General features: G+C 44.1%; 3 protein-coding genes across 18 annotated transcripts; 1 reads left to right on the top strand and 2 right to left on the bottom strand.

Moving 5' to 3' along the window:
- Window positions 1-7,784: 7,784 nt before the first annotated feature.
- On the bottom strand, window positions 7,785-16,792 carry CNGA4 (cyclic nucleotide gated channel subunit alpha 4). 10 transcript variants are annotated; one of them, XM_072610163.1, is made up of 8 exons: window positions 16,705-16,792; window positions 14,196-14,227; window positions 12,943-13,025; window positions 12,598-12,699; window positions 12,299-12,405; window positions 11,024-11,669; window positions 9,460-9,809; window positions 7,785-8,987 (listed from the first exon to the last, which is right to left on the bottom strand). In XM_072610163.1, exons 3-8 carry the CDS (start codon window positions 13,002-13,004, stop codon window positions 8,569-8,571), a joined length of 1,686 nt encoding a protein of 561 aa, XP_072466264.1. In that variant the 5' UTR covers window positions 13,005-13,025; window positions 14,196-14,227; window positions 16,705-16,792; the 3' UTR covers window positions 7,785-8,568. The 10 variants fall into 10 exon arrangements, with proteins under 10 accessions (XP_072466264.1, XP_072466262.1, XP_072466259.1 ...); XM_072610161.1 differs by having other exon boundaries at window positions 12,943-13,080; XM_072610158.1 differs by having other exon boundaries at window positions 14,157-14,227.
- FHIP1B (FHF complex subunit HOOK interacting protein 1B) lies at window positions 16,648-38,833 on the top strand. 6 transcript variants are annotated; one of them, XM_072610150.1, is made up of 12 exons: window positions 16,648-16,871; window positions 22,430-22,714; window positions 23,100-23,738; window positions 23,976-24,134; window positions 24,513-24,599; window positions 24,870-25,037; window positions 29,497-29,576; window positions 29,944-30,107; window positions 30,578-31,399; window positions 35,215-35,393; window positions 35,799-35,961; window positions 38,282-38,833. In XM_072610150.1, the coding sequence occupies exons 1-12, from the start codon at window positions 16,650-16,652 to the stop codon at window positions 38,650-38,652; spliced, it is 3,339 nt and encodes a 1,112-aa protein (XP_072466251.1). In that variant the 5' UTR covers window positions 16,648-16,649; the 3' UTR covers window positions 38,653-38,833. The 6 variants fall into 6 exon arrangements, with proteins under 6 accessions (XP_072466251.1, XP_072466252.1, XP_072466253.1 ...); XM_072610153.1 differs by having other exon boundaries at window positions 16,741-16,866; XM_072610155.1 differs by lacking the exon at window positions 16,648-16,871 and adding an exon at window positions 17,512-17,533.
- Window positions 38,834-38,936: 103 nt separating this feature from the next.
- On the bottom strand, window positions 38,937-41,544 carry C5H11orf42 (chromosome 5 C11orf42 homolog). Of its 2 annotated transcripts, none has more exons than XM_072610168.1 (3): window positions 40,802-41,544; window positions 39,833-40,694; window positions 38,937-39,370 (listed from the first exon to the last, which is right to left on the bottom strand). In XM_072610168.1, the coding sequence occupies exons 1-3, from the start codon at window positions 41,090-41,092 to the stop codon at window positions 39,087-39,089; spliced, it is 1,437 nt and encodes a 478-aa protein (XP_072466269.1). In that variant the 5' UTR covers window positions 41,093-41,544; the 3' UTR covers window positions 38,937-39,086. The 2 variants fall into 2 exon arrangements, with proteins under 2 accessions (XP_072466269.1, XP_072466270.1); XM_072610169.1 differs by having other exon boundaries at window positions 38,937-39,278; window positions 40,802-41,535.
- Between the last annotated feature and the right edge of the window lie 28,635 nt (window positions 41,545-70,179).

Raw genomic sequence — 70,179 nt, forward strand, 5'->3', positions numbered from 1 at the left:
CAAGACATCACCTCGTGATGTCATTGATCCTCTTCAAAAATGAAGGACAAACAACAACACACATAGATGATGGAATTAAGAGTACCTACAGGCAACCTTTGCTTCTATGTGGGTTACTCCAGACAAGATACTTCAAGTTAAAGGACTCTCTCTAAATTCACACAAAAACCATAGTTATTGAGCCCCCTAATAATGTATTTACTTTTACTAGTCAGCCAGAGGAAATGTTTAGTTCAAAGCAAAGCTATTTAATGAAATAGCATAGGAAGATAAGTAGTAATAGAACATTTCCCCCATAAACCTAGAGCATACAAAAATATGTATTCAAGGTGGGAAGAGTGGACATTCCTAGGACACTTGTGTGGACAGGGCACATTTATGGAAAGGCTTCTGATGTGTCAATATTGCCAATGTCTTCTGGTGATATCATTAACCCGCTTCCATTGGATCTGCTTTCCAAAATGTCTTGTATGTCTCTCTCTGTTCAGTGGTACTCCATTGGGTATGTGGTTACTGCTAGGTACTGTTGTACTACTTCTTTCCCTTAAGAGGGAAAGTAGATTCTATCTCTTTTAGCTTATAGCCCAGATAATTAAACTTCCATTTAAGTGAGGGCATCAAGGTCTTTCATATACCTAATATAGATTAGAAAAAAAAACAAACTCTTGGATGCCTCTTCTCCAAAAGGATCCATCGAATCTTGAAGTCTGACTTGTACATAGCTTTTTTCTACACAAACATGGTCCTTCTTTCTAAAGTCCAAGCTCTTTTGGAACACAGAACAGCTAGACAGCTAAGTAACACCTACAGGTACTTGAAAATTCTGCATCTGGAGCTGAATTACAGTTCATTGGCCCAGCAAACTATTTGATTTAGGGTTAGAAATTCTTTGTAATCTCCTGCTCAACTCCTTTGGGAGATACTGTGCTTTCAAATGACATTTTTTTTCATGGGAAAACCTTGCCAAGAAATTTCACAAGAGTGAGATAGGTCTCAGGTACTATAATTTCCCCAACCATGCAAGATCCTTTAGGTTTCCCATTCAAATGAAAGGGGGAAGGAAGGGGAAATGACAAGAACAAAAACCCTAGATAGAGCAGTATTGTGAAGAGGAATTGCCCTTTGCTTCAACCTATCGTGTGTGTGTATGTGTATTCAGAAACAAACTTCTTAGTCTTTGAGCCTTCCCATAGAATATTGAATTTGAGGAACAGATAGCAATCTATTTGTGGGAAAAGATCAAGCTTTTATTAGTTGCCTATTAAGTACCAGGCACTGTGCTCAGTATTTTACAAATATCTCATTTGGCTGGAAGATAGAACTATTAAGGAGAGTAAAATTAAATATGGCCAGAAAGGAGGCAAGTAATATGAAATATAGCTGGAAAGGTAGGTTGGAACAAGATTTGGCCTCCCTGAGTCCCAACTTCTGTGGGTTAGAATCATAACATGTCCTGCTGCGGGCCCCTCATGAGATCATTGGATCATTCACGTGCCCCTACAGCTTCTCTCATTATCTTTGTGATCCCTAGGACAGATAGACTATGTCAAATGACCCTCTCAGGCTTTGACTAGAGTCATTAATACACCTAATAGGTTTGAATGCACATATGAAGCCCTGATACTGCAACCCCTAAGATAGGAAGGAGGAAATAATCAATCATTAAGTGCCTCCTATATGCCAGGCACTGTATTTAGCATTTTACAAATATCTCATTTGATCCTTCAATAACCCTGGAAGGAAGGCACTATTAATATCCTCACTTTACAATTAAGGAAATTGAAGTTAAGTGATTTGCCCAAGGTCACATAGCTAGTAAGTATTTGAGGAAGGACATGAACTCAGGCCTTTCTGACTCTAAGCCCAGTGTGCCATCTACTGCCCTACCCAATAGCCTCTTAGCCATACCCCAGATAGGAAATGGACCTATGATTTCCTTGATATAGGATACTCGAAGGGGAAGAGGAGAGGAAGAACTCCCTCTATAAATTCAGGTTGGCATTTTCTCTGCAGTTTATAGTCTTAGACTGTAGACTCTTGGCCCTCGAGAACTGAGATGTTAAATGACTTGCCTAGGATCAGGTTCTGTCAGGTCATGCCAGGTCATGTCAGAGGCAAAACTCAAACCCAGATCACCCTGACTTCAAGGATGTCTCTCTATCCACTCTGCCTGTTGCCTCTCAGACCTAAGACTACAGAGACGAAAATGGAACTAAAAGTCTTCCTGCAACAGCTAATAAGGTGATGTTAAGTTCCTCAGGGACCCTAGAGTTGATAACAAGTAGGAGGAACTGTGAACCTGAGCTCATACAGTATAAACAATGACTATGTCACCTTTCTCCCTTGGGCTCTCTCATCTGAACTAATCATAAAAGTTGATTTAAGGGTATTTTTTATAGTCCTGGGCACATTTTGTGGGGTCATAATTGGATGTTACAATTCTTCATTAGGAGCAATGAAGAGAAGAAAATTCTCAGTTAATTACTGTACCAAAATGGAATAGATCGCCTTATTCCTGGATGTGCTCAGGCAAAGGCCAGACTTAGCTGAGAGCTCCACACCCCCACTTTAGGGTCCAGAACTTTGAAATTCTAATCTCTGACTTTTCTTCCCTTCCCTCTCTTGTGCATTTATTCACACTAAACTAACACGTCACCATTTTGGTGACCTTTGTTATGTCACCTCTACTCTTCTGTTCTACTTTTTTTCCCTCTGGCTTTGCTTGCCTTCATTCCCAGCCTTGATCCCATGGTTTGTCCCTTCTACTGCTCCAGAATCTTTTAAATCCTCTGCCCTCTGATCTTTCAACTCTTTGTCTGCCTTAGTTTCCTTAGTTGCAAAATGGGGATAATAAGAGCACATATATGTATGTGTATATTTGTATATATATGTGTGTGCCTATGTATACACACACACACATACATCTTATGGGGTTGTTGTGAAGATCAAGTGAAATTATATTTGTAAAGTGCTTAGGATAGTGCTTGGCATATAGTTAATAAATGCTTGGTATATGGCGTTAATAAATACTTCTTCCCTCCCCCTTTCATCCCTTCCTTTCTTCCTCTTGACCTTTAAATCCTTATCCCTTGGTAACTCCCACCATCTGACCTCCAATCTTGTTTTAAGGCTGCTGAGCATAGTTGGAGAAAATATTGAAATCAAGATGATTTCATTATCTGTGGATAATAATCTCACATAATCTCAGCTGGGCCCTTACTTCTGTTTGAATCCTATTCAACCTTACTCTTTCTGTCATTCATCAGGGCAACATTTCTAAACATTTTTTTCTTTGGTCATCTCTATACCATACTGCCTCTATCTTGGCTACCATCCTCATTTTCCTCCTACTAGTAGTTTGAATTCTTCACCTGCCTGGGCTGCAAGCAGTGGTGTTCTGGTAAATATTTAACAACTAGTTTTCAGAAAAAAAAAATTGTATGCAGGATGTACTTTTAAATATAAACTGCATGATTAACATTTTTTTCTATCACTTTCTTAAGTCAAGTCTAGTCAATCAACAAAACAATAAATCAAGCTATGACTTGTATGTAGTGTTTGTGGATTTCCAGCTCACACTGAAAATTCAATAGGAGAGGTTGGAGCTGGCTCCAGCACATCCCTGGATGTGGGACTCTGATAGGTGAACATTTTTTTTTTTGGAGGGGGGAAGGCAAGGCAATTGGGGTCAGGTGACTTGCCCAAGGTCACACAGCTAGTGTGTCAAGTGTCTGAGGCTGGATTTGAACTAAGGTCCTCCTGACTCTAGGGCCAGTACTCTATTTACTGCATCACCTAGCTGCCCTCTTATAGGGGAACTTTTGTCACATTTTGTCAGGAGCCAGGCCCTCAAGTCAACTCCACACATCTCCGTACTATTTCAAAGCTGGTACACCTCCCCCCTCTGTCAATTCCCCTTCATGAGTTATCTTTCTCATTATACTGTAAGCTTCTTGAAGGCAGGTACTGACTGACTTGCTTGTATTTGTATCCCTAGTGCTTAGCACTGTGGGGAGCACACTTTAAGTGCTTAACAAATGCTCTATCCATCCATCTGCCTGTCCATCTAATTATGTGTCCATCTTTCTGTCATCTATTCTCTTCTCACTTCCAACCCTATCAGACTGCCCTTTCAAACCAGTGAGAGCTTCCACGAGATGACTGAAGCTGTACACCTTGCGCTTCTTTAGTCCTTTCTTCTTTGTTCTTCAGACTGTTGCTGTTTCCCTCCCAGCCTGATGTCTTTCTTTTTCTTTGCCTCATTAAAGGGGCCATGCCCTGGCTACTTCTTAAACAGGTCTATTCAATGAATTGGCATTACCTCACCCTAAGTGAGTACCTGCATAGACCTTGGCCTAAAGGGCCCAAGGTCTCCCAGTGCATCCTGGGCCATCTCCAGTCATCCTGATGAATATCTTGTCACTGGACTCAGGTGGCTCTGGAGGAGAAGTGAGGCTAGTGACCTTGCACGGCCCTCCCTCACTCAAAACAAAGTCAAGTGCAAGTCATGTCATCATTTCTCTGATGGCACAGTCTTCTTTGGCAAGGAAGGACAAACACAAGCCTAGCTATGGAAAGACCATTGCCTTACAATCTGGCTGCTCTGGGTTTGAGTTTTACCTTTGACACTTACTAGTTCTGTGACCTTGGACAAGTCACATAACTTATTTGAGTTTCTGTTTCTTTATATGTAAAATGATGATAATAATCCATGTGGTACTTGCCTCACAGTTATTGTGAACACATGTAAAGTCCTTTGCAAACCTGGAGGCACTCTATATAAATGTCAATTGTTCTTCCTGTTATAATAAAAACAACAGTAATAATAATAATAAAATGGTAGTAGTAATAAATAAATACAGTAGTAAACATTTAAGTGCCTGCTCATATGCCAGGCACTGTGCTAACCACTGGCAATACAAAAAGAGGCAAAATACAGTTTCTGCTAATAGTCCCTATTTATTAGTAGTATTTCTAGTAATAGTGGTACTATAAGGGAGTAGTAGTAGGTGGCGGTGGTAATAAGCAGTAGTAGTAGTATGGCAGTGGCAAGTAGACCTAGGAATTGGAAAGTTCTGACATGTATTGGCTACATGGCCCTAAGCAAGTCATTTAGCCTCTCGTTTTTTGCCCCCAGACAACTCTCTAATACTCTGTGCCACAAAGCAAGTGTCCATTTGCATTATTACAGGAGTTTCTGCTATCAATGAAATCATAGGTCTGGTCCTGGAGTGGGGAACCGTGAAGCCACATGTGGTCTGGTCTGGTCCAATCAGCTATTATTCCTTTCTCCCCCTATCCTTTGGTGACATAAGAGATACCTTTTTCTCCTACTCAATGCTAACTGATCTACTTGAGCCTCTGATCTCATACCTTTCCATGTCTCTAAGGACCTTGGTTCAGAAGTCATTCCCATTTTCTCATACTTCATTATTTTCTCCTATAGCTCCTGGCTTTTTCTCCTCTGCTGACAATGAACAGGCAAAACCAATGGTAATGGTTTTTTTTTCTAAAAGCATTCTGTTGATCTTTCCAGTCCATCTAGACCTTGCCATCTCTCTCTTCCCCTTTACTGCTAAATTTCAAAAAAGTTGCCTATACCTGAAATGTTTCTACTTTCTGACTACTCACGTTTTCTTTAACCCTCCATAGTTAGACTTCTGCCTTCACTACCCTACAGAAAGTGCTTTCTCTAAAGTCACCAACAACACCCAGTTTGCTGAATCCAGTGGCTTCTCCCCTCCCCACAGCTTTAGAAAGGTGTCTCACTTTCCTAGAGCTCCTATTTCTCTAGATAATTCTTCTGTGTCTCCTTTTTTCTCCCCGTTAATGTGAGCATTCTCCAAAGATTTGTCCTCAGCATTCACTTCTCTCTTTACCTGTCTCCTTTGGCTATCTCTATGCTCTCAGTTATCATCCTTCTACAGACAACTTCCTAAATCTGTAGCTTTGGTCCTGACCTCTCTTATGAACTACCTATCTTATAGTATCTTATATATCCACCTCACCAGATATCTCACTAGTACTTCAAAATAACATGTCTTAAACTAAACTCATCTTTCTCTCTAAATCTGCTCTGTTCTAACTTCACAGGATCTGCTCTGTTCATAATTTTGCAGCTATCTTTGACTCTTTCCACTGCCTTACTATTCATATTCAGTCAAATTACGAGGTCCTGTCTAATCCACCCTAAAAACACCTCTCTACTCCAATTGCAAATACACAGGTTCAGGCCCTCATTATCACCCATTTGAACTATCACAATAGTTCACTAGAGGTTTTCCAATCTCCCCTTTCTACCTGCTCCAATCTATTCTTCATCCTATTGCCAAAATAATGTATAGATCTGGTCATTTCACTCTTGTATTCAAAAATCTTCTGTGCCTCTTGAATAAAGTTTATGCTCTCAACGTTATCCTGGGTTCAGGTGTGTGTGAAATTCCTTATGTAAGGTATAAAAGATCTTTTTTACCCAATTGGCACTAATGAAGTCTCCTTAATAAGGTTTTAAATCTCCCTGATAAGGTACGAAATTTTCACCTTGTCCTGAATTATCCCATTAACACCACACTGAACATGACTGAATGATTCACAGTCAATTCACACACCTAGGCTACACTTGTAGAGCTGGCATTTTTAAAGGCAGATTGGAAAGCTGGAAGAGAGGAAAAGCAGAGTTGGGAAATTAGATGGACAGAAACTGAACATATATAGACTCCGTTTCCTGGAAGGAAATCTGCATAATTAGTGGTTCTGCCAGGGAACCAAGAGCTGCTGGGAACTGTGGGATCCCAGGTAGTGGTGTTTGACTCTCAGAAACCAGAGGAAGGGGTTCCTAGAACAAACTTCCTGAATTTGGGGGAGGATTTCCTGGTATAAGCCAGGTCTGGAGCCAAGAAGCAGCAAGGGACCGAGTCTCAATGTGGAAAAGCAAACTCAGGCCTGGTCTTTTCCTGTGCTCCACAGACACTCTGAAGGTCCATGGAAAGGGATCAATGGTTTCTCTTCACTTTTTGTTGTTTTTTGTTTTGAAGAGAAGTGTTGCACCCAGGGTGGTACTAGAAATTTGGAAGATAATATAGGTAACTGAGAGGAAGCTGGGATTCACTAGAGACAGAGAATTGTTTATAGGATCAAGTTTGAGCTCTTTCAGTTTTAAAAATCAGGTTAAATAAAAACTATCCAATATTACATCTTCTTAGACTAAGTATTTGAATGGTAGCTGAAGGATCTGTCTTTTCCATAAAGATCTAGGAATGAGACAAATCCTGTTATTCCTGAGGAAACCCTGAGTGGGGTTAGAAGCAAAAAAGGAGGATTGGGAAAAGTCTCTCAGATTTATCCTGGCCCACACAAACGCAGGATTTTGGTACTGGACCACTGCATGCATACCGAGACCCCACAGTCTGGTACCACACTGAATTTCTAGCCAGTACAAATCATACCTCTGAAATGGCAGATCTTTGTGCTGGCACTGAGATATGAAACTTCATGACCTAGAAGGACTTTGGGCAGAAGGGTCAGAAGTGAAGGGATGCAGCTGGAACAGCTTAACTTTGACAACCAATATTTCATCTATAAGCTTTTACCACGGTGTTGGGTTCTGTGCTATCTCCACCTACTGGATTAGATTGCCGGGAGAAATTTTTGTGCCCTCTGGTCTTCATATCTCAATCTCCTCACTTTCCAGACTCAGACTGTGAGAAGTCCTCCTCGAGGCATACTCTACTGCTGCCCCCCTCCCCCATCTATAAAAGCCCTTCTTTGGCTTAGAGCCAAGACACTTGAAAAGTTTCAAATACTTTATTGGAATGCAACATGGCTATTATGCATTCAATGCCATTTCTGTTACCTTTATGGGAGCCTGCAACTTCCTAGAAAGCAAGCTTAGTGATAAAGATCTCAGACTGAGCAATGCTGGGGTTGTCTGACAGAAACATATGCATGAGACTTAGAAGAATACACATGACCTTTGCATGGAAGTGTTTTCTCCTTCTGCCTGGTAGAAACCTACCTACGGAGGCCAAGAATGAGTAGCTACTTGTGTTTTCATTGGTATTTATTTTGCTATTCTGCTCTAAATACTTTCCTATTTGGAAAAAGAAAAAGTGTATGCATATATAATGTGACTGTGCACATTGGTCTCTGTGATTATCTCTGCAAGAGACTGAGAAGACTGGCATGAATGTGTGTGAAAACTTCAGTGTGTATCCATGGGTTAGCATATACTTGTGGTTCTTCTGTCAGAATTGTCAGTGGTTCACTGTGTGCTAATGAGTGTTTCTTGGAAACTAAGTTTGTGGCAGTGCATAGAGGGGTTGAGCATATATTTTTTCATCTCTCTCTTCCTTTTGGGCAAAGGGAAGTAATTAGGTTCTCACTCTCACTGCTTGTGTATTTCTGGTTGTTGGGACATGGAGAGTATTTATAGAAATGGTTTCTCATATCTCTGGGGCTCCTCTGAGGTTTGTGTCATCTGGGGGTGAGGGTCACAGGGGGTCATCCTAAAGCTAAAGTCAAGGGGTAATGTATGTGTGTGTGTGTGCTTGTATATGTGAGACCCTGAGCCTAAGAGGCCTCTCCCTCTCCACCATCCCCCTCATCATCAGCCTCTGTCTTAGCCTCCTCAGGAGCTGGCCACTCACGGGTCTGCCACTCTAGTCGCTCAATTCGATAGGCTATCTTGAGGGCACTGGACTCCAGTTCAGCCAGGAGGCGCGCAAACTTAGTCTGCAGATCATCTAGTTGCTGATCAAGACCACGCAGGCGGCTGTCCACAGCCTCCTGCAGTGCTATCTCAGCTGCCTCTGCATTCACATCCAGCTTGTTCATCTTGAGAAGGATCTCTCGGCCCTTCTCCTCCATGACAGTCTGGGCTTGTGGGTACTCACTCAGCACCTCTCGAAGGTCCTCCTTACTCAGGCAGAACAGGTCTGAGTAGCCCAGACTCTTGATGTTTGCAGTCCTACGGTTACCGGACATATTCCCTGTGGTGGAATGGCAAGTAGGACACAGTTGCATAGAGTGACCCAAGGAATGAGGTGTAAGTGTATGGGCGGTAAAGTCCTTTCCCCACAACTAAGATTCCTTAATTCTTCTTGTCCCTACCTCAAGGTTCAGCCTCCCCCTCACTCATTAAAACCTTTTATCTGGTCCTGTTCCCAAGGGAAAGACTCTTCAACACATGATTTTATTGGCTAAAATACCTGGGAGACAGACCTGTCTCTTAGGCCTTCCCTCCAGAGGCCACCTCTGGGTACCCCCTTTTTCCAGATATGGAATTGAATCCCTTCCTTAGGTCTCTTCACCAACCCCCATTCAATATGCCCTAGGTCTTTGAGCCATAAGCCTCTTTCCCAGGTGTCTTTCTAGACTCAGGATCCAGAACATCCTTAACCCCAGATGGAGCCAGGAGTTCCTTTCCTGGGCTTATTATTTAAGCCACCCCCATTCTCTCACCTTTGATATTTATGATGCTGATCTCCCCAAAGTAAAGCCCAGCACCCAGCACTGCATATTGGGTAACACCATCATCAGCCACCACAGCCAACTGGCCCTCCCGGATGATGTACATTTCTCGGCCAATATCGCCCTTACGGCACACATATTCTCCTGGTGAATAGGTCTGCGGCTGCAACTTTAGTACGAGCTCCTCCAGGAGACTGGCCTCACAGTTCTGGAAGATCTGCACACGGCTTAGGGTGGGCAGGTGCACAGATACAGCAACCTCAGCACGCAGACGCTCAGGCAGGTGCTGCAGAATTGCCACCTCATTTGTCATTTTCTTGTTAATCTGTAGGTGCTGGTACCTAGAGTGGTAACAGAGGTGGTGGTGGGCTGTGGGTAGATGAACTCTTTCCCCTGACACATGACCCACACCTTGCTGCCTCTGCTCAAGCCCAGATGCTCTGCCTGACCCAATACAATCTACTCCTTCATGGGGACCACATCACATACTAGTTCCTTCAATAATCACATAATCTCAGATTGTGGAAGCTAATAATCTGATCTCATTGTGTCTAACCAACATCTTAATAAGAAACCCTTCTACAGATGGGGTAGTGTGACCCAATCTCACCTGGAAGTCCTACAGCAATAGAAACTGATACCTCCTAAGGAGCCAATTTCCCTTTGGGTCAGCTCTAACTCTTAGAAAGCATTTTCTTTCCTGGAATTGAAATCTGCCTCTTTGTAGCTTCCATTCATTGCTCCTAAGTCTGGCAAGCAGATACTTGAAGATACTGATCATGTGTCCCTTAAGCATTCTCTTTAAACACCCTGAATTCCTTCAAACAATCCCTTTCTTCCCTTCCTGCTTAGCATATTGCCTGACACATAATATATGCTTAATAAATGCTTGTTGACTGATTGCCTCACAGAATCCCCAGATCTCAAAACTAGAAGGGTTATCTAGTCTAGACCATTTCTAAATAGAAATCTCTTCATTTAGAGTTAGAAGGGACTTGAGTCCAGCTTGCTTTTACAGATGGGGAAATTGAAATCCAGAATAATTCAGTTCATTCAAGATTACCCTTATTTCTAAGGTCTTAGATGTAACTAGCACAGCTCAGATTCAAAGCCAGGCACCTCTAATTCCAAGTCCATTGATTTTTTTTCCACTACATGACACTGCTTCTCTTTCTCTGACAAGTGGTTATCCAGGTTGATATCTCCTCTCCCAGTTTCATGAGAAGTCCCTCCACTGTCTTCCTCCCTTGGCATCCCCTCTGCTTTCCTATGCTCTCTCATTTCTTCCATTGCCATTTCATACTCCTGCCACCATGTCTCCAATAGTCAATGACATACCCTTTGCTCCCCACCTCCTTGCCCCTGATGCCTCCCTGGTCTCCTACTTCCTATGGATAAATTCTCACTAGTAAAGGATACTTCATATTGTGCAAAGCCTTCCTCATTCCCAATTAACAAGCCCCAGCAAGCAAGTACTCCCCATAAGGCAACAGTCATGGCCAAGTTCCTCCCCTTGCCCTAATACCTCCTATTCTCTCAGTAACTAGACTCTCACCAGTCAATGACTCGACGCTCTAGTCGGCGGTTGACATGGTGCAGCTTCATGTATTTCTTGACGAGTGCATGGTCAGGGTAGAAGGCTGCATCAGCTGTGTTCATATTGTAGATGACTGAGCTCATGCTACCCATTATGGTAGCAAAGCCCATGACAGCCAGCAAGAAGTCACCCACCATAAAAAGATACTCCTCCTCACGGGCTGGCAGTGGTGTGTCACCTACAGTGGTGAGGATGAGTGTAGAGAAGTAGAAACTGTAGAGGTACTGGCGACGAAGGCGTTCAAAGCCTGGCTCTGCTGGGTCAGGGTATACCCAGGCATCACGCCCAAAGCCCAGGTATCGTGACAATGCAAAATATAGACAGCTATTCCAGTGGATGACAACAAATATATAGAGCATAAGTTTGGCAATTCGGAAGGCATTGGGATATGCTGTACGTGTCTCTGTTCGGTCAAAGGCCTCAAAAAGGCGTGGGACTCGAAGAAAACGATTGAGCCTCAGTGTAGGTATATGTGGGCCCAAGCGCAAGTACACCAAGTCTGTGGGCGCCAGGGACAATATATCCAACAAGAAACCTGATGTCCGCACATAGCGCTGTGCGATCTGGCTCTTGTCCAGTACCAAGATGCCCTGATCCAGGAAGCCTGAGGTTAGAAAGGGGTAGCAGGGTTAGCTCCTGTATTGGAGATGCAACAAGAGCCAGAATGGGGCCTCTACAAGTTTTCAGGATTAATAGAGGGGTCAGTAGGCTTCAGTGGGGTTAATGGGGAAGTCATCTAGGTCCTTTTAGCCTTTCACAGTATTTAACATTTGATCCCATCCCCATGCCTTTGCAGGGGTTATCTCCCATACCTAGAATGTCCCTCTGTAGCTCTGCATCTTCACATTCCTACCTTCCCACAGATCTAGGCTGAGGTGCTGCCTCATACCTGAAGTCTTCCCCAATACACCAAATGGTTAGTATTCTCTTCCTCACATTGCCTTAGATTTACTTCAAATATTTTTGAACAAGTTATTTATTGCTGGCCTAACTCCCTTCCCTCCCCCACTTTCCTCCAATAGAATATATATTCTTTGAAGTCTGGACCTGGTTTTGTATCTCTAACATCTAGAACAATGCCTTTACACATAACAGGTACTTGATAAATGTTTGTTGAATTGAATCATAGGAGTAGAGGAGTTGGTGGGATAGATCAACAGGAATCAAAGGTTTGGGGGGGAAACAGCAATGATTCTAAGGCATGTGGGGAGCCTAGGCTGAAATCTCACTGACCAGTGTGGAAGTGCACGACAATGTCCATTAAGTAGAGCAGGTCACTTATATAGTCCAGGATCAGCCAGGCCATCAAGTAGCCATGCTGGAGGTCAGGGAAGCAGGCTCTGGGGATAGAGAAGGAAACATTTTGAGAGGGACCTGGCTGCAGCTGCTTTTGCTAGGGAGGTCCTAGTAGTGAAAATCCATCTATTCCTTTCAGAGTCTCCCAAAAGTGGCAAAAGAAAGCTGCTTTCTCCTTCCTCCACACCCTTAGACCTTGACAAGTGCCCTTCTATACCTTTCTTCCCTCTTCTTACCTGCAGACAAGGATGATGAGGTTGTACATGACTGGGAACACCATGGTGTTGAGCCACCAATAATACTGGTCCCCTGATGGATCTAGGACAGGTACTGACTTCCTGGAGATGGTGGAAGGGGAGTTTTAGAGTATGACCACTGAAGAAGGCCCCCAGGAAGAGGGGGTTATGGGACTGAGGGCTCAGTTTCTTAGTGGAAACAAACTCTCTTCCATTCTATCATCCCTCAAGTATTTGGGCTATGAGCATCCTCCCTCCCATTACACTCCTAATTCCTCTGTTCTATCAGAGCATTTCCCATTCACCTCCCCCATATACATATCTTAGGGTCCCCTCCCCTCTCACCTGGGTTTGGAAGGTGCCTGGGGAGATGACTCTTTGGTGTTCACTTTGGACTCTTGACTCATGGTGCTGGAGTCTGGGCCTGGCTACAGGTATTTGTGAGAGAAGGATGATTCTGGGATGAGAAAGATTCTACCAGGTCTATGGGAAGAGAATGATTTTGAGGGATAGTGGTTGAGGAAGATTCTGTAGGGTCAATGGAGATAGATGTCCTGAGGGGATAAGTAGACTAATGATTCTGGGGGGTCCATGGGATAGAAAATTCTGAGGGGAAGTCAATTTTGTGGGGGAGAATTCTGCAGAGTTAGTGGAGGAAGACGGTCTGTGGGGTTGAAGAGGATGAGAGGGAAATCAATGAGGGAGAAAGTATTGGAAGAGTAGGTGGGGAGGGGAAAAGGACTCTGAAGGTTGATAAGGGAGGAACATTTTGGGGTAGGGAATGTAGGGGGAAGATTTTGGGGAACCTGTGGTTAGCGAAGGCAGATGTTTGAGGACTTATGAAGGAAGGGGGAGGGCATCTCTAAAGCGAAGAGGAAAATACTAGAGGAAAGTAAAAAGAAGAAGACTAGGCTAGGAAAGAAAAGTGTGGAGAGTCAGTGAGAGTAGGGATTCTAGGGAAACCACGTAAGAGGAAGGATTTTGAGGCATCTATGAGAGAAAATAGCGGTGGAGGTCTTGTCTGGGAAATTTATGGGGGTTGTGGTATAAGGGGTGAGGACAAAGTAGATCCTGGGGGAACCTATGAAAAGGAAGAAAATCAGGTGTGTGTTTGTGTGTAAGATTCTAGGGGAGGAGGGGGAAAACAATATCCTGTATATTATTCTAGTAGGGATGAAGATTCTGATGTAGCAGGATCACAGAGGACATGGGAAGATGATTTGGGGAGTTACTACACGGGGAAGAATTCTAGGCAGTTTATGGTGGTTGTGGGAGGGATGAAGTTGATCCTGGAGAAGGATCTATGAAGGGCTTGAGAATTCTGAATAGGTTTTATGGGAAGAAAGATTGTTGGGAGAGGCAAAAGAAGGCGGGGAAGGAAAGCTGGAAGTATATGAAGGGAAGAAAGATCCAGGGGATGTTGTATATGAGGATTCTGGAATGGATCTGGGAAGGAACAGAGAGATTCTGAAGTCTGGGAAGTCTGAGAGAGAAGATGTGGGGCTTAGGATATGTCAGTGTGGCAGAGCAGAAAGAGTATAGATTTGGATCAAAGATACCTGTATGAAATACTAGCACCTGTGTAACCTTCGACAAACCTCTTAGTTTCTCTGATCCTCAGCTTCCTCATCTGTAAAATGAAGGGGTTAGACTAGATCAGAAGTGTCAAAGTCATGGTCTACAAAGCTCCTGAGTACAACCTGAATAAAGTAACAAAATAAACAGAAATAACAACATAGATGTTAATTTGTGATTTTCTAAGTCAATGTATGACAAGTGGGGATCTGTTTCTACTTGAGTTTGACACCACTGGGCTAAATGACTAAAGTCCCTTTTAGTTCTAAATTCTGTGATCTTGTAATTTTAGGAGGGCTGCATATAAGAGGGCTGGAATGGGGAGAAATTAGAAGGTTTTGGTGGGGGGAAGGGAAAGAAAATCCCGGTAAAGTTAGTGAGAAAGAAGAGGAAGGACTAATTGGAAGAGGAGGATTCTTGGAGAGGAAACTGTGGGAAAAGAAAGTTTAAACACACAGTTTAAACACACTAATAGGCATAGAAGTATAGCAGATAGAATGTTAAAGTGGAGTCCCTTAGCTTCAGTTTCCCCATGTGTAAATGGTGGAGCACCTGCATCATATCTTACTTGTAAAGCTCAAAAACATAATGGATATAAAAAAGTAAAATACTCCCAGCATATTGTTATTAGGTCTTTGAGGGCAAGGACAGCTAGGCAGCAGAGTGAACAGAGTGCTAGACAGAGTGGATGGAAGGTGTGGAAGACCTGAGTTTAAATTCAGCCTCAAGATACTTCCTAGTTGTGTGACCCTAAGCAAAACAAACTTTGTCTTGCCTCAGTTTCCTCAGTTGTAAAATGGGGATAGTACCTACCTCTTAGAGTTATTGTGAGGATCAAATAAAATAGTGCTTAGTACAGTGCCTAGCACATAGTGGAACTTAAAAAAAAAATGCCTGTGCCCTTCCCATGTTTGATTCTATATTCCTAGTCCTTGGCACTACTAGGTGCTTAATAAATGCTTGTTGAATTGATCTAAGGAGTTCTATGCAGAAGAAAATTCTATACAGGGAAAGATGGAATCTCTGAGTAGGAGGTTGAGGGGAGTCCTTGGGGGATTTTGTGGGGAAGAGGAAGATTCTGGAGGGTTCTTGGGAAAACAGGATTCTGGAGGTGGGGAAAGGAAAACAATATTAGCTATGCGGATGCTATAAGAGGAGCATTCATACAGTTTTGTGGAGGGGAGAATTCATCTGTATGTGGGGGGAAGAACATGGAGGGTCATGGGATCTGTGAAGAGAAGATTTTGTGGGTCAAGGGGGTGTAAAAGGAAGAGGGTGGAGGGATCAAGAAGAACCTGAGGAGATTTTGTTAATTCTGAGTAAGATTTGGAGATTTGGTGGGGGAGCAGATGCTGGAGGATTGGTAAGGATGGGGGATTCTGGGATGTCTGCGGGGTGCGGGGAGATACTGGAGGATTGTTAAGGATGGGAGATTCTGGAACTTCTGCGGGAGGGAGGGGGGAGGTTCTGGGAGGGGAAAAGATGTGACTGTTAAGGATGTAAGATTTGGGGAGGATGATTGTGTGGGTTGGAGACAGGAGAAAGATTCCAAGGGGTACAAGCAGAAAGAATTGTGGGGGTGGGTATGAGTGGGGAGGATTCTCTGGCTCCTAGCTATGGGGGTAGGGGTAGGGGAAGGGGCAAGGCCCCCCGGGCTCTCACTGGGCGCGGCTCTTCAGGTGATCCGTGTCTCTCACTCCAGCGTCTCTCCCTCTTAGCTACCGAGACGCTGGAGTCAGAGCCCGAGCGGAGCTTGAGCCCTAGGGGCTGAAACCCCAGGTGGCGCCACTGGTCCCTACCCACACTTCACCTACACTTAAGATTCGTTTCTTAATCTGCCCCTCCCTCACCTGTGAAATGGGGCTCTGCCTACTGGCCCGTCCCACCCTGCCGAGGCCCCGCCTCCTGCTCTGCCCCTTCAGCTCAAGCACGAAAGAGGCTCCGCCCCCTCCTGCCCCAGAGCTGGAGGAAAAAACCCCGAGAAAGAAAGCCCCGCCCATCAGCCAATCCCCGGCCCAGTTATGCTAGGACCGCCCCTTATGGGCTCCATCTATTTACTCTCCTCTCTCAATTTGCCTTTCCCCTTTTGGAGGCTCCGCCTCTTTGAAGTTCTGGCTTAGAAGGCCCAACCCCATCAGGTTCCGCCCTTTTACAGCCTCATTCCAGGCTCCGCCCAGCATCTCACAGGTCCCGCCCCTAACCAGGCCTAGCCCATTCCATTCCTTCGTCCCTTGGGCAGGCTGCCCAGTCTTCCAGGCCCGCCTCTCTCCTTAACACTCAGGCTGAGGTGGGAGCCCGTAGGGCTGGGCCAGAAGAGGGGCTGGGGAGTCTCTCGTCAGGACTTAATTCCTTTTCCAAACAGAACCCTTCCCTTCCTCCCCATTGCCTCCCGTGCACATCCCGCCCCCACACGCCGGCCGTTGCCAGGGGATGCCCGTCGTCTCCCGGGGCGCTCGCTCGAGCTTGGGGTCCGGCCAATGGGAAGGCGAGTTGCTCCTGATGATGTCAAGAGCGTGAGACGCAAGGCGGTACCTGAGCGAGGTGACGTCGGGGGGCGTCCTCCCTCCGCCCCGAGGGGCGGGGCGCGGGCGGAGGCGACCGGGCAGCTATGGCGGCGGCCTGAGAGCGCGGGCGGCGGCGGCGGCGGCGACTACGGAGTCCGCACGGGGTCAGCGGCAGCGCGAGAGTGGAGCGGTGAGGTCCGGCCCGTGGGATGAGGCTCCTGGTGACGGCTTGGGAGGGGGAGGGCCCGCCGAGGGTCTTGAGTGTGAGCAGCACTCGCGAGGAAGGGGCTGAGTGTGTTAGATTCCGAATGGGGGGGCTGTGTGTACAGGGCCCAGAGGGGAGGGCTTATGCACACATGCACACACGCACACACACACATCTGCATCTTGGTGAGACAGTTGTGGGGAGCACGTGACAGGTGGGGGGACTATGTGGGGCCTGGGCACACATGACAGGTGGGGTGAACATGGGGGACATACATGACAGGGGATGAGGCTTTGGGCAGGGCATATATGAGGAGTGACCGGACCTTGAGGACTGAGTGCACAACACTGATGAAGGGTGATATGGAAATGTTCCATAGACTATGAAGCAGTGCAATCCTCGGCAGAAAAATGGGGACCAGATTCATGTCAACTGGAAGGGGGGGGAGTGTCTTGTTGGTTTTCCTTCTCATATTATGCAATCACTTTCTATGAGACCTTACTCCAAGACCCTTAAAACCATGTAGGTCATGTGTCCTGTGAGATGGTTATAGACCCTTTGTAACCCATACATCTTTTTTCTTTTCCTTGGTTCCAGACTGAGCTAAGATGAAGGTTTTAAAAGGCTTTTTCTCACTCCTTAGGAAAATAGGGTAAGAAAACAAAGCAACCCTCACAGCCTCAAATTTGTCACATTAAATAGAGCATGTAAAGTTTATTCTAAGATATCTCTAATATGGCCAAAGAGGCCAGTACAACTTTGCAGCTAAATAAGCCTCCTAGCTTCTGTCTAGGACTGGACTTCACATGTGGTGAGTTGCCATCCATCACTGGAACAAACCCTGTTGGCCTTTCTCCAGGTTTACGTAGAACCCAACTCCTGTTTTTTTTCTTCAGAATTGTTCTCTTTCTATGTTCGTCCCCTCCCCCATCCTCCCTCCTTTCTTCCACCTCCTCCCTTGCTCACAGGAACTTTTGTTCATTTGGAGCCCTAAGTTGTTCCTTGAGCTTATGGATGGGTTAGGGGTGAGGTGAACATTAAGACCAGGACATATGTGAATGATGAGGACTTGCCAACAGTTTTCCGTATTAGCTTGACTCCTCCTAAATTGCTTAATTGCCTCAGTTCTGATATTTCCCCATTCTCTGGGAAAATGTATAAGTCAGATGTCCAAGTATGTGATAGACATTAGTAAATAATAATTTCTTAGAGAATCCCTACCAAAAGTATAGGAAAGAAGCTTTTCTCCACTGAGGCAATATGGGAACATGGTATATTCAAAATGGGTGAAAGTGAGGGAGGTAGAAAGCCTCTTGAATGCTAGTGGTAGAGTTGGTACCGAGTGATGATAATGTCCTGGTGAAGGCAAGGTCATGTTGCAGGTTTGTGAGGCAACTCTATGGGACTAAGTTATGTAGTTCTATCAGATCTTTCTGTATATTAACCATCAATTGTAGCTAGGTTAAATTTTTGTTATTTCAGTAATCTTTATTTTTTCAGGTTTCAGTAATCATCTAGCTTAAAGAAAAGAGGTTCATAGAAAATCAAGAGCTAGGAGGGACCCTAGAGGATCTTCTAGTTCACCTTCCCCCTCCCCCCCCCCATTTTATAGATGAAGAAACAGAGACCAGAGAAGTGAGGTGACTTACATAAGGCCACTCTGGTTGCAAATAACAGAGGCTGTATTCTAACCTGGGAACTCTCAATCAGTACAATTAGTACCTGGGTACAGTCAATTAGTAAACAACATATGGAGAAACCAGATATAATATTCTAAATATAAGAAATGAATACAGTAGATAATTATTCTAGGGATTTTCAGGGAATTTTCCTTGGAGGATGTACCTTGGAAGGTACTCCTGAAGTGGCTGCTTGCTTACTTTTCTCAGTGTTGTAGAGAGTAATCCTGCTTTAGGCAAAGTTTAGACTAGGTTACCTCTGTGAGGTCTTTTGACTGAGAATTCATGAGAAAAGTGAATTTTGAGCCAGGACTTGAAGGATGTGGTAGACATGGATTGTCAGAGAGGAGGCTCAAGAAGGAGTTTGTTGAGGGAGCAGATTGAGAGGGAAGAAAGATGGGACCATAGTAGATCCCAGACATGGAGGAGTTCTCGCATAGTCTTACAGATAGTGAAAGCTGCAATCTTAGTACAAAGGATGTTAGCGAATGGGGCAACAGGACTGCTCTTTTCAAGTATTTGAAGATCTTTCTTGTGGAAAAGAGATGGGGCTTATTCTGTTTGACCACAGAGAAACAGTGGCAGAGTGGAAGATCTCAACTCAATTGAGGAAAACCTTTCTCATAATTAGAACTGTCTGGAAGTGGAATGGGCTGCCTAAGGGAACATATAGCCTAATTAGGGCAACTATATACCTACACAAAGATAATTAACAATATTAGGCAGTTTATATCTACTAAATGAATGAGACAGACTATAAGGTTATAGTGATTCAAAGATCAGTGAGAACTGTGCTGAGCAGGCAGGTCTTGCTTCTGGGGTAGGAATTGAGCTGAGATTTAGAGGTGTTGAGGAAGAAGGGTGCTAAAGACTACGTGAATGGAGTGAACAGAGTTGCTGAAGAAGGAGGGGCCAGAGTATAAATGGGGGACAGTGAGACTAGACCAAAGGTTGTATGTAAGGGTGTAGTAGGAAATAAGATTGAATACCTGGGATAGGATTAGATTATGGAAGGCTTTGGATGCCTGGCAATGGAGTCTGTACTTTACCCAAGAAAGAATAGAACACATAGGGCAAAAAGGAATTGCAGAGTGAGATAGAAGCAGTGATCAGTTTCAGTTTTTAAGTGGTAAAGGAAGATCTCGCACAGCCTCATTTGAGATTTTGTTTTGTTTGTGTCCACCACTGTGACTGGATCATTGAAATGAACAGTCCCTTTCCAGCCACAGTTTGTTACATTCCATACTGAACCCCTTCTTGAAGTAGTATTACCTTTCTCCTCCTAGGCATCTAATCTCAAAATCTCAGAATCAACTTTGACTCTTCCTCCTCATTGCCATCCAATTTTTTGGCTGGTCCTAACTTTTAAAAACAGTTACCTAAATTGAATAAGGTTAAGTTTATGGGACAAATACCAATTTCTGCATTTAGATTGAAAAATCACCTGCAGAAGTATAGGATAGGGGAGTCAGTCAGTAAACATTACTAATCCCATTATTACCTGCCAAGCAGTGTACTGAATGCTGCGGATACGAAGAAAAGGAAAAGATAGTCAGTCTGTGCCCTCTTGGAAGATGGGAGTTTAACTGGGACTTGAAAGAAGCCAGGGAAAGAGGCTGCTAGGAGGTGGAGTTGAGGAGGGAGAGCATTCCATGAAAATGCCTGGAGTCAGGAGGTGTGATAGACAGCAGTACCTTGGGAAGTAGTGGGTTTCCTCTTAATTGAAGTCTTAGGTAAAGGGGAAGGGAAGGGAAAAAGTATTTATTAAATACCTACTATGTAGCAGGCATTGTGATGAAGGGTCTACAAATATTATATTATTTGTTCCTCACAGGTAGGGGCTATTATTATTCCTATTTTATAGTTGAGGAAATTGAGGCAGATAGGGGTTAATTGACTTGTCTAGGGTGACACAGCTAGTGTCTGAGGCCAGATTTGAACCCTGGTCTTCCTGACTCTACGCCCAGTGCTGTATTCATTGTGCCATCTAGCTAGATGATCACATGTTTGGGATGTTATAAGCAGGGTTCTTTACCAGGTTGGTCCTAACATGACTTTTGAAATGTGTTCCAATTGGTAGATTCTCTGATTCCTTAAATTACCTTAGGATCTCATGTTCCCTGTCATGGGAGCTATAAGAGATTCCTTTTCAGGTTTGAATTGTAATAGATGATCTCTAAGGTCCTTCCAACTCGGAGATTTCTTTAATATTGTAATATAATATGCCTTAAATAATATTTGGATGAGGAATAATAGGTAATGGGGAGGAAGTGTACATAACAGGGGAGGGGCTATGGTGTGTAAATTGTGGATGGGGTGGGTGAGGCATGATGTCTGTGAATTTAGGTGAATGGATTCCTGTCCTTGCTCTTCTCTGCAGAGAAGGCTTCAGGTCATTTCTGCTAGGGGTATTTTTTTTGGTGTTGTGGTGGTGGTAGTGGTGGTGGTGGTGGTGGTGTGTATGAAATTCATAAGCAATTTCAGGAAGATGGACCTCCCAGACAAATGCTCTGGGAGGGATGGGGGTTAGTTCTGTTGAAGACCTCCCATCTACGTGAGGTGAGGCCCACACCCAGAGCAAAGGTTGATGCCTGAGACTGGGCCACTCCCACTTGCCCCAGTACTAAGGGGTAGAATTCAGTAGGCAGGTTCCAATCTTAGCTACTCAGTGCCCATGTGACTTTTGTTGGCACTTCCTGGATGAGTGCCTGGTTTCAGGTCACTGGCTATCTCTTATACCTTTTCTTATGGCTTTTTGGGCCCAGGGTCCTATGATTTCTTCTTCCCCTAAGATCTTTCTCAGAGGATATGTTTCTGCCTGATTCTTCTCTGGCATTGAACTAGTCTAGTATATATGGGAGGGGGCACTGTTATCTTGTGCTTGGACAGTAGTCAGAGAGAGGAGAGGTCAGAAATTTCAGGCCTTGATCTACCTTGGCCCAGGCACTACCTCCTTTTCCCAGCTCTATTCCCTGTAGATTAACTGGGGAGTTACCTAGTAAGCATTAAGACAACAAGTTGTGAATATCCACAGGACAGTTAGCTGGACCTAGATTAGTCTAGATAAAGAGAACTTTGAAGATTTTTCTCCAAAGATTTTTCCAGGCAGAGCAGGAGAGGCTTGTTTACCAAGTGGACTACGTAGAGCCTACTCCTAGCTCCTGGTTGCTGTGGAGTTCCCTAGGGAGGAGGAATGGGGGTGGTGGTGATGGAAGCTTACAGTAGAGGCCTAGTCTTGCCAGGAGGGCAGGCACTTCCCTGAGTTCTTCTTGCCACTGATCCAGGCTTATGCATGCCCCTCATTCCTCCTCATACTTTGTGTAATTCTGGATGGTGTGGGTGGCTGTTGTGTATAACTGATGGTAACTTTTAAATGACTTTGACACTGTGTGTGTGTGTGTTTGTTTAGAAGCCCAGTACCACCTTTACCTCCGTAATACGACTTCTCTTCAGTTTTTTTGGTGGGAGGAGAGGTCCACATTTTCCATTTTCCTCTTAGCCATCCTGAGCCTCTTTTGAATGTTATGTATTCCTGAAGAGAGAGTATATGTTAGTATGTTTATTCTGTATGTGTGTGTATTTATGTGGCAGGGTGAAAGCATTAGCCTCCATTCAGACAGCAGACATATAGAAAATCAGTAAGACAAATAATCTCTTTCTCTACTCAATAGCATTGGGATGGGGAGGGAGGTAAGGTATTTAGAGTCTCAGTTCTCAGAAGGTATTGATGCCTACCCCTATACCATTTTGCTAAGGTGCTCTCCTTCAATTGGAATGCCAGATTGTCTCTAACCTTTGCCTCAGGTTCTTAACTCTGACTGGGCCTTGTTGCACTTGGCTCAGCTTTTACTTCCATTTTATCCCTACAGTCTGATGTATGTCTGTGCCACCATGGAGGATTGTGGATCCCTCCAAACTGGATGAAGCGAGTGGGAGCCACAAGTGGAGGGAGCCCTCAGTTGGCAAACCCCAGGAGTGAGGTCCCTGGGATCCCAGCCAGCCCACCCTTCTACCCCATGGAGAAGATGAGTTGGCTGAGCAAACTGGCCCCTCGAGGCCCTGGACACCGTGCCCCCCGCACTACCAGTCTACAAGCTCCTGTTACTGCTGATCCAGAGACTTGCCTCATGGTCTTCAAGAACCACTGGTCTCAGGTAGGACCCCACTTGCTCACCTGCCTCTGTGCAAAGTCCTTGTGACCTGCTCCTGCTCAGTGACCCTATTCCAATCCTTACCTTTCTCAGTAAGCACCCTCCATCATTTTTTCTTAGTTTTCCTCCTTGAGCCACTCCTTCTGCCTGTATTGTGCCCTTCCTTAGTGAGTCCCTCCCTAAATGTGGGGTTAGGGAGCCAAAGAAGACATGAGTGTTTATGGTAGGGATGGGGAAGAAAGGGAGGCTGGTTTTGGTTTACAAGATTGTGTCTTGGTCCTATATAGGTGAAGAGGGTATCATGAGGTAATGCTGGCAGGATGAGTTCCTGACGAGGTGTTAGGAACTACATCCATAGTTCTCCATTTGGGTCTTCTGTGTTTTGTAGGTAGTCAGGATCCTAGAGCGGAGGGCCCCACAAGCAGCCCCTGGAGGATCAGATGACCTCAGTGCTGTGCACAATCACATGTACCAGATGTTGACACTGCTGGTGGAGGACCGTGCGACCCCCTCAGCTCCCACAGCCCCAGGACCCCTTCTGGAGTTTGCCCTTCATGAGGACCTTCTAGCAAGGGTTCTGGCCTGGCAGCTGCAGTGGGATGGGCCTGGGGATGGGGTAGGGGCTGAGGAAAGGCGGGCTGAGCAGCTGAAGCTGTTCGAAATGCTAGTGAGTGAGGCCCGGCAGCCGCTACTGCATCACCGGCCAGTTCGAGAGGCCTTGCTGACTTTGCTGGAAGCTTGTGGTCCTCCCACTAGTCCTGCACTGGATGCTGGCCTCGTACTCTTGCTTAGCCAGCTGTGTGTGTGTGTGGCTCGGGAGCCAGCACTACTTGAGCTCTTCTTACAGCCTCCTCCTGAGCCAGGAGCTGCACCTCGCCTGCTGCTCTTCTCCCGCCTTGTCCCTTTTGTGCACCGTGAAGGGACTCTGGGTCAGCAAGCCCGAGATGCTCTGCTGCTACTCATGGCACTGTCGGCTGGCAGCCCCACTGTGGGCCAATACATCGCTGACCACTCCTACTTCTGCCCGGTCAGACCCCTCTTCCCCCACATTGGGCGAGGGAAGGGACTTTATATGTAATGGCCCAGCCCCAGGGGTAGTGGAAGAGACAAGGGTGAGCCCTGGGGTCCTGTTCCTCCTCTTCCCCTGTCCTTCATCCTCCACCTTAGACATCTTCCAGGGAGCTAGCACCTAGGTCGGGGAAGGCTTTGGTGGGGTGTGAATTTTCTGGTAACCAGGTTGTTCTTCCATTTGCTATGGCCTCAGGTGCTGGCTACAGGACTGAGTGCTCTGTACTCATCTTTACCCCGAAAGATAGAGGTTCGAGGGGATGACTGGCACTGCCTGAGGCGGGAAGACTGGCTGGGTGTGCCAGCCCTTGCACTCTTTATGAGCTCCCTGGAGTTCTGCAATGCTGTCATTCAGGTGAGGAGCATCAAGAAACAGCAGGAGAATGGGGGACTACCTCAGTTCTCTACCTCAGTTATCGAAGTGGAAGGGAGTTTATTAGGGACCTTTGTGTGTGAATGTGTACTTTAGGGTGGTAGGGAGGGATTGGAATGCTTCCTGGGAGCTCTTCAGAGTACCATTGTGTGTGTGTGTGTGTCTGTGTGTGTGTGTGTGTGTGTGTGTGTGTGTGTGTGTGTGTGTGTCTCTGTGTGTCTCTGTGTATGTGTGTCTCTGTGTGTCCGTGTGTATGTGTGTGTGTGTGTGTGTGGTCTCTGGAAGTTTCCATAATCCCTTCACTTGTCAGTGTCCTAGGGGGGCCAGGTTGCCTCCTCCCTCATCATCAATCCCCTGCAGGTGGCTCACCCAATGGTTCAGAAGCAGCTGGTCGATTACATTCACAATGGGTTCCTGGTGCCCGTTATGGGCCCCGCCTTGCACAAGGTGTGGAGCAGGACAGGAGGTGGGGACTCGTTGGGAGTGGGGTTGGGTATGTCTTTAAGTCGTATCCTGACTTCACTGGCCCTGGGGATGGTGGTGGTAGAAGATTATCCTCTTTCCTCTTCCCTTCTCTCTTCCCTCCCCCAATACACACACTCTCCTCCCATCTTCCCCTAGTACTCACTCTGGGGAATAGTTGTCAACTTGGAATATGTGTGTGTAGGGGGGGGTCCTGATTCCCTTCCCCTCCCCCTCACCCCACCCCACCCCCAGAGCTCTGTGGAGGAGATGATTGCCAGCACAGCGTACCTGGAGCTATTCCTTCGCAGCGTATCCGAACCTGCCCTACTCCGAACCTTCCTGCGCTTCCTGCTGCTCCACCGGCATGATGCTCACACCATCCTTGACACCCTCGTCTCACGAATCAGCAGTAACTCACGGGTACAGCTCCTGTCCTTGGTCATGGCTACTGCCCCTAGGTCAGGGTGCTTCTTGATTTTTGTCTGCTCCCATATCCTTACTGCTATCCTTTGACCTACCTTGCATCATCTCATCTCTGAACAAGGCTTCTATCCTCCTTGGCATTAGATTTTCCACTTTGGCTTCATGCCTGCACTGATTTTCCAAATGCCTTTGCTGGTTATTGTCCTCCGGAGATAATTATTCTCTCCACTTTTTCCCTTATCTTGATCAGATCCTATAGTCTCTAAGGTATCTACTGGATCTTCTGTCTTCATTTGTCTGTGCATGCTTAATAGCCACTTCTAATGGCAATGACTTAGATGAATTCAGGTTTTCTTACCTTTTGTTATAAGGTGATAACTCATTTAGACTCAGTCTCCTATGTGGCTTTTTGGTCCAAGGGACAGCTATCAGGCCACTTTTAGTTTTCCACATTCATTATCAACACTTACTTATCAAACATCTACTATGGTAGCAGGCTTTGTGCAGGATATGAAGTTGATTAAGTTACTAGTCCTTCTCTTATAGGAGTTATAACCTAAGAGGGGAGATAGGATTGCAAAGTAGTGATGCTAGAAAGGAGGGGGCTAACACTTAGAGCCAGACCCTGGGACTAATTTTTTTTTCTCTGAGGAACCATACCATACAGAAGATGGGTGTGAGGTTGAACTCTGCTTTTCTTGTTGCTAACAATCTATACTTGAGCTCTGGGGTCCCAAGATACCTTTATACTGTTTTTGCCTGGTTATGGACACTAGTCCTTCCTCTTAGGTCACCTGAGATTGAGTTTAGATGTTGGGGACAAGCATGCAACAGGCCTCCTGGAGAGGAAGCTTCTCAAGAGCAGGCCTACTACCACTTTACTTCCTTCTTTGAAGCAGATATGATAGTTTTTTAAAAAAAATATTAAATTTGTTTCATCTGTGATTTTGTTAGCATTGGGTACTCTATCCACAAACACAGATCACAATCTTTCTTTACCTCACTAGATAGCTTTTACCAGTTGTGGCCAAAAATTTCATCATACTTGGGTCAACCTGGTGATTAGCTTTTCTAAACTTTGTTAGGTTGGTTCTAGCATGAAAGATGTAGGGTTCCTCATCAGGCTTCTGTTATAGTAGCTCACATTCCATGGTCCTTTATCATTTATGAAATGCTTTCCTCATAATATGCTGGAGAGATAGGGAGTGCTATCATCCCTTTTACAGATGAATAACCCACGGTTAAACTTTCTCATAGTCTTATGGCCACTAATAGCTGCTGTTGGTTGTAATAACAGTTGATATTTCTATAGGATTGTAAGGTTTACAAAGAGCTTTTCCAACTTTCCCAGCTTTCATGTGAACCTCACAACTCTGAGGTTTTGGTATTGAATTCCTTATAGATAAGGAAACTGAGGTTCAAAAAGGTTGATAACTTTGATGCTGCTAGGAAGTGGTAGAGCCAGACCTTAACCTCCTGCTCTCAAAATCCAGTGCTCTTCTTAGGCTGGTTGGCTTTAGAAGGTGGTTTTCCCAAGAACATCTTAGAATTCTCTCTCCAAGGCCTATTACTTGTTAATGTGTTCTCAGTTTCTTTCTGCTTCAACTGATTTCCCTTACAACTCGAAGGAATCATAGAGTTCCTCTAATCCAATAGGAAACCTGGACCCAGGCTGGTCAGGTGGTTTGCCTTAGATCCAGAAGTAGTAAGTGACCCCCAAAGCCAAGATTTGAACCAGGTCTTCTGACCCCAGAGCTAATGATCAGTGGGAAAACCTCCAACCTTGGCTGTTGAGCTAAGGGGAAAGACAAGAGCTGGGGTTCAGTTCTGGGCACCACATTTTAGGTAAGACATTGCAATTGGAGAGTGTCTAGAGGAAGGCAACGAGGATGGTGAAAGACCTCAGTTTCATCCCTATGAGGGTTGGTGGAAGGAGCTGGAGATTGCCTGGAGAAGCAAAGATTTAGGAATAGGATGGTACCTTTCGTCATTTATGTGCCAGGCTCTCATGTAGAAGGGAGATTGGACTTCTCCTTGCAAGCACAATGAGAGGAAGATTTCATGTGGAAAGTTTTGTCTTACACCAAACAATTCAAATTTTCCTAAAATGGAAAGACCTTCCACAAGAGGTCTTCAAATGAAGGCTGAATGAGTACTTGCTGGGTCTCTTGTGGAGGGGATTCCCATATAGGGGCCTGTTAGATTAGCTGACCTCAGAGGTCTCATGCAACTCTGAGATTCTGTGTCCGTAACTAGGCACAGAGAATATGGGGGATTTGAGGAACCCCAGAAGCCAAAGAGAAATTGGGTTCCACAGCTACAGAGGCTCTCTTACCTCCATAGATCTTGGGAAAGGGAGTTCTTAAGGAGTAAAGAAAATATCAGACAGTCATGAGCCTTGTGCTCATCTGTAAAGGAACCATGTCTCCTGCCCTGGGTCAGTGCTTCTTAAGGACATTTGCACACATAATTATACTTCGTGACACAGCCCTTTCATTCCTGTGTGTGCTACCATGCTTCCCCTCCTCTTTCCCCCTCCCCCCCAAGTCCGAAACTCTTAGAGTTTCCTAGTTTCTGCTTCCCAGTCTCCTTTTCCTGTCTTTCCCCTTTCTTTGTACTTTTCCTCTAGAAAGGGGTTTCTTAACCTGTGGTCCATAATCCTACTCCATTCACCCCTCCACCTCTACCACAAAGGGTCCATGAATATCAGATGTTAAGAAGTCCATGAACTTGGAAAGGAAAAAAAGATATATCTTAATTTTCAGTAACCTTGAATGGAAATTTAACATTTCCTTCGATTATGAATTAAAAAGCACACACATTATGGTGAGGAAAGGTCCATTGGCTTTACCAGAGAGCCGAAAGGACCCATGACATAAAAAGGTTAAAGTAGCTGTGCTGTAGAGCAAACAAGATGACTCAGAATCTCTCCTTGTCTGAAGCTCCTCCTACTTCCTAGGGCAAACCTTTCTGGTTACCTAATCTCCATACACAGATATTCAGCTACATTGTCACTGAATAGTTTGACACACTTAGTTACAGTGTTTAAGAATAGTCTTTGCAGATATTCAGGGACACAATTCAACATTCTACAGACAAGCTAGGGACACAGCATTGTATTAGGCACTGTGCTTCTTCACATTTTAGATAAGGGTCAAGATCTATATCTGGAAGGAAGCTTAGAGGTCATCTAGCCCACCCCTCTCATAGATGACGAAGTTGAGGCCTAGAGAAGTTAATAATTTGCTCACAGTTACCCTAGTAGTAAATGTCGAAGCCAGGATTTGAATTTAGGTCCTACAATTAACTCTAAGCTTCCCATTCTTTTTGTTGTGCTCTACTGCCTCCCTTCTCATGAAAGCGTGTAGTCTGGCAGGGGCCTGAGACTCTCCTAGAGAACTAGTGGGTCTGAGAGGGAAGATCATTGCTAACTTGAGGTAAAGGAGGGCATTTGAACTGGGTTTTAAAGAATTGATCAGAACTCACCAGAATAAGAGGAAGAAAAAGAGGAGATTCCAGGCATAGGGGATAGTTGAACAAAGGCATTTATAGGAGACTAGAGAGTCATCCATTTTATGTTGGAATTCAGAGTGCGCGGAGGGGACTGTGGATGAGGATCAGAAAGGTGGTAGTGGGTACAAAATTGTGAAGAGCGTTGAATGCCAGCAAGAGAGAGTCATTTCAGCTTTGCCTAGTAGGCACTAGGGAGCCATTAATGATTTTTGAGGAAAGGACTGAGCACATAGATTACTCTGGCAGTTTGTGAAAGATATATTGGTATGGGAAGACCCATTAAGATGCTATTCCAGTAGGCTAGAGACAAATGATAATGAAGGCCTGTATTGGGGTTGAGAGTGGAACTAGAGGATACTAGAGAGCATTTTTTGCAGAAGTCCAATGAGAAAGAAATTCAAACTGATATGTAGATCACCCCTTGGAAGGAAAGAATGGGTGTTTCATCATTGATCCTGTGGTCCCTGCAGCCTTTCTTTACCCAGATCTGTATGGGCTGTCTCCTTGTGTCCTGTTAAGTATGAGACTCTATGCAAATTATCCCTTGAAAGATTACTAGACTTTTATAGTCAGACCACCTGGGTTCAAATCTTGGTTCCAGCATTTGCCAGCTGTGTGACCTTGGGTAGTTACTTAGCTTTATCTGTAAGTTAAGGATGGCAGTACTTTCCAGTGTCTTGGGGCTCTTATGGGGAAAGCATTTGTAAATCCTAAAGTGCTATAGAAATGTGAGTTATTTTTAGCTGATGGAAGGGAGAGTTGTAGGTGATTATGCCTTTTCCCGTATCAATATGGTTTCTGCCTGAAAGGTGGAGGAGTTTAGCAGGGAATGAGAACTTTATGCAGAGGACCTCTTCCTCCTAGCTTTCTACTGTTGCCCTGAGCCTGGGGACTGGTGGCAGATGGGGACCCTTAGGTAAGTGACCGTTTCCTTCCCCTTCAGCTCTGCATGGTCTCCTTGAGCCTCTTCAGGACTCTTCTGAACCTCAACTGTGAGGATGTGGTGCTGCAGCTGGTGCTTAGGTACTGTGAAGTGGCATAGCTAACCTCCTTGGGAGTGCTCTGTGTTCCCCAACAAGGGCTTGGTGAAGGGAGGGCACTGTTTGGGAGACCTCAGTAGGCTCAGCTGTGCATTTTCCCTAATTAGGTGTGAGAGGGTTATGAGAGAGGGTTCCAACATAGTCCTCTTCCTGACATCAGCTACCTGCTCCCCACCCCTCCACCCCCTCAATCCATGGTTCCCTCTCTGCTTTCCCTGATTCCCATATTTTTTTCCTCTGGACCCTATCTCCCAAAATACTCTGAGCCTTAGTTTCTGTGTCTCCACAAGTCCCTTATTCTTCAAGTATCTGACCCCAAGCTACTGCTCCTTCCTTTCCCTTTCTCCCAGGTATCTGGTCCCATGTAATCATGTCATGTTGAGCCAGAAGCGAGCTGTACGTGACCTGGACCTTTATGGACGGGCAGCTGACAAGTTTCTGTCCTTGATCCCTCGCTGTTGTCGGCATCGTCCTCCAAGTCCACCTCACCTGGAGCAGACTTCCTGGGCTCGAGGTGGGGATAGCCACTGACAAATATGGACTGGCTTCCTGGGAGGGAACTTCTAATGGAATATCTCTAATCTCACATAGAAAGTCTAGAGTGGAAATGATTTGGGCCAACCCCTGCTTCTGAATAGAGCTCTCCCTAGTTCCTAATCCCATTTTAGCTCCATCTTCCTCCTGTCCTCTCCCAGCCCCCTCTTTGTTATTTTTGGCCTGTATCACTCCATCAGCTTCTCCATCCTTTTTCCTGTTTGGAACCCAGGGAATGGAGGAGTAGGGCTGGAGTGATGATTTGAAAGGTGAAAGGAGGTAGAAGAAGATTCGCTTTTCCTGATCTGTTCTGTCTGTCTTTTTATCTCCCATATTCCCTCATCCTGACTCCTCCTCCTCTGCTTTGTCCTGACCTCTCCCATGATCAACTTACCCCCATTCTACAGTGATTCCTGTGATGACCTTTATTTTAATCATTTGTGTCCCCAGGCCCTGGCAGCCCCAATTTAGATTCGTCATCAGTGGTGACAGTAACCAGGCCCTCCACACCATCTCGCCTTGCTCTTTTCCTTCGGCAGCAGAGCCTGGGTGGCACTGAGCCCCCCAGCCCCGCTCCTCGCTCTCCCAGCCTGGCCCCATCACCGGCCTCCAGCCCTGGCCATCGGCCTGGCTCTGTGGAGGAGCCAGGTGAACTGGAGGACAACTACCTAGAGTATCTTCGGGAGGCTCGGCACTGTGTGGACCATTGTGTTCATGCCTGCCGTTCCTGGTCTGCTCCCTATGATGGGGAGCAGCCCCCTGCTGACCCTAGCCCTGTGGACCCCGGCTCTGGCCCCATTGGCCCTCGGACTAAGAAACGGAGCCTACAGCCAGAGGAAGAGGATGGAGAGGATGGGGGGGAGGGGGAGGAAGAAGAGCTAGGAGGTGGGGGCCATGGGGGAGCCCGGATGTTGTCTCTGGGGGAGGGAGAGGGCTCTGGCCTGCTGACCTCCCTCCAGATCAATGGAGCACTAGGGCCTTGGCCTGAGGGGGTCAAGAAGGTGCGTCGGGGGCCAGGTGAAGGAGTAGGGGAACAGAAGGGGGGGATTGGAGGGTTGGTTGGATTGGAGGGCTTTGGGAGGGAACTAAGAGAGTTGGAGGTGGCACTGAGTAATGGGGGTGCTGGGCCAGATTCCCGGCACGAATCCCCATTGCTACCTGAAGAGGAGGAAGCAGCCTATGAGAGCTTCAGCTGCCCGCCTGAGCCCCTTGGCCCCCTCCTCAGCAGCCCTCTTCGGATTCCCAGTCAGTTGCCCAGCCAACCCTTCACAGGTGAGTCTTTCACCCTGGTGGTTTGTGTGCCTTTGGATGGTGTCTCATATGTGTTCTTACTGCTTTTGCCCATTTCATCCTGTATTGAGGGGTTCCCTGGCCTCTGTGCACCACAGCTTATATTCATACTGAGTTGGATGAGACTTCTTAGCCCATATCTCATCTCTGTCCAGACCATAGCGATCATAAGACCTCACATTTATCTAGGTATTAAATACTCTACATACATTGTCTCATTTGTTCCTCATAACAACCCTAGAAAGTAGTTGCTGTTCTTAGCCCCATTTTATTAATGTTGGAACTGAGGCTCCAAGAAGTTAAAGAATTTGCTACCTGGGGTCACACAGATAGCAAGGACTGAAGGAGGGAATCAAACAGAGGTCTTCCTGACTCCTAGTTCTGACACTATCATGTGTCTCTTGGCTTATGTTGTTTCTGTGTGTCATATCATGTATGTTTGCCTTCGCTAATTTCTGATGCTTTCTACATTGCAGAGTGAGTCTTGGCTCATGTTTTCACTCATGCCATACCATATCATGTCATGTGTGTTTCAAGGCCCACTCTCTGGTCATGAATTTCCCCTTTGCAAGTGGTCTGTTCTGGCCTTATGTGAACTATACCCATGTCTTCCTGTATCTGGCCTTCTTCCAGAATTTGTCTCTATTCCTAATGAATTTATGGTTTTCTGTGTTGTTTCAGATTTATCAGTGGTCTTTCACTGTATTGTGATCTTGTTCTTTTTGGAAGGCATGTAGATGCTGTTTCATTTATTTAAGGCTTACCTATGTCCTATCACCTATAGGAGTGTGCCATGTCTTGCGTGGGAAGCCTGTGTGAATGTTCCAGTATACATGTGGGAGGCATGTATGTGATGTGTCCTGGATAAGAGCTGAAGCCCCACATCCCTGCTGTTGAAGCAGTTCCTTGGTCCTTCAGCTCCAGCATTTAACTCTTTTCTCTGGGACCAAAGCTAAGGGTCTGCCACCCAACCCTTCTGATGAACTGCCTCCTTCAGGAAGTTCCACTGGGGGGGACACTCCAATCACTGTGTGCTTCCACAGTCATCAACAAATTAATCACTCCCTCCCCCCAAGTCTGAGCGTTTCCAAGTGTTTCCTGCTACTGAACTGAAGAACATGGGGGAAATAAGAAATATATTCTGGAAAAAGGCTACTTTGGCTAGTGTGGAATTGGAGATTGACCTGTTATTAATTCTGGGTATAAAGAGGAAAGGCCTCTCTGGTCTTTTTTAGGTTTCTTTCTTCTCTCCCTTCTTTGCTCTCCTGCTTTAGTTACAATTCTGGTTTTCACTGGACTCCAAATTGTTTCCCTCATTGTTCGAATTTTGGTTGGTCTTGGATTCTTAATTCTGGATAGAGGTGGCTCAAATGAGCATTTCCTTACCTCTTCTTTGTTTTTTGTGAGTCAGGCATTTATTTTCCTTAGGCTTTAGAACAGCTCATTTATTCTGCAGCCTACACTATGTCTTTTTGGGAGTCCTCAGGAGAAAGAACAAAGGTACTTTTCTGTGCATGACCTTGAACATTCCTTTCTTGGCTTTAGTCTGCCCTGATCTTACTTTGTAGTCATCTCCTTCAGCTGCAAATTTTTCTGATTCTTGGCCACAGGAAATGCTATTCTCTTTTGATATCTCCTTGGCCTGAGTCTAGATCTTGTAATTTCCTTAGCACATCCTGTTTCTTCTGTCCTGATTGGTCTTGTGTAATCACACTTAGTAGTCCAGTCTCACTCATAGTTCCTTGTCTAGAGTAACAAGTGTTGGCATCTTGGTCTGGTTTCCTGAGTGGCCATGATGTGTCCTGTAATTCTCACCTTAACTTTCTTGCCACTCATTTGGTGGTAAGATTCAAGAGTACTTAGACTGAAAGGGAACTTAGAGATGATCTAAGATCTCTCATTCTGATCAGTGATCCTTCAGGTATGGCCTATCAGGTCTTTACTCTTTTTCTTTGACTTCTCTTTCCTATCCCCTTCATTTTACAAATAAGGAAACTTACTTGATGTTTAGTGAGACCCAGTGCTTAAGACCACACAGCTAATAAGTGGCAGAGTCAGAACTTTAATCTGGGTTTCTTGAGTCCTTATATCATATTACTTCCTTTCCTAAAGGAATTAATTTCTTTTCTCCTTTCTGATGTGAAACCAAGAGCTGGCTTTATTTGGTTCTTTGATTACTTTGACTTTCCTTTGTTAACTCTCTTTGTTTTCTGTTCTGTGCCCTGATTAACACCTTGAGCTGAATTGAGGACTTAACTGGGACCTTTGGGTCTTCTGACTCTTCTCTATTGGGAAAGCTGATTGACATATCTGAAGCTAAACAATGATTCCCACTATAAAGATTTGGTAGCCAAGTCAGGAAGAGGACTGATTGGCCAGATTCTATCCCACTTTATCTATTGCCTCACTCAGCTTTTATAAGCTAGTTCTTCATAGATGCTTGGGTAGAGGCCCTTTCTCCTCTCCTTCTGCCACCTGGATGCTTAGGCTGCCAGAATTTTCTAATTCCTTTGGATTTGCCTCATCTTGGCATGGATGCCTGCTTTGCCCCCAGAGTTAGAGACAAGGTTTCTCAAAATGATATCACTAGCACTTTAGGAAAGAGAGTAGAATGCAGCCGACTCCTAGAGCTCAGAAATGCTGAGTTAAAGAGTCTTGGAATCTTACCCCAAGATGTGCTTGAGCTAGATATAGAGGATGCTACAGTTTCTTGTGTCTAATGTCCCTGCTTGGTACAGTGGAAAAAAGATTGAGTTGGGAATCAGAAGACCTGGGTATGTGTCCAGTTCTGCCACTTATTTCTTGTTTGATCTTGGGGAAATCATTTGGCCTCTGTTGGCACAATTTCCTCATCTATAAAAAGGGATTGGACTAGATGATCTCTAAGATCCAACTGCAATTCTCTGATTACCCATATCACAGAATCAGTTGGAAAGGAGCATAGAATTTAGAGTTTGTAGAGACCTGACTGATAAATCATTCAGCCAGTCAACAAGTCTTTCATGCCTGTTATTTTCCAGATGCTGCTAGGTATTGAGGATACAAATAAAATGACTGAAGCAATCCCTGTTCTCAAGGAGCTTATGGTGCAGTCCAGCTACCTCTTTTTTATAGAAGGCATAACTTGAGGCTGAGTGTTTAAGATCTTTGGCCAAAATCACTCAGGTGCTAAAGTAGCAGAGTTAAGATTCTCACCCAGGTTTTTAAGACTACAAATAGAGTACCTTTCCTACCATGCTGCCATGACTTCGTTACTTATTTCTGTACAGGAATCTTCTCATTAGCATCTCTAATAAGTAGTGTGCAGCCACTGTGTGTGTGTGTGTGTGTGTGTGTGTGTGTGTGTGTGTGTGTGTGTGCAGTTTCTTAGACTTCCCTATTTTATTTCTGGTCAGTTCTAATTGTTTGGGAAGTTTTTCTTTACATTGAGTGGAAATCTGCCTTTAGAACTTCTACTTATTCCTCCTAGTTTTATCCTAAGGAGCCGCACAGAACAAGTTAACTCCTTTTTCCACATGACATCCCTTAATATATACTTAAAGACAACTTTCACATTTCACTAATAGTAGAGTTATTCTGCTCCCCTGTAGTATACTGTAAACCAATCATTGCCCTCAGTAATACATAGTTCTAGTAAACTTACACAGCAGAGGACACAAGATATCATTAAGGGAAAGGAGAGGTATGGATAAATATGAGTTCTCTGAAACTTATGTGTGTCCTTTGTCTCATATGTTAGAAATATGAGCCATATCGTTTTGAGAAGTGTGTGCAAGCCTTGTGTACCATGTTCCCAGGCCCCTTCATGGCTGTGCTCTTTGCCAAACTGGAGAATATGCTGCAGAATTCACTTTATGTAAACTTCTTGCTGACGGGGCTCGTGGCCCAATTGGCCTGTTATCCCCAGCCCTTGCTTCGTTCCTTCCTGCTCAACACCAACATGGTCTTCCAGCCCAGTGTCAAGTCCCTTCTTCAGGTAAGAGAGGAGAGTCCTTCTTAGGAAGGGTGGGAGACTCAAGAGTCAGGAGACCCACATTCAAGTCTTGGTTCTATCTTTTAACTGACTGTGTGCTGTTGAGCACTTTACTTTGCTGAGAGTTGAGTTTCCTCATAGGTGTTCATGAGAAAGAGAAATCTAGGGTGGTGGAAGAGGGCTGTTAGGAGAGGGCTGTGTACTGTGGATAAATATTCATGTGTATTGTGTCGAGAGGAAAAATGGGGGTAAGGGTGTGGGTCTGGGCTCATCCAAAGAATTCAGAGTTAAGAACATATGTCAGTTGTAGGCTGTGGAGCAGGAATTGAGGAATTTGATGAGCCTAGCCTTTGGGGTCTGGGACCAGCCTGGCATGTGCAAAAATTATCACTAAGTTCTGCTCTACAGGTGCTGGGCTCAGTGAAGAACAAGATTGAGAACTTTGCAGCCTCCCAGGAGGACTTTCCAGCATTACTCTCCAAAGCCAAGAAGTACCTCATTGCCCGGGGCAAGCTGGACTGGGCTGAGGGTCCTGGGACTGGAGCTGTCCCACGACGCCCAGATACCCTTGGTGAGGTCCTTTTCCCTTAATCCTTTTGAATTCCTTAGTAAGACCTCTGATTCAATCTCTCATCCCTTCTGGGAGGCTTCTCACTCCCCACCTCCACCTTTCCCTTGATGAAATCCAAGCTATTCTGACACCTGGGTAGAGTCTGCACCCTTCCTCCTCCAACTCTCCAATCCTTTTGATTTCCTTATTGTCCTCAAACATCCAATCCATACCTCCTAAGATGTTACACTCCAGGCCCTATGCCCTTCTTAATTCCTCCTAGCCCTTCCTCTAATCCTTCTGTGTCTGTTAGTGAAGTCCTGTCTAGAATCTCTAATCCCAGTGACCCCTTGGGTTAGTCCTCCATCTTCCCAGCATCTCTACCTTACTTGGTCATGTCTTAAACTCCTAGTCCCTCCAATCCACATGTTGAGGACTACAACTTCTAAACGATAATAATAATGAAAATAGCTAGCATTTATATAGCACCTACTATGTGGGAGTGCTACGTGCTTTACAATGATCTCATCTGATCCTTAACTCTAGGATATAGATATTATCATTATCCCCTCTTTTTACAGATGAGGAGACTGAAGCAACAGAGGTTTAGTGAGCCCAGAGTCACATCAGTCATTTCAATATTTGTTGAGGACTGCTGAGTGTGAAGCTCTGTTATATGCTCTGAGGATGCATAGAATTAGAAAATGGTGTTGGCTATCCTCATGGAGCTAATATTCACATAGACAAAAATACCAGCAGGCAGTGTCTGATCACTTTGTAGTACTTGCTACAGACAACTTGAGCTATTTGAATTTAGAGGAAGGAGAGGTCTTTTCTGGCTCTGGTGGACAGAGAAGGCTTTAGGGAGTGGATGAGATTAGATCTGGACCTTAAAGAACGGGGTAGGACTTAGAGATATGGAAAGGTTTGTGTTCGTCCTTCGTTGCCAAAGAAGACCATGCCATCAGAGAAATGATGACATGACTTGCACGTGCCTTTGTTTTGAGTGAGGGAGGGCTGTGCAGGTCATCAGCCTTAATTCTCCTCCAGAGTCATGTGAATCCAGTGACCAGATATTCATCAGGATGACTGGAGATGACCCAGGATGCACTGGGAGACCTTGGGCCCAGGGACCCACTTAGAGTAGGTGGCCAGGGATAATTGGGGTGTGGGTGGATAGTTGAGCCTTTATCCTAGTTTATGGAGAGTCATTGAAGATTTTTGAGAACCAGATTAGTGATAAACATACTCAAGCTGTGTTTAGAAAGACTAATCCCTGTTGGCCATGTGTACAGACTAGACTGGAGGGGAGAGATTGGGAGGTAGGCAGGTGAACCAAGAGGATGCAGACATAGTTCAGGGGTGAGATAATGAGGGCTTGAGTTACAGAAGTGAAAGGGAGGCATAAGAGCAAGGTTTTAGAACTGGAAGGGACTGTTAGAGGTGATCTAGTCCAACCCCCTCCCTCTCTTTTTTATAGATGAGGAAATGAGACCAGAGAGGTTAAGTGATTTGGCCATGGATACATAGGTTGTGTCAGAGCTAGAATTTGAACCCAAGACCTCTGACTCCAAACAAGTACTCTTTACACTGCACTATGCTGGAGGGAGATGGAGAGAAGTGATAGGATTCAGCAACCCTGGAATTCAAAGATATCTTTGAGGCTTTAAGAGTGACTGATATATGGTGGTTTTTGTAAGGGGGCAATGTCATGGAGGAGGCAATGAGAGATCTTGCAGTCCATAGGTGGACAGGTGAGCCTTTGCAAAGTAGGAGCAGGAAGGAAGGATGAGAATGTTGGGGTAGAAAATAGATAACTAAAGATGAGGAGAAGCATTGAGGGATCTCCTGTCAGTGATCCACTTACTGATTAGAGAAAGTAGATGTAGGTTTGATTCAGGGGCAGGAATGGATATTGGCTTAGCAGATATGACTGACGATGTGACTTGCAGAAAAATTGAGTGCTTATAATGGGACAGTACACTGGAGGGTTAATGGAGAGCAAAGAGCTGTCTACCTCTTTCCTCATCTATTGGCCTTGAGGGCAACAGTATTTGTGAAAGATTGGGTTGAGGAAGGGAAGGTTGAGGTTAATCTGTTGGAATTGCAATAAAGAAAAGTAAAAAGTGGACCTAGTCCCAGGAAAGCACTTTACCTCCACCTACATTCCTCATATTCCTATTCCCCTTCCAGTCTCTTCTATCTTTGGGAATAGATGGGAGTCCAGCTTCTGGATGTGTCCTAAGTGTGACATTCCCTGAGAGTGTATGTGTGGGACTATGACCTCTAGCTCAACCTTGGCCCCTCCATAATCCCTTCTGTCATTTCTCCTGCTTTCTAGTGAAGGCCCGGAAGCCATCCTTGGGAGAGCTGCTCCTTCGTCACGCACACAGCCCAACACGATCCCGGCAGGCAGCCCAAGTAGTTCCACAACTGGGTCGTGAAGGCCCTGGTCCGGCTCTGGGCCTTGGTGGAAGTTTGGGTTCCCATTCAGCCTTGGGGACCTCACCCTTACCCCTCCGGAGTAGCCCTGCTGAGCGTCAGGGTGAGGCTTTGCGCATCAAGAATGCTGTCTATTGTGCGGTGGTCTTCCCCGAGTTCCTCAAGGAGCTGGCAGCCATTTCCCAGGCCCATGCAGTCACCTCTCCCTTTCTGCTGGAGGCCTTTGAAGAAGGGCCCAGGACCCCTGCCAGGCCCAACCCTGAACCCTAGTCCTTTCTTCTCTATCCCCCTTACCCATTGGACAATCAGGAGCCCAGGGAGGGGGGCTGGATATGAGGTGGGCTCCATTTTTAGATGCCAAGGAGGCAGAAAGATAACTTTTTAATTTATTTGAGATGAATGTTTTATGGAGAACTTGTTGCAATATGTATAAAAGGGAAATGTCTAAGCAGTTCTGATGCCTCCTTTGTGCTTCCCAAGGCTCATGAATGGGTGGGTGGGGTTGCATGGACATGAAGTGCTTAGGAGTGGGCAGCCTCATTTCTTCTCCCAGGCCCCTAACCTGAGATGTCAGACTTTAAAGAATTAATTAGAGCTAGACCCTGGGCTTCCTGGGGCTCTGGCCTACCCACCCAGCACCAGAAGGAAGAGGCAGTATTGATCTGGGGTGGTTTTGGGGAGTAGCAGCTGGTATTTATTGGGGACTAGGCTCCTTGCACCAAGCCCTTGGGGCTGAGCCCCTCTCCTCCTGCCTCCCCCTCCCCCTTAGTCATCACTGTCGAATTCCGCTGATAGACCCTGCAGCAGAGGCAGGGACATGGAGTGCCGGTCCGGGTCCCCTGGGCCCCCGCCCTGGTTCCCTGATGAGGGGTTTCGGGGGCTGAAGAGCCAGTTCTCTGTTGGGGTGGGGGGGGAAATACTGTCACAGCTCCCCTGACCTGTGATCCCTCAGGACCCATACTGGGTCCTCTTGCCCAATCTATGTGCCCTATTCAAATAAGATAATATTTGTAAAGTGCTTGGCACAGTGCCTGGCACATAGTAGTTGCTCAATAAAATGCTTATTCCCTTATTCCCTCCCCCTGATGACCTCATGCCTTGAACCTTACATTGTAGCCCTATCCGTCTTTTAGATTCTGTACTTAATGTTCCTCTGGCCACCTGCTATACATGTTCCCCCAAAGTTCTCTCCCTCCCAACTTAGGCCTCATACTCTAGTCCTGTTCCTCAAGGTTCCAGGGACTCAATTCTTAAGGTCCTGGGCTCCATTCACACCCTGACTTCTTTGTCCCGTCCCCAACGATTTGAGGTCCCATACAATCTCAGTATCTTATGCCCTCGACTCTCTCCTGGCCTCTACGGATTCATATCCCATACTCTAGTTAGTTGTTGCCCCAGTCCCAAGCCCCAACCCTATCCCGTAAGGCCTTGTGACCTGACTCCTTGGTACCTTTTTTTTTCCCGGTACCCGACAGCGTGTTTGGCCCCCTTCGAAAGGGGTTGCGACCCTTATAGGAGAACCTGGTTGTCCGTCCTTCTGGAGGACCCTGGCTGGGTGGTGTGGGTGACTGTTGAGAGGGTGGGGCATCAGTATCAGGAAGGGTATTGGGTAGGGTTGAGGACAGGGATGGGGTCAGCACTGAGTTCACTGTGGACTCTGGACCTGGCCGGGCCCAGCTGGCTTCCCTAGGCAGTTTGTTCCCAGTCATGGGCCTCTGTGGTCCCAGCATGCCTTTGGGCTGAAGTGCAAATTTGAGGCAAGAAAAGGCCACTGGCAAGGGGTACTGAAGGCGCAGCTGGCGGGGCTCACAAGCTGTGGGTGCCAGGGCCAGCTGCAGCCAGGAGCAGGAGAAGACCTGGTAGATGACATAGATGCTGTGGGTACCACGGAGCCAGGGCAGGGCTGGCTGGAGGCCCACTTGACCTGGTGGGAGTAGTAGAAAGGCCACACGTTTTCGCAAGCCCCCCAGCTGCAGGGTGATGTGGCAGGGCTGCCCATCTACCAGTCTTGTTTCCTCATAGCCTACCTCAGCCCTGCCCTTGGGTGAGTACTCCCTTGTACAGTGGGCAAAGGCACCTTCAGGTCCTGTACGCTCCAGCAACCCTGGCAGTGGTCCCACAGGTAGCAGAGCCCGCCGACTCCGGCGTGGCAGACCTAGCCCCAGGGTCAAGGGTAGGCCTAGGCGGGCACGGATGAGCCATGGAGGTGGCTTTGATTTTTGCTTCACCAGCACTCCGAGTAGATCATAGCATGCTGCATCTGCCAGGAAAGGAACAGCTACCACATTGGGTCCAAAGCGCTCCTCGATGACCTGTGGAGCAGTTGGGCAAGGGTCAGAGCTAAGGGGCATCATCCCTCAACCTGTCCCTCCCACAGCTGTCCAAGATCCAGCCCCTTTCACTGGCTCAGTTCCCCCACCTTGTCTTTGATGAGGGCCCAGGTGGAGTCAGCCTCAAAGAGTGACAAAGGCTGGGGGGTGCTGGCTGCCATGATCAGTGAGGGCAGCCCCCAGAGGGCAGGGGAGCTGGGCCTGCAAGCCTCTCCTTCAGACCCTGGGCCTGAGGTCATAGAGCTGTTGCCAGGCACCAGGTCTAGGAGGTAGGACTTCTGGGTTCTGTTTCTGGAGCCCAGGGGGGAGGGAAGAACTAATTGGGTTTTATGTCTAACTTTGGGGTGCCCTGGGAGGCAAGACTGAGATTCTTGGTTCATTTTAGGAACTCCAGTGGATTTAGGGTTCGTGATTTCTGCTCAGATTTGGAGTTAATCTCAGTTGTCGGAGAGATCCTCTCCTCAACCTCAGCCTCTATATGCTCCATGCTGCTATTATTTCAGTGATGAGCCCAGACTGCAGGGTTCAGGGAGCTGGTATTGGCTATGTGGAGCTGACATGTTTCCAGGAGGGAGGGGCAGTTGAGATCAGTGACTGTCGAGGGTGACTGTTTCTTCCCCTCCTCTTAGGAGAAGGAGGCACAGGCCATATCAGAGAACCTAGAGCAGATTCAGCTCTCTGGAGGAAGGATGGACCTAGTCCCTGGTTTCGGTGAGGAAGCCAGGAACTGTACCCAGGCCGCCAAAGTGCCCCAGAGGACCCAGACCCTGTCTGGGGAGTGGGGAGAAGTGGGAGAAGGAGATACACTATGTCCTGGGATGACCAGGAAGGTGAATAAAGCCCTAGACTTGGGCTCCGGAGTTGCCATAGAAACCAGAGCCGCAGGGCCCCGGGAGTCGCTGCGACGGGGGCGGGAAACCGAAGCGGGGCTGCAGATGGGGGTGTCGTGTCCATGGTAACCGAGAAGGGAGAACGTGTGCCAGGCTCACGCCACTGTTGGCAGGGTAACTGCAGTTGGAAGCGGCTCTGGCCGCACGCTCGCTGCGTTTTTGCCTCGGCCTTCGCTCTCGATCCTTGCCCTCACTCCAACCCCACTTGGCTGACCCCGCCCCTAGAGTGGTACTGCGAGGACAGCGCCACTTTCCAGATGTTTTTGATGCTGCGGAGAATACCTCGAGCCTGCCCTGTGGTTCCCTGGCTCGCTCCGCAGCAGAGGAGACTTAGGATGGATTAAAATGATGAAAGGAGATATTTACAAAGCGCTTAGTACTGGGCCGGATACATACCAGGCACTTCATAAATGCTCGGTCCCTCCCTCCCTGCCTCCTTTCTTCAGGAATTTAATGACTGTCACGTGGAAGAGGGATTAGTTGTGTTGGGCCTGGTCCAGGAGATCACTCACAGTTCCACAGTTCCACAAACATTATCAGTATCTACTGTTTGCCGGTAGACAGACACTTACTGGGCTAGAGTGAGGGGTAGGGGGTGCAGAAGAGTTGGAGGAACAAAGACAAGAAGGAAATAGTCCTTACATTCAACAGGGATCAAGTGTAGGAAGGCGGATAAAAAAGAAAACACATTACAAAATTTCCCACTGCCCCGAGCAGATTGAGCTGTATGGACTTGGAGGTAATGAATTTTCCCCATCATGGGAGGTCTTCAAGCAGCAGGGGAAGGAATAAATGTCTATTGACTTATTTTAGCTGTCTTAGGGAATACTGGTTCAGGCTAGAATAAATGGCCTCTGAGGTCCCTTCCAACCTTGAGATTACACAAAAACAGCTCTTTGGTACAAGAAAGGAGACCTGGCTTCAACTCCGAGTGCTTAATGCTTATTAGCTTTGTGGTCTTTGATGATGATAACAGCTAGCATTTATATAACACTTTAAAGTTTACAAAGCATGACAAATACATTTACTCATTTAAGCCTTAAAACGACCCTGAGAGTTGAGTGGTGTTACTATTCCATTTTATGGATGAGGAAACAGGCAGACAAATGACTTGCCCAGAGTCACACAACTAGTGTGTCTGAGGCAGGATTTAAATGGAGGTTTTCTGACTCCCAAGTCCAGCACTCTATGCACTATGCCATCTAACTTCCACTTAACCTGTGGCAAATGATATAACCTCTCTGAGCCTCAGTTTCCTCATCTGTAAAGGAGGAAAATAAATAATACATGCACCTCCTTCAGAGGGATGTTGTGAGGGCTTCAGGGGAGAGACAGAGACACCATTCCATTATATTCTGTCTCATCAGCTACAGGCCCGAGTGACAGCAAGAGACACTATTCTATCGTGTTTCCTTCTTTACTTGGTCTAGCCTGCCTCCAGGGAAAGGTGAGAAATATCATCTACTTCCCTACAGGTCCCTATCCTTGAGCTAACACCCTAAGAGGAATCTACCTTGAGGTCAAACTCCTAGGGATTTTGATAACCTACCTGAACTCATTATTAAATGATTAATAAGTTTGGACCCACTCATACCCTCCACATCCCAGTGATTCTGAACTCCCTGTCCCCCATTGCCTGTTTCCTTATTTCCATTCCACCCAACCTCTTCCCTTCCCAGTTTCCCTCTCTAAAGCTTTCCATTACTTTTCGTGTGCTCTCTGGAATGCTTGTTCCATAGGCAACAAAATTGCTTTCATCTTAAATCCCCTTTCCTATTCTTTCCATTTTCTCTCTCAGGCTCTCACTGAAATCTGGTTCCCTATGATGACAGTCTCATTGTTCACTCTTTCCAGCATTTGTGGCACTTTCATTCATTTCTCCCCCCCCCCCCCCCCCCATTTGCTGGTTGAAGTTGGGGATTTGGAATGTTGCTTACTCCTAAATGCCATTTTCAAGCTCTCCCTCTAGTACCATCCCTCAGTAAGCTCTCCTATGGGACTCATTCAAACCCTATTTACCACCCGATTAAAATCCTGGTAGCTATTGTCTATTGACTTCAAGGACACTCCCCTTCTTTCCTCAATGAGTTCAGTGCCTGCCTCAGTTTTTCTCTCCTTCCCAGCTCTTGCCTTCTTACTAGGATTTCAGCATATATATTGATATTCCCTCAAAAACCTCAACTTCCCAGTTTAATCACTCATTCCCCATGACCTACTTCCTCTTCCCCATCTCAGTTACACTGAGATAGTTCATCTTGCCATCACTCATAAATGAACCACTTCCACATTCATGAACACTGAAATTCCTTTATCTAAAGTCTGTTGTCATCCCACCTCTCCCTTTACCTTGCAATTCCAAACTCAGTCCTTAATCCTCACCAAAATCTTAATTCTTCCCCAGATTATCAACTCTGTACTTGTTAAACTCTTCACTATCTTGACCTCATGGTCACCAGTTTAACTCTATATTGTTCTTTTCTCCTGACTCTTTTCTCTTGAGTCCCTTCTCTTTCTGAGCCCCTATCTCCCTAATCCTATCATCAATCTTGCTGTGCTAAAGCTCAGCCTCTGATTACTTCTGTCTTCTGTTGGCCTTGCTCTTTCTCACAAGCTGCTCACTGAAGCTGGAGAAATTCACGAATCAATGCTGGTTCTATCCACTACAACTGGGCCCTCACTGCAGCAAGGCTGTAGTTTTCTGTCTCCCTAATTGATTTGCCATCTCACCACAGAAGTTTTTCTAAGTCTCTTCAAACATCCCATAACTCTTTTTCCATCTACACCCTCAACTGAGAATCTTGCCTTATATTTCACTGAAAAAATTCAGACCATTTGCTGAGGGCTCCCTGTTTTCCCCTCTTCTTCACCTCACATCAGTCAGTTTCTTCCCCAAGGGGGGATAGCTCTGTTGTCATTCTTCTCACACCATAAGACCATCCTTGCCAAGGCAGATTACTCTGCATCAGAAGGGGGGAACCTGCAGCTTCGAGGCCACATCTAAGTCCTCAAGTATGGTCCTTTGATTGAATCCATGTGGCCTCGAGGCTACAGGTTCCCCCTTCTGCTCTACATGGACAAGTGATCCCATTCCATTCCATCTTCTCTGGCAGATTGTCCCTTCCATCATCCACACACTCTCTTATCTTCAATCTTCCCCTATGTACTGGCTGCCTCCCTACTGCTTACAAAAATGATTATGCCTCCATTTCAGAAAAACTCTTATTTGATCCATACATCCCTGCTAGCTATTGTCCTACATCACAACTCCCTTTTGAGGCTAAAGTCCTTGAGAAGTTTTAACTCCCTGAAAAGCTAAACTCATACTATAATGAATGTTTCTACTTCCTTTCCTCTTTCAGCTCTCTACAGTTTGGCTACCAGCTTCATCATTCAATTAAAACTGCTCTTTCCAAAGTTACTAATGCTCTCCTAATTGCCAAATCTAATGACACCTTTTCAGTCCTCCTCCTTCCTGACCTCTCTGCTGTCTTTGTCACTGTCAATCATTCTCTTCTCCTTGAAACTCGCCCTTTGATCATTTTCTGTGATGCTACTATCTTCTGGCTCATCTCCTACATATTCAACCACTCCAGTTTCTTTTGCTGGATCTTCATGTGTGTTATATCTATTAATTGTAGGTGTCCCACACGGCTCTATCCTGGGTTCTTTTCTCCCTCTATACTGTTGATTTAGAACCATTAGCATTTTCATCATCTTCCATGGTTTCCATGATCATATCTATGCTGATGATTCTCAGATCTACTTAACCAGCCTTAACCTCTCTCCTAATCTTTGAATTACCTCTAGAAGGACATACTAAACTGCCTATTTGATATCTCATACTGGATGTTCCCATAGACATCTCAGATATGCCAAACTGATCTCACTATCTTTCTCCCCAAACCTTTTCCTCTTTCTAACAACCCTTTAATGTAGACCATCCTTGTCATACAGACTAACAACCAAGGTGCCATCCTTGATTCCTTATTCTCTCTTACCTCACATATCCAATCTGTTGCCAAATCTTGTTGATAATATATATGCTCCCTTCTCTGATAATGCCCCACCATAATGCTATAGGTCCTTATCACTCACCCTTGGACTGCTGTAATAACCTTTTGATTGGTCTTCCTGCTTCAAATCTTTCCCAATTCCAGTCCATTCTCCACTCAGATGTCAAATTGAGTTTCTCAAACCACAGGTCTAACCATGTCACCCCCTCTACATTCAATAAACTCCAATGACTCCCTATTATTTCCAGAATCATTGGAAATCCTCTTTTTGTCTATCAAAACCCTCTTTCCTACTTTTCCAATCCACTCCATGATCCAGTGACACTGGCTTCCTTGCTGTTCCTCAAATATAACATTCTGTCTCCCATCTCTGTGCATTTTTCACTGACTATCCCCTGCCATGTCAGGAAATCTCCTCTTCATCTCAATCTTCACTGCCAGCCTTCAAACCTCAACTTCAGTTTCACCTTCTAGAGGACATCTTTTCTAGTCTTCCTTAATCTTAATGCTTTCTCTTTGAGAGGACTTCCAATTTATATATTATATACATATAATATATATATATATTTATAGGCTTGTTTGAATGTTTTCTACCCCATTAGACTGAGTTCTTCAAGAACAGGAATATTTTTTTTGCCTTTCTTTGCATTTCCAACACTTAATACAGTGCCTTGAACATAGTAGGTACTTCATAAATGCTTGTTGACAACTTGAAAGCATAATGGAATGTAATGCAAAAGCATTTATTAATTGCTTACTAGGTGCCTAATTGTGCTAAGTGCAAGAGATTTGGAATAGAAAATGGAGGCAATAGCTCTTGCTCTCAAGGAGCTCCCAATAGAATTAGGGGAGATACCACATATAAAGGGGGTTCCACTTCAGGTCTAACATCTGCTCAGGAGTGCAGATGTTAAGTCATTTTGGATGCTGGGGAAGCAATGACAAAGCAAATGACTCCTGACCAATGAGTATTGGGAAAGAAGTGTTGGGTCCAAGGGTTGGAGTGTATCAGAGTTCTACGTCACCTTAGGGATGTGGGAACCAGAAAGGTTAGAGGATTGAGCATCTAACTGAGAGAAGGCATCCAGTACCTGGTGGGAACTGGACAGTGAAAGGTGAGACAGAAGGGCTTCCTGAAACCTATTCTTGATGGGCCTTTGAGCTGCTGTTTGTCAAAGTGCTTTGTACATAATGAAAAACTATAGAAAAGGGATCTGCTTTTAATAATCAAGAAAAGTTTATTAAGCATTACTGGTATTTAAAACACTGTTCTACATCTGGGAGGAGATGCAGAGTGAAACTGATAGTATTGCTGTCTTTGTGGAGCTCACAACATAGTAGGGGCCTGTGGAAATTCAAGAGCAGAATATTTGTTTGTTCCTGTTATGTTCCAAGACTTGTGTTCTTGCCAGAGATACAAAGATAGCTCTGAGGCAGAGATACCATTCTCAAAATGCTTTCAGTCTAAAAGACAAGTACAGAAATGACTATTGCTACAAAAAGTGAGAAATATGCAATGTCCAGACAAAGTGCTGGGAGAAATCTGAGCAGCGAATGATCACTTTTACCTGTGAATGAAATCCTGACTATTTGGTAATCCTAAATTGGAGTGCACAGAATGTGTTTGTCCTTCATTCTTGAAGAGGATTATGACATCAGGGAGATGATGACACGACTTGACGATGATTTGAATGAGGAAGGGCTACGCAAGGTCACCAGCCTCACTTTCTCCTCCTGAGCCATTTGGGTTCAGTGGCCAGATATTCATCAGGAGATACTCAGGATGCCAAGCACAGAACAGAATATTCTGGGAGGGACTTCAGAGGCTTAGATAGTCAAAATTAGATGAAGACATTGTAGTGCTGAGTGGGGAAGTGTATGGCCAAAATCCTAGGGAAACTGGACCTACTGAGTTGGTACTCATGCTCTTCTCACAAAGGTATGTGAGTTTGAGGGAGGAGAATGCTATTATGAAAGCACAGAGATCCCTCTGTAGACTGAGAAGTTGAGGACTCCATATTGTCTCTGGGGCTTTGTGATTTTGTGTAAGTGTGGGACCCTAAGCCTTTTAGGCTTATGTCAGAAGTACAGATTTCTCTCTTATAACCTGAGACACTCCCTCCTGCTTTTCCAACCACAAGGTTTTTCCTTTTCTTTTTCCAATTCTATCTCCCAGTCTGGGGAGAGGGGGTAACAGGGAGAAGAGGAAGCACCTTTATATGAGTGAAAATGAAACATGGCAGCCCCCCAAAAACTAATGCAATCATAAACTACACTGAGAAGGCATCACACCCAGGACAAAGGAGACAATCATTTTGTTGTCCCCTGCTCTGGTGAGACTATGTCTGGAATATTGTGTTCTGGGTAGCACATTTTAGGGAAGATTTTGAAAACTTGGAGTTTTATATTGTCCAATGGACTAGGGTGACTTTTATGGTGAGGGGCCTTGAGATTATGCCATTTGTGAATTGGTTGAAGGAATGGGACAAGTTTAGTCTAGAGAAAAGAATTAGGGAGGGTAGAGTATTTGTCTTCAAACAGTTGAAGGTCTGTCATATGCAAGAGGAATTAGATTTGATCTGCTTATGAACTCCTTCAGGATAGGGATGGTCTTTTTACTTTTCTTTGTACATCTATTGCTTAGTACAAAAGGGATGTGTGTGTCTGGGTGAGGGGGGATTGTTCAGGAGATCTAACACCTCTGGTGTGAGGGCTGCAGAGCCCTTTTCAGGGCTGTTCATCCACCTTTGATGTCCACCTCGTTCACCTAATTCTCACTAGTGGCTCCAAGATACGGTAGCCTTGCATGGTGTCCACACCCTGGCAAAACTGTCTAGGTAGATGGGCTAAGTCATCTTGAAGGTGACTGAGAGGCCTCAAACCTATCACTGGATTAGGGGGATGTGTGCCTCAAGCAGGTAAAGATGTGGCCTGGTGGAATAGATGGATGCGAACAATTTGTTCCAATGGTCATGAAAGCTAATCATCAGAGGTACCAAGATCATTCACTGCATCTTGGGCCATCACCAGTCATGCTGATTTTTGTTCTGTCACTGGATGACTTGGGAAGGGGGGGGGGGAGAGAGAGAGAGAGAGAGAGAGAGAGAGGGAGGGAGAGAGAGAGAGAGAGAGAGAGAGAGAGAGAGAGAGAGAGAGAGAGAGAGAGAGAGAGAGAGGAAGGGAGGGAGGGAGGGAGGGAGGGAGGGAGGCTGATGACTGTGTAACTCTGCTTCATTTAAATCCAACTCATGAATAAGACACATCACCCCATGATATCATTGATCCTCTTTGAAAAGAAAGAATGAACAACTAGTTGTGTGACCCTTGCCAAGTCACTTAACCTCTGTCTGCCTCAGTTTACTAATATGTAAAATGATGATAATAATAGCCGCTGCCTCCCAGGGTTGTTGTAAGGATCAAATGAGATAATATTTGTAAAGTGCTTAGCAGTGCCTGTCATATAATACTGTTACTGTTGTTTCTCTCTCATTTACACAGAGGATCAATGACATCATGAGGCGATGTCTGAATGAATTGGATAAAAGTGAGGCAAAGTTTTATGAAGTTATCAGCCTCACTTTGTCTTCCAGAATCATCAAAATCCAGTGGTAAGATGAAAGTCAAAAGCCTGGTACATAAAAACACTACATTAATCAATCAATAAATATTTGTTAAACATCTACTATGTGCCAGACTCATAGGGCTGGCACTAAGTGCTGGGGATTCAAAAAGAGGCAAAGAACAATCCCTGCTCTCAAGGAACTTACAATCCAATGGGGAAATGCAACATGGCAAGCAAATATATACAAAACAGGTTCTATACAGGATAAATAGGAAGTAATTAGAGGGAAGGCACTGAAATTAAGGGAGGGGGTGGATTTCCTGTAGAAGGGGAGATTTTAGTTGGAACTTAAAGGAAGCCAGCTAGGTTAGTAGTTAGAGCAGAGGAGGGAGAGCATTCCAGGCATGAAGGAGAGCCAGAGAGAATTTCCAGAGCTGAGAGATGGTGTCTTATTGGGGGAACAGATAGGAGGTCAGTGTCACTGGATTGAAGAGTATGCAGTGGGGAGAAAGGTGTTAAAAAGAGTGGAAAAGTAGGAGGGAACTAGGTTATATAGGGCTTTGAATACCAAACAGGCATTTTGTATTTGTTTCTGGAGGCAAAAGGAAGCCACTGGAGTGTATTGAGTAGGAGGGGTGGCATCATCAGATCTGTGCTTTAGGAAAAGTGACTGAATAGAGGGTAGCTTGGAGTGGGGAGAAATTTGAGGCGGGCCAACCCCACCTTTGGGCTATTGTAATAATCCAGGCATGAGGTGATAAGGGCCTGTGCTAGAATGGTGGCATTGTTAGAAGAGAGAAAGGCTTATTTGAGAGAGGTTTCAAAGGTGAAATTGACAGGCCTTGGCAAGAGATTGAATTCGTGTGTGTGTGTGTGTGTGTGTGTGTGTGTGTGTGAGAGAGAGAGAGAGAGAGAGAGAGAGAGAGAGAGAGAGAGAGAGAGAGAGAGAGAGAGAGAGAGAGAGACGGAGAGAGGGAGAGAGAGAGAGACAGAGAGAGAGACAGAGAGACGGAGAGAGGGAGAGAGAGAGAGAGAGAGAGAGAGAGAGAGAGAGAGAGAGAGAGAGAGAGAGAGAGAGAGATCTAGAATGACATTTAGGTTGTGAGTCTGAGGGATTGGGAGGATGGTGTTCCCCATTATAGTTAACAGGGAAGGTATAAATGTTAGTTATTATTATTATTAATAAATGTTTGCTGCTGCTGCTGCTGCAGCTTTCTCCAGAGAGTAGAATTAGGAGCGGTGGGTAGTGCTGAGGAGCATATTTTAGTTTGATATTAAGAAGAAAAATCCTATTAACTTGAGCTGTCAAAATTGGAATCTGCAACCTTGGGAGCAATAGAATTTTCTTTTATTGGAGTCCCTTAATAAAAGGCTGGATGACTATTTTCCAGGTATATTATAAATGATATTGTTACTTGTATTCAAATTGGACTAGGTGATCTCTGAGGTTTTATTCAACTCTGAGTCTCAGATTCTGTGACTTTTTTTTCTGCCGGCCCTTGGGGGCCATCAGAGGTTCTTAAAAGAGGAGATAATGAAAATGGTGGTTTCAAAGGTTAGTCTGGTTGTAGAAAAATCCTCCTTTCATCCCCAAAGATAGGCTGGTTGGCCCAGGTGGTGTTAGAATTGAGGGTAGCCTCCTGCCCCAGCCCTAGATCATCAATGCTCCCTTTAATCTTCAGTTCTGGGATGCAAATCTTGCATCTTCCACATGGCACGAGATCTCCTGTCAGGAGCCTATCATCATAGTGACGATTACCCACCATATCCAGGGTGAGGCCACATTGCCATCGTTAGGACACACACAGAATGCTAGATATAACTGTTTATCACCTCCATCTCTGTGGTCACTGCTTTGGGAGTTGCTTGATGGTTCACATGGAATTTGAAACAGGAAGGATGCAGACTATATTGGAAAAGAAATAGAATGTAAACCAACCATCCCCCTATTGTACAAACCCCTTGAGGACAGGGCCTATTTCATTTATGTCTTTGTTATAGAACATAGTCCCTTGCATCGGGGTTGAAGATGTTTCCTTAATGCTTGAAGAGGACTGAAATGACATCACTATGCTAGAGTCAAGTTTCAGTGGGTCTGACTGTGGCTGATCAGACCAATCGGAGCTGGGAATGCTCTGCCACAGGTTGGGCACAAATAGTCTGTGTAAACATTTGGGGTGGATACTCTCAATCTGCACATTCTGCATTTCCTTTGAGCTGTCTCAATTCTGCGCTCATAGAGCACACTACCCTTTCTCATGTGGGCACGCCATGCTGAATGGTGGTCTTGTGCCAGTGTCTCCAATGTTGCACAATCATATCCAAAGTTCTGAAGAGAGACCTTGAGAGTGTCCTTGTATCGCTTCTGAGGTGAGCGCTTGTCCTGTGTGAGTTCTCCATAAAACAGTCCTTTTGGCGAGTGAACATTTTGCATCCGAAAGTCCCTTGCATATGGCAGGTATTTAATAAATGTTTGTTGAACTGGATTTTTGAGAAGGCTAAGTCGAAGTGTTTTTGTTCCTGTGGGATCTCAGGAGAGGAAAGGCATTAGGGAGGGGCCATCCGTTATGATGGAGGGGGCGGGGAATGGGTAAAATGACCTCTAATGAACCCCATCGGACTTGGGAACTGAACCTTTTCTCTGCGAACAACTTTCCCTTGCTGCCCGCAACTGAAGAGACAGCGCCACCTGCTGGATATACAAGAGATGAGAGCTTTGTGTCTGAGAGACCAGTGACTCTTGTTTCTTTTGCTGAAATATTTTTTTCTGTCCTTTAAAATTTTTGTTCCAAAAATAGAGTTAGGTCAGGACAGAATGGGGTATAATGCTAGTGTTATGATATGGGAATCACTAATAAAATAAAAGAACTACACTCACTCGGAGAGAGAAAGTGTGGGGTGAGCTGGTTTCCAAGTCCTGACCAGCTGAGTTGTCCCAGGGTTTGATACATACAGGCTGAGTGATCCTGGATAAGTATGCAATGTCTTAGTACCTCAGGCAATTCTCTGAGACTTTAAGTTGCAGAAGTCCTGTCAAATATGTTAGAAGAGACAACACATATGGGGTCTCATATGCTACAATATATATTTATGCATGTGCAAGATATATGATAGAATCCTAATAAAGCTGACCCCAGTCCCAACATTCTAACTTTCCTAGGAGCCCCACTGAACAGCAGGCATGTCCTGATTTAACCACACAGTCTGACTTCAACCATACCACAGGCTCCTAGACTCAGTACAGCTACTGCCTCCAGCTAGCCTTTGCCCCTGGATCCAATTCACATATTTGTACAGGTACATTCTTGTACACAATCACAATCACGTCATCCATTTAGCCCCAAACAGGTCCATAATATCTAATTATCCATCCTGACCAGACGGGACCACAGTAGCTAGCCAATCAGAAAGGAGCACAACCAGGATGTTTGACCACTGAACCACAGAAGGGACTTCTCCATTACCTAATCCCTTAACAAATTCCTCCTGCCTTTTTAATATTCCTAATTTCTGTGGTGGAATCACTACGTTATAAATTTGCCTGTGTTGTCTTACTAAGTTGCTGGTTCCTCTTGGAAACCGGCCTGTGTCTGAGGGCTGTCAATCCTCAATAAATGTGTGTACTGGGATTAGAGGTGGTCTGACTGAATTGTTTAAACAGTGCTACCACAACCATGAAACCGGAACATATTTATGCACACTCATGTATACTTATTTTGTGTATGCATACATTCACACTCATGTATATATCTGTATGAGTATATACGCACACATATACATTAATATACACACATGTAATTTGGGAGGGGGTAGATGGGAGTGTAGCAATCAGGAGAAGTAGGAAATCTTCACATAGAATGTGGTACATGGGCTGAGCCTTGAAGAAAGGGAGAACATTCCAGCCATGGTGGACAGTCTTTAAAAAGTTAAAGATGTGGGAGTGGAATGTTTTGTATGGAGAACAGTAAGTGGGCCAAGTTGGCTTGAAAGTAGAGTATATGAGGGGGAGTGATGTGAAATGAGTCTGGAAAGATGAGTTTGAATAAGATTGTGAAGGGCCTTAAAATCCAAACAGAGGAATTTGTTAGTTATGCTAAAGACCATTGGGAGTAGTTGATGCTTCTTGGGCAAGGGAATGATTTGGTCAGGTGTATTAATTTGATACCCTTGTGGAAAGGAGATTGGTGAAGAGGAGACTAAAGCCAATAGGACCAATTGGGAAGTGATTGATTTGATTTTGAACTAGAGTTGTAGAAACGTAGAAATATGAGAGAGATGTGTAGCTAAAGTTAGAAGGAAAACAGTTAACGAGGAAAAAAATCTTTGTAGCAAGTTTCTCTGATAAAGATCTAATGTCCAAAATATATAAGGAACTGATCCAAAAAGTTAAGGATAAGAGCTATTTTCCAATAGACAAAATGTCAAAAGAATATAAACAGGAAGAAGAAATCTTCCCAAAAATCCAAGAAAGCTTCAAAGGAAGAAATACGAGAAAAATTATCAATAATTAGCAAAATACAAATTAAAGCAATTCTTAGGTTCCACCATAACAAAATAGGAAAATGATGATTATTGGAAGGGTTAAAGAAAGACACAATGGTGGGTCTGTAAATTGGTCCAGCCATCTGGAAAGCAATTTGGAACTATCCGTCATAAGTCATTAAGCTGTGCACAGCCCTTGATCTAGCAATACCACTACAAGACCTGTACCTGAGAGAAAAAGAAAAGGAATTATATTTTCAGAAATGTTTATAGCAGTTCTTTTTATAGTAGCAAAGGACTGGAAAGTAAAAAGTGTTCATCATTTGGATTCATGGTTGAACAAGCCATGTGAATATAATGGAATATTATTGCACCATAATAAATTATGAAAAGGATGTTTCAGATAAACCTGGGGAGACTTGTAAAAACTGATTGGGAGTAAAATGAGTATTGCCAGGAAAACTATTCATAAAGTAACAACATTGTACAGCAAACCAACTTGGAAAGACTTAATTGATCAATGCAATGACCAGTCCCAACACTAGGGGAATGATGATGAGGCATGCTGTCCACATTCTGATAGGTGATCGACTCAAAATTTGGAATGAAATATATGTTTTTGGACTTGGCCAGTGTGGAAATTTGTTTTGTTAGACAGCGCATGTTTGCTATTAGCATTTTATTTTTTCTTTTTTTAATGAAGTAGGTAGGAAGTCGAGTGGGGCTAGCTATAGGGTGCCCCCCAACCTCCAAAAAAACCCAGAGCAAAAAAAAAAAAAGGAATCACAGGTAAGCTGGACAGCTTTGAGAATTACATATTGAATTCATTATATGCTTAAAAAGAAAAGCAAGATCTACCCCAGAGCTGTCAAACACATGGCCCAATGCACCGGCAACACTTATAGGGAAATATTTAACAAAATACATAAAAATACACTAGAACATAGATAATGCTAATATGTGGTTTTCTAAGTTAACATATGGCCTGCAGGATCCCTTATGTATGGTTTAGTGGTCCATTTCTATTTGAGTTGAACACTGTTGGCTTACAGAACAGAGATTTAGAGATTCATGTACAATCCCTCTACTGTAAGTTCAGAATAAAAAAATGAAGAATAAATTTTAAAAATAATATTAGGAAAACAAAGGTTAAAGAGACACAAATCAGCATGCATCTTTTTAGAAGTTCTCTGGAGTAGGTAACCTAGTTTTCACAGAATCCAGTCAATGGAGCCTGGCCTGTTGGTTCTTAGGCCTTTTCACTGGAGAATCATAGGATTCAATCTCATTTTGTCTAACCTGAATCTGCCTCCGTTACTGTTCTTCATCATTCCCTGCCTGAGCTAGCCCAGATATGAATATCCATCAGGGGTATGGTGGAGCTTGCTTGAGCCAGCTTAAAAGACCCAGTTGTTAAATCTTCAGTGTAAGCATTTACACTTTGGAAATAAGCAAACTACAAATCAGTGCTTGATTTATTGTTTCACTGATGGTCTAAACTTAAGAAAGTGATAGTGTGTGTTCAGTCAGTTTTTAGTTATGTCTGACTCTTCATGACCTCATTTGGGGTTTTCTCGGCAAAGATACTAGTGCGGTTTGCCATTTCCTTCTCTAGTTCATTTTCAGATGAGGAAACTGAGGTAAACAGAGTTAAGTGAATTGTCCAGGGTCATACAGCCATTAAGTGTCTGAGGTAAAATTTGAACTCAGGATGATGAGTCTTCCAGACTCCAGGCTTGGCACTCTTATCTACTGTATTGTCTATGTTAAAAGTGTATCTAGTATACACTTTTTTCCAGAGAGCTGATTGTTAAACGTTTACCAGCACATCCCTGATATCCATTTATCTACTAAGCTCTTTAGGTCCTGGTCTGGGAGAAATTGGGTTTTGGCACCACTACTTGGTATGGTTTGTATGTGTGTGTGTGTGTGTGTGTGTGTGTGTGTGTGTGTGATATCTTAAGTCCTTTTCAAAACCTGTCATATCAGAGTATGACCCTTCTCCACTCTGGTCTTGGCCTATGTTTTTTTCTATAGCTACCCTCACTCTATGAGTTCCTGTCTGGGCTCTGTCGGGTCCTGGGAATGATAACTTTTCCCTTTCTGGCCCTAAAGACTTCCTGGAGCTTTAGGACATGTCACCCTGACCTGAAAGCCTGCTCTTCTGCTCTGTGAGGTATCCATGGTTCCATTTGACCACAGGGGAAGCTTGGGCTCTCTGTGGCATGCCTTTTCTATGGGATTTGGCTCTTCCATCACTTGCCTATATTTAAGGTTGATTCTGCCTTTGGAGACCCTTAGCTCTGAGCTCAGATTCAGTAATCTCCTGGCCACCTCCCATAGCCTGCTCAGATGCTGCCCCTTCCTGTCTGCTCCAGCTCCTGTGAGACAGTTCATTCTGCTCATGTATCTGGTCTTAAGGGTGCTCTCGGTTCACCGGTGTTGAATAAATAAATGAATGAATGGTAGTAATAAACATTTTTAACCTCACATTTAGAGCAGGAAGGGACCTTAGAAAACTTCAAAGTGAGTTATTAGGAAGTTGTCTCCTAGTGAGATCTGAATCTTCTCTCCCAGTGGTTTGTGCCTGGGAAGGGGCATCCAAAGACTGGATTGGTAGGAGAATCATCTCTCAAGTATTTTGATCTGAAAGGGGAGTCTTTCTTTGTGTTGGCCCATCACATTTGCCTCCCTAAATCTGACTTGGGTGGAACCTGTGGTGAACTCATGGGAAGACATGGGCTGGATAGGTATGGATGGAGTATGATCTACATTCTTAGAGGGCATATTCAGATGGATGAGACTGCACATCTATTTGAGTGTTTGAGTCTTATTATTCTCATTAAAGTGATGGTGAAGGTGGTGAGAATGACTGTGGTAGTCACCTATGACTCATCTCCATGATGTTCCTAACTACAAATTGTTGAAAAATTATGGAGAACAGGCGATTTGCTGCAGGAGTGGAGGTGGGCAAATAAAACAAAATTCAACAGACATTCATGAAGTGTCTTGCTAGATGCTGCAAATGATGTCCTGATTTTCAAAATGAAGAAGACGATGGAGTCTTCAGTGAGCTTGCTTTAGATTCTGGGAAAAATTCAAGAACATATTATTAACAGTATGGTTTATGACAAGCAAGGTTCCTAGTGTAAGAGCACGGAACAGTTGAGCCAATCAATCCATCACCCCACTCTTACTTTGTCCTGACAGCCTATATCAGAGGTTATTAACCAAAGACAGGTTCTCACCAATTAAAGGTATCAGGGCTAGGTGGGATGGAGATGATTGATTGATTAGCTCAATATATTTCAACCCTTCCACTAGGTCATAGGATTATAGATTTTGACCTGGCAGGGATCTCTGAGGTCATTTAATTCAGTCACCCTCTCCCCCATTTTACAGATGAGGAGACAGAAGTGACTTATTCAAGGTTACACAACTAGCAGGTAGTTCATCTGACTCCAGAGCTAGTGCTTCCCCCATTAAGCCATTCTACTTCCATATTTGTCCTCCTGTGTCCCCATGGACACTTGTTTTTCCTAGGTGGAGGCTTTAGGGAACCCAGAAGCTTGCTCTTCAAATAGAGAATCTAACTGAGCTGCCTCATCATAGCCCTCTAATATCTCAAATAGTGCTTTAAAGTTTGCAAAATTCTTAGCAAATATCACTGAATTTGATCTTCCCAACAATTCTGCTATTATTGTTGCGGTTTTACAGATGAGGAAACTGAAGCATACAGGAGTTAAGTGACTTGCCCAGGATCACATAGCTAATGAATCTCTCTCCCCACTCCCCTCTGCCTTCTGTGTTCATACATTTGGATACACAATGCAGAACAATCTACTGCCATAAAGGTCCCAGTCACATTGAGTTTCTTGGACTGAAGAACCCAGATTAAAAAAAAGAGTAGATGTTCTATTAGACATCTAACATTAAACATCAATGCAAACAGCTGTCCTTGCTCAACCATTTACATTTAAATGAATTCATTTCAATGCCTAAAGTATCATAAGATTTTTTTTTTCATTTTCTAAGTCTTCATCCACATTTTCGGTGCATTCAATTTCTCTCATATGATCTCAGTGTGTATTCAGCATATCCATTCCCTCCCTCATCTGGCTGCAGACTCATTGTTCCTATTCCATTAAACCACCAAGCTCAGACCACTTGACACTCATTATACATTCTAAACTTCAAGCTAGTGTTCCCTGCACCTTCTCAATTATTCACCACAATGCTGGCTTTCAGTCCATACTCCTTCCTTCATCACACCCAGAGACTAAATTCCCCTTGGCGACACCTTTCCTCTCCAAAGTATTCATGATGAGAACATTTTCTGACATTTCTTAAATGAGGTATAATCAGCAGCTTAGCACAGCTGTAGGCCCTCACACCTTCAGATGCATATCTGCAGCCTCTTGCTGGCAACGAAAGGTTTTGTGATGTTGACTTTGCAAATCAACACTTGATTCTCAAACTAACTTTCACTATCACATCCCCATCTCAAAATGTCCAAATTCTAGACAGGGAATGTAACCCCCACTTGGCTTTTTTTTTACCCCTCTGCATTTTTCTGCCATCTTTAGGTACCAAAGAAAAATGGGAAGCCATAGGACAGTGCTGGACTCAATTTACATAGCCAGTTGATTGTTAAATTTTCACCGTAAGCATTTATGCTTTAGAAATTCTACAAAGCAGGGCTTGATTTTTAAATTTTATTTTTTTATTTAAAATGACGGATAAAACTTTGAGAATGTAGATTGAACTTAAAAGTGTGCATGTACATTTTTTTTTGGGTGGAGGGAGTCAGTTGTTAAATATTTACAAGCACACCCCTGTGGAAGAGTATTTAATTATCTGGTCATTTAATGAGAAATCAGTTGCTTAAAGTCTTCTATTTTTCCACTGCAGTGGGGACATTTCAAAACAGACTATATCCATGCTTTAGAAATAAAATGCCAGAAGACACCAGAGGAGAATGAACAAGAAACATTTTGCATTCCTGTTCTTTGTCAACAAGTCTAGGCCACCCAGCAGGATTTTATTTAGCTGTACCAATAAAACAAATATTAATTAAGTACCTACTATGTGCCAGGTTTTGTGTGAAGCACTGGGGATACAAATAAGAAAAAGAAAGACTTTCTTGCCCTACAGAAGCCTACAATTTGATGTGGGAAGACAATACACAAAAGGGAGCTGAACGCTGAAAAGGGGGGAATATAATAGTGGTGGGGGCCAATGGGAGGGGGAGGGGCATAATGATGATGGCAGAGGACAAAGGATGCAGAGCAGCTCTCTGGTAGCAAACGAAGAGATAGCTGGGATTCTAAGGCCCCCTCAAAAGGGAGGCTGTTGGAGGAGTTTTTTGCTCAGCCCTCCAGCCTCAACCGAGGGTACAGATGAAGTGTGAGTACCAAAGTCGAAATATCGTGATGACGAGTTTCCTGGTGGTGAGTTTATGGTATGGAGAAGGGCATGATAAAGATGTGGAGTCAAGACCTAGCAGAGAAGTCATGAAAGATTGCGTTCACGAAAGACTTCAAGACACAGTTGCTGTAAGTCAAGACAGATTTTGGGAAGCAAATGCAGTGAGACAAAACAGGGAGTGCATTGTACCCTTTATCTCCGAGATTAAAATGCTTCAGGGGCAAGTCTCTATTAATTCAGTCCTTGGAGATCTCTACCCGGGCATAGAGGACTGACTTGGGCCAGCTGAGATTTCAGTGTCATTAGGAACCCTAGGCTGCTGGCTGCTCAGGAATTTTAAAGCCAACATTATTAATTTTGTTTTCTGCTTAGTAAAGTGTCAGCTTAGTCCACACAATGATTATTAATCCTTTTGAGTCATGGAAAATTGGAAAGATTAGTATTGCAAAAACGTTAGGGCTGAGACTTTTAATAAGTGATGAATTATTGTTCAGGAATCTATTCATACCTTTAGAAATCTGATGTTTTCCCACAGGCTCCAGGAATGAGGTTGTATAACTCAAGATTTGAGAACCACACAGGGATATAGGGGCTTAATCCTACCGGGCAGCCTACTACATGACCACTTTTGTTCAGGCTTGTCTAGTGACTGTTAGGGTAGCTTTTGTCTGGATCACCACCTGGTGGCACATCTAGGTATAGCACCCTAAGTAGCTGCTTTGAAAGAATGAGCAATGCTATTCATAGAAAAAACACTGGTCTGGTGGTGCCAAGGCAAATCAGTGTTTTGCTTACTTTCTCCCATCCTCCCAACCATCTGACTTCGTTATTCTGTATGAGTCACCACCAATTAATCTAGTCTCCCATTTTAGAAATACTGGTGTTAACATTGACCCATTTTCCTTCTCATACTAAATCAAAAGTGGGACAACTAGGTGGTGCAGTGGATAGAGCACCAGTGCAGGAGTCAGGAGGACCTGAGTACAAATCTCACCTCAGACATGTGACACTCACTAGCTGCATGACCTTGGGCAAGTCACTTAGCCCCAACTGCCTCATCCTGGGTCATCTCCAGTCATCCTGATGAATATCTGGTCGCTGGATTCAGATGACTCTGGAGAAGAAATGAGGCTGGTGGCCTGCACAGCCCTCCCTCACTCAAAACAAAGTCAAGTGCAAGTTATATCATTACTTCTCTCATGGCATGGTCTTCTTCAGCAACGAAGGACAAACACTCCACTAAATCAAAACCCAAATTAAAAATCGCAAAACCCAAGCCCACATGGGTTGTTCTTGTTTCTGTCTTCCTTTTGATGTCTCTACCATGTTTCAGATGTTCACTCCCACCTGCCTAGACTATTGTTATAATGTTTTCTCACCTCTACCTCTCTCCTCTTCCCTCCACACTAGCTAGATTTCTTCCTTTTGCATGTAAAGTTTTGTATTAGTCTGACACTCAAAGCTCTTCAAAATCTTATAATGCCATCTAACTTGCTAGATTTACGCTAGTATGTTCTGGTGAAACTAGATTGCTTGCTGTTACCGTACGTGTACCCCCACTTTCTCACAACAATGCCTTCGCTCATATTATTTTTTTAATGTAGTAAGTATTTATTAATTTCCTACTGCATATGAAGTATTGGTATTAACATAAAGACAAAACAATAATCTTCATTCTTAAGGTCATCACAGTCTACTGGGGGGGAAGGGATAGGATATGTAAACAGGTGATTATATATGTGATAGGTAATAAAAGGGGGAGAGAGTAAGCACTAGCACCTAAGGGGACTGGAATTGCCAGAGACCATATAAGAGAGGAACTATGTTATTCAGCCCTATTTCAATACAATACTGAATAATACTGATGACAGTGGGCATCCTTGTTTCACAGCTGATCTTACTGGGAATGCTTCTAACTTATCCCCATCACAAATAGTATTTACTGATGGTTTTAGGTAAATGCTTTTTATTGATTTAAGAAAAAATCCATTTATACTATACTTTCAAGTATTTTTAAAAAAATTTATTTATTTTTAGTTTTCAACATTCACTTCCATAAGATTTCAAGTTCCAAATTTTCTCCATCTCCCTCCCCTCCCCCCACACGAAGATGCCATGTTATTTGATATAGGTCCTACATATACATTCATATTGAGCTTATTTTCACATTAAGTCATGTTATAAAGAAGAATTTAGACTCAATGGGAGGAATTGTGAGAAAGAAGAAGCAGACAAAGAAAAAAAGAGAGGAGCAAATAATATGTTTCAATCTGCATTCAGACTCCATAGTTCTTTCTTTTGGATGTGGACAGCATTTTCCATCATGAGTTCTTTGGAGTTGAGATCCTTGAGTTGCTCAGAAGAGCTATGCCTATCAAAGCTAGTCATTGCACATTGTACTTTGCTCATAGTCTTTATGCTTTAATGAATTCTCTTTTCTACTCCCTTCTCTCCCCTCTCCCCCCAATCCCATTGTTAATGTCCAGTATAATTACCACCATGAAGCCTTTCCTGGTTGTCCTAGTCAAGACCTTTCTACCCTTGGATTCAAGAAACACATGGTTCGCATCTCTCTAAATCACATACCGTGACTGCCTTTGCAATACATTTGTGTACGTTTCACACCACCATTTTATAGCCTGTAAATTTCACGACAATAGCAACTGACATATTTCATCTTTGTACATTTCCTAGTATTCAGCTCAGAGCATTTCGCATAGTAAGTGCTTAATGATTCTTATTTAATTGGATAGAGTTCTAAGTTTCTCAAGGTCTAGGGCCATGTCTTAGTTATTTTTGCATCCCCTTGAAACCCAGTGGCTAGCGCAGGGCATTGGATATAGTGTCATGGATTTATAGAACCTTAGAACTGGAAAGGATCTTGAAGTCCTTATAGCCCTACTATTCCCTAAACAAGAAATCCCCTTACAAAATGTTTAAGAAGTAGCCTCCCAGCTTGTGCTTGAAGACTCTGCATGGAGTCTTCTCCTGAGGTAGCCCGTTGCGCTTTTGGATAGCCCCGCTCGTTAGGTGCTTTCCCCTTGCATTAATTCGAATCTGTCTGCACTTTCTACTCATTGTTTCTAGTGTTCCTTTCTGGATCCAAGAAGAACACATCTAGCTAATCTCTCTTCCACATTCCAGCCCTTCAAATACTTGAAGACAGCTATTGTATTCCTCTTAAATCTCTTCTCCAGACTAAACTGTCCTAGTTCCTTCAACTGATCTTAAGAGAAGACAGGTGGTTAGGTGTACAAAGCACTTTATTTCATTTGATCTTCAACACAACTCTGAAAAGTAGGTACTATTATGAATCCTCGTTTTACAGATGGGGAAACATAGGCTTAGAGAGGTTAAATGACTTGCCCAGGGTTACACAGCTAGTAAGCATCCCAGGCAGGATGCACTTAATTCTTCATGATTCCAAGTTTGGCACTTTATGGACTGCACCACTTTGTTGCCTTTCATGGCATACATTTGAGACCATTCTCCATCCTGGTTATCCTCCTAGGCAAGCTCTGCGGGTTTATCAATGTCCTTCCTAAAGTGAGACAGGGAAGGATGTAATACAGAGTACTCCAGTGTAGTTTGATCAGGGCAAAAGACAGTGGATCTGTCTCCACCCTCTTTCTGGACTCTGCTTCTCTTAATGTAGCTTAAGATCACATTAGCTTTTCTGGTGGCCTTTTAAAAAAATTATTTTTATTATTATTTTTTAACAGTGTTTGTGTTGAATTTGCAGTCCTTTAAAACAGCTTATATTTTTCAGATGAACCACCATCTATCCATGCCTCCACCATCATGTACTGGTTAAGGTGAGCTTTTGAATAAAATATAAGACTTGAAATGTTGTTCAGTCATGTCCAACTTTTTGTGACCCCATGGATGCCAGGCTCTTCCATCCTCCAATATCTCCCAAAGTCTGTCCGAGCTCATGCTTGCTGCTTCCATGACATTATTTATCCATCTCATCCTGTATCATCCTTTTGCCTTCAATCTTTCCCAACATCTGGGTCTTTTCCAATGCATCCTGTCTTCTCATTATGTGGCCAAAGTATTTAAGCTTCAGCTTTAGTATTCAACCTTCCAGGGAATAGTCTGGAAGACTTAACATTAGTCTCTATCAAATTTAATCTTATCAAATTTGATCCAAATTTAGCCTGTTGGAAACTTTTTGGATACTGAATTTGTCATCTAGCATATTAGCTATTCTCAGTTTTGTGTCATCTGAAAATCCATTATCATGCCATCTATGTCTTTATCCAAATCAATGAACTCAGGAAGACCTGAGTTCAAATATGACCTCAGATACTTACTAGCTATATTACTGTTTGCCTCAGTTTCCTTATCTGTTAAATGGAGATAATAATAGTACCCCCCAGGATTGTTATAAGGATAAAATGAGGTAATTATAAAGTAATTTTCCAATTTTAAAGTGTTATACAAATGCTGGCTATTATTATCATTTTCACTGATACCATTGTGATTAAAATGTTAAACAGAACAGGGCAAGGACAAATTCCTGTGGTATTCCACAAGAGACCTTCCTCCATATTGCGTCTATAATGATTAATCTTACATAATTTCTACCATTCAGCCTGTTATGAGTCTATCTACCTAAACCATATTCTACATCACATCACTGTCACAAGGTTATTGGAGACAAAGTCATTAGAGACTTCACCAAATGGTTTGCGAAAATTTATGTTAATTATGTCCATAGCGTTCTCATTATCTATTAGTCTATTTACCCTGTTTTAAAAAAATAGATGGTGCTTTGTACATACTAAGTTATTAAGAAATATTTATTGAAATTACTTTCATACAGCATTTATGCAGCTTTTCATTTATTTATTTTTGGTGAGGTAATCGAGGTTGAATGACTTGCCCAGGATCACAAGCCAGTAATTACTTATTCAAATTACTAATGTTAGTAATAACTGGTAATAATAGTAACAATACTACTAGTATTACTACTAATACTACTAGTAATAATAATATCAGTAATATAGTAGTAATAATTAATAATAAAAAACACAACTAATATTGTGTCTGAGGCCTTATTTGAACTTAGGTTCTCTTGACTCCAGGGCCAGTGATCTATCCACTGGGCCATCTAGCTGTCCTTATAGGGCTTTTTGAAGATTGCAAAGCATTTTTGCAAGTATTATTTCATTATAGTCTGGGAAGTAGGTCCTATTATTATGCCCATTTTACAGATGAGGAAGTTGAGGCAGACAAAGATAAAGTGATTTGTCCAGAGTTTGGCAGGTAGTAAATATATGAGGCCAGAATTGAACTCTGGTCCTACTGACTTCAGGTCCAGTGTTTTATGCATTGTACCACCTAGCAGAAATGGAAAGGAAATAAAGTTAATCTGGCAAGACTTGTTCTTGGTGAAGCCAGTTGGCCTTTTGGGGATCACTACTTCTCTTTATTGCCTATCTCTTTAATGACAGTTTTTAGAATTTGGAATTCCTTTATTTGCCTTGCTTTGAATATTCCTTTTAGAATATTCCTAAAAAGTGGTCAGCAAAATTCTGAGTATCATCCATAAAATTAGGGGGTTTGTTGAACAGATGAACCCTGAGGCCCCAGCAAACTCCATAATTATAAGCCTTTTCCCCTCCCCTCCTCCTTCCCCTCCTTCTCTCCTGCAGTTCCCACCTTTCTTGAAGGTCCAGTTCTTTTAAAGTTCCTAAAACTCCTCTTCTTTTTTGCATGATCTTTAGGAGATCACCAAAAGTAACTTAGTAATCACTTCTGTCTGCCATTTTTTTCAGTACCCTGGGTTGTTATTTCTCTGGACTTGATGGTTTGACTACTAGCTGGGCTGGGGAACCTGCTGCCTCCAGGCCACATGTGGCCTTCTAGGTCCTTGGGTGCGGCCTTTTGACTGAGTCCAAGTTTGACAGAACAAATCCTTTTATTAAGTAATTTGTTCTATGAAGTTTGGATTCAGTCAAAGGGAAGCCAGCACTTGAAGACCTAGAGGGCCACATGTGACCTCAAGGTCACAAGTTCCCCATTCCTGGAGCCTTTGCCTTTAGCAGACCAAGACTTATTCTTCTTGCATCATGGCATCCTTTCAAAAACTTGAAGATAGCTATCATGTTCCATTAGTTGTCACATAATAAAAAGCTGTTGAGTAAATATTGAATGAAGCTGTGTGGGATAGATGAAAAAATATGAAAAAATACAGGACTTGAATTTGGGAGATTTGGGTCTGAATTACTGCTCAGACTTGCTATGTCTGTTTAATAGCTCACTTCATTGCTTTTCACCTCAGTTCACTATTATGTAAAATAGAGTTCATACTTGCAATATCTTTGTAGCAGTCCTGGCAAGGCTTGGTCTGACTGCCTTGAAGGGGATTCAAGTGACTAAAAATCTCCTTTCTTCCCAGTAGCAGAAAGAAGGAAGCTAGCAAAATCAGAATTTCAGGATGAGGCCTTCCTCTTACAATGTGAGTTTTAAGGATCCTTTGAGAGAGAGGAGAGAAAAATGCAGAAGAGAAAGAGATGGCAGGATCCGCCTTTGCACGTGGAGAGGCAACGTCATTGCCTTTCTAAATATGGCGTTTTGTTTTGTTAGACTGCATCCACCTGATCTAACCTGATTTCTCATAAAACTCTGTAACTGATCCTGTCCTTGCCTCTCCTTGTGTCCCTTTGTTTGAGGCAGGAAGGCATGGTATAACTCTGTGAGTCACACAGGAGAGTGAGATCTAGCCTAATGGAAGGCTGGGCTCTCTTCTCTGTCCCTGTCTGTCTGTCTCAGTCTGCCTGTCTCTGTCTCTCTACCTGTTTCTGTGTCTGTCTCTCTGTGTTTGTCTCTCTCTGTGTCGGCCTCTCTGTCTCTGTGTCTGTTTGTCTCTGTGTGTGTCTCTCTCTGTCTCTATTTCTCTGTCTCTGTCTGTCTGTCTCCCTGTCTTTCTCTCTGTCTGTATGTCTGTCTCTCCCCCCTTACCCGTGCCCCCCAACCCTATCCCTGTTGTTTGAAAATTTTCTTTCTCTTACTGGGGGCATCCCCACAAACCATTCCTGTGTTTTAGAACTATACTTCCAAGAACAGAATCACTCCAAATTTGGGCCTTTTGAATCTGCCTCATCAGATCATGAGCCTCACTTAGTGATCCCTAAGATTATATCTACAAGAGAGGGTTTTTTTTTTTTGTGAGGAGAGAGTTTTATAAACTGTTAGATGCTTTATGTAAGAATGAGTCCTTACTAAGTCATTGTTAGGAGAAGTTGTGAGAGGCAGTATGGTATACTGGACAGTGCCCTGGACCAGGAGTCAGACCAGATTTAGGTTCAGATACTGCAACACAAACAAACAGCAGGATTGCTGGTAAATGATTGAAGTTCTCTGTTCCTTAGTTTCCTCATTTGTAAATAGAGTTAATAATATCTGTGGTATTTATCCCTCAGCAAGTTGTTATCAGGCTCAAATGAGATAGTGTACATAAAATAACATCAGTTGTCAGGGACTGTTCTCTTCCCCCTCACCCTTAAAATTTCCATTAGAGAGTAAATAAGGGCAGGGGCTATTCAGTTATTTCTTTGGATTCCAATGGTCATGCACAGTACCTTACACATAGTAGGCCCACAGCAAATAGTTGTTGAATTACTTTGGGTTAAATAGCACTCTACACACTGGCTTCAGACTGAGAGGGTCCAATTCCAGGGCCTACATTGTACCAAAATTTAAGCACACATCAGTCTTGCTAGAAGACCAGCATTTCTCTTTTTCCATGAGCTCTCATCAACTCTGTCCCTCACACAGGCATGGATAATTGAATAATCAATCTACTACAATCAGGAGGGAGTAGGTAGGTAGGGCATTGGATAGAGTGCTAGACTTAGAGTCAAGAAGACTCGTCTTCCTGAGTTCAAATCTGGCCTTGAGACACTTACTAGCTGTGTGATCCTAGGCAAGTCATTTAGCACTGTTTGCCTCAGTTTCCTCATCTGTAAAATGAGCTGGAGAAGGAAATGGCAAACCACTCTAATATCTTTGCCAAAATAAACCCCAAAATAGGGTCATGAAAAGTCAGACATGACTGAAAAATGTTTGAACAACAATCAGGAGAGTCCCATGGAGATGAGCTGTGAGGTAGGATTACATTTTGTAAGGCACTCTGCTAGGCTCTGGGGATATAGAGACGAAAATGAAACACTCCCTGACCTCAAGGAGCTGACATAATCTAAGGGTGAAGATTTAACATGTACATACACAAGTAGATTCAAAGTATACACCCAGTGCATTCTGGTGCCTCTGCTATTTTTCTTTTCTTTTTAAAAATCTCTATTCCTATCCTAGAGCCTAGGAAATGATTCATAGAGAGGGTAGAGGAATTTCTGACGAGTCTGGATTGGAAAAATGATTGTTTCCTCCCTCATCTGGTCTTTTTCAATCCTCATCTTCTTGACCTCTCTGCAGCTTTTTTTTTTTTAGAGTAAAGCCATACATAAATTTATTCAACTATTATTTTCCAATTATTAAAATCAAGAAAAGAATTACATTTCTTTATGTATAGGCTTCCATTCTGTTGTTCTGCTTCTCAGGTGATAGAAATCACTCTGAAGATATTCTTGCTTCTCCCCATACCCTTCAGAAAGGATGGAAGCAGTAACAGGTACAGTTTGGGATGAGGTAGAGAATCATTCCAGTTATCCTCTTCTTCTAGCCTGAATTCTGATTTGGGTTAAAGCCGAACAAAAAAACCAAAAAAATACCAACACATTACCTACTTACTTCTCATTAGTTTTCTCGATAATTCCTTTAGTGTGGAAGAAGGACTATTTCTATTTAATACTGTAAGTCTGGAAGAGTCTTCGTGTTCCACAGAAACTTGAGTCCCTTCCTTGGACATTTCAAGATGGAGAGAATGGACATCATCTCTTTCCTGGGAAGGCAGCAAGTGATTGGGAGCATTGCTAGTTCTTTCTTTTGACATGATCTTGAACAGCTGGACTGTGCTAGAACTCTCCAACCTCAGGTCAAGAAACTCAGATGGAAAAGAGACTGTGGTTTCATTCCTTTTAGATGAAGGAGAGAGAGGCTCAGCCAATAACCTCTATTTAACTGTATTCAGACTGTGTGCTCTTATTTGGGACCAGGTTGTAGAACAAAAACTTTCAGCCTCTAACCAGAATTTAACCAAATGTTCCATTCTCCGAAGTTCCATAAACTGAATAAAATAAGAAAGGGTAATACTGTCCTGCAGGACTTGTGCAAGGGTCTGCCAAAGACTTGACTTGGTTTCTTGAGTCTGATAGTGGAAAAAAGATTTGCCGAGGTCACCAAAATGAACTTCCATGTGACTGGGCTGTTTCTTAAGAGCAGCTGTTCTGCTACTGGAAAAAGAGTCTATGTTGGCAGAAATGGCATTGATTACCACATGGCTTGGTCTGGCAGCCTCCAGTAGGGCATGATTTCTTTGTGGGGAATGTACTGGTATTGCGGGTTTAATTGCCTTTACATCTGTGGCCTTGTCTTGTTCACTTTCCACAGGAAGAAGGCCATGGCGAGGCTCGTGTTGGGGTGGAGGGCCTTGGGGGGACTTGCGGGGCAGCCTTGGCTCCCCTCATTCAGTGATCAGTCCCCCTGCCAGAGCAAGCACCGGTGGACCCCTGCAGCGGCCTGCCCAACTAACCCAAGGGAGGCTCCTTCCTCCCGGTGCCTCCCACTGCCTGGGAGGCCTCAAGAGCCGCCACCACAGCTGCCATGTTGTCAACCTCTCTGCAGCTTTTGACTCTTTGTCAGTGACACTCCTTTCCTTTGATTTTTCCTTCCCTCTAGGTTTTCAGGTTCTGCCCCAGTTCTTCTCTTACCTGTATGAACACTCCTCTGTCTCTTGCTACATCTTCATCCACATTACGTTTACAGGGGTCTTCGAGGACTCTGTCTTGGACTGTCTTCTCCTATCCCTCTGTACTATTTCACTTAGTGATCTCATTAGCTCTCAGATCCTCACTGTCTACCATATACAATTTGTTGCCAAGTCCTGACAACTTTACCTTTGTAACATCATCATCTCTGTGTCTCTCTGTGTCTATCTCTGTCTGTTTCTTTCTGTGTCTGTTTCTTTCTGTGTCTGTTTCTCTCTGTGTGTCTCTCTCTCTCTGGGTCTATGTCTGTCCCTTTCTGTGTCTGTCTCTGTGTCTGTTTCTGTCTCTGTGTCTCTTCCATACTTTCTTTTGAAACTACAACCACTCTGGTTCAGGGCATGGTCATCTCACCTTTCTTGGTCTCCTTACCTCCAGTCTCCTCACTTCACTTCATCCTCCACTCATTGATCAAGTTAATCTTCCTAAGGTCCAGGTTTGACCATATCATCCTCATTCCCAATTAAATGATTTCTAGGGTCTCCTCACCTCTAGGATCATCTATAAAACCCCCTGTTGGCTTTCAAAGACCTTTATAACCTGGTTCCCTTCTATCTTTCCAGTTTTCTTACACCTTAATCCCTTCCCTGTACTCTGCAACCTAGTGGCACAGTCCTTTCCACTTCTCACACTAGACCCTCTATCTTCAGAACATACCCTGTGTCTGAAAAACTTTCCCTTCTCTCATTAACTTTCTGGCTTCCCTCAGCTAAAATCCCACCTTCTATAGGAAGTCTTTCCTGATTTCTTATAATTTTAATGCCTTCCCTTTATTGGTGATCTCCAACTTATCCTATATGTATGCATATACACATGCATAAATATATGCACACACGTATACATATATGTACACACATGTATAGATAGCATGCACATAGAAGTTGGATAGTATATATAATGCCTGTGCATTATATATAATATAAACATCATATATAAAACAATATATGATATAATATACACACAGATACATGTATATACATATAGACATATACACATACATATTTATCTATATTTATATCTTGTACATAATTGTTTGCAAATTATCTTCCTTCAATTAGACTAGGAGCTCTTTGAGAAGCTAGGATTCAGCACAGAGCCTGGCATATAACTGATGCTTAATAAATGCTAGCTGACTTGATTTTTGTGGGCCAAGGAATAGACACCATTTAAAAGGATAAAAGAATGCTCTCTGCATTTTTTGTA

Source organism: Notamacropus eugenii, chromosome 5, assembly GCF_028372415.1.
Source record: "Notamacropus eugenii isolate mMacEug1 chromosome 5, mMacEug1.pri_v2, whole genome shotgun sequence".
NCBI lineage: Eukaryota > Metazoa > Chordata > Mammalia > Diprotodontia > Macropodidae > Notamacropus > Notamacropus eugenii.

Excerpts from the sequence above, each read along its gene's own strand:
- CNGA4 (XM_072610163.1), bottom strand. The coding sequence starts at position 13,004 with ATGAGTCAAGAGTCCAAAGTGAACACCAAAGAGTCATCTCCCCAGGCA. Across the intron at positions 12,406-12,597 it reads CTCATCATCCTTGTCTGCAG|AGCCTGCTTCCCTGACCTCC; the intron begins GTAAGAAGAGGG and ends CTCTATCCCCAG. Across the intron at positions 11,670-12,298 it reads TGTCGTGCACTTCCACACTG|GCTTCCTGGATCAGGGCATC; the intron begins GTCAGTGAGATT and ends TTCTAACCTCAG.
- FHIP1B (XM_072610150.1), top strand. The coding sequence starts at position 16,650 with ATGGGAAGGCGAGTTGCTCCTGATGATGTCAAGAGCGTGAGACGCAAG. Across the intron at positions 16,872-22,429 it reads CGCGAGAGTGGAGCGGTGAG|TCTGATGTATGTCTGTGCCA; the intron begins GTCCGGCCCGTG and ends TTATCCCTACAG. Across the intron at positions 24,600-24,869 it reads TGGGCCCCGCCTTGCACAAG|AGCTCTGTGGAGGAGATGAT; the intron begins GTGTGGAGCAGG and ends CCCCACCCCCAG.
- C5H11orf42 (XM_072610168.1), bottom strand. The coding sequence starts at position 41,092 with ATGAACCAAGAATCTCAGTCTTGCCTCCCAGGGCACCCCAAAGTTAGA. Across the intron at positions 40,695-40,801 it reads GGGCCCTCATCAAAGACAAG|GTCATCGAGGAGCGCTTTGG; the intron begins GTGGGGGAACTG and ends ACTGCTCCACAG. Across the intron at positions 39,371-39,832 it reads GGGTACCGGGAAAAAAAAAG|GGCACATAGATTGGGCAAGA; the intron begins GTACCAAGGAGT and ends TTATTTGAATAG.